The sequence below is a fragment of the Heterodontus francisci genome, unplaced genomic scaffold (genome assembly GCF_036365525.1).
Source record: "Heterodontus francisci isolate sHetFra1 unplaced genomic scaffold, sHetFra1.hap1 HAP1_SCAFFOLD_278, whole genome shotgun sequence".
NCBI lineage: Eukaryota > Metazoa > Chordata > Chondrichthyes > Heterodontiformes > Heterodontidae > Heterodontus > Heterodontus francisci.
This window is the reverse complement of record NW_027141343.1, coordinates 1,165,990-1,238,078: the sequence shown is the minus strand read 5'-3', so window position 1 is coordinate 1,238,078 and position 72,089 is coordinate 1,165,990. Positions and strand designations below refer to the sequence as shown.

Below are 72,089 nucleotides of genomic sequence, written 5' to 3'. Positions count from 1 at the left end.
GTTTCTGGAACTTGGGATCAATGTGAGCCTGACTATTTCTGCAGAATGAGACCAGGGAACTGATGAACTATCTGTACCTCTGCACTCTGAGTGATAATGTACCTACTGTGTGTGAGTGGAGCTGGCTGCACTGTTCCTTGTGCCTCGAGTGCAGCAACCATCACATTCATCACAATATCTTCAAGTATTTGCCTGTATGAAGAAAAAAATATATCTGATAACTCAAGAACAGATGCGGTGCATAATATCAAAGAGGTCAATTTAATTTCTCAATCAATAATCATTTAGAACATCCACAAATAAAAACCGGTGTCATTATCTGCCTCCACTGAAGTACTGAAGCTCCCAGCTCCTGCATCGCAAGTGTTATGGGCAGATCCATCCAGACAAAACATTGCACTGGGATCGTCCCAACTGCTCTATGCTCTACATATATTTCCAGCCATCCTGCTTCACATGCAAAAATTTGTTTTAACTGAAGCCCGATATGTATATCCCTCGATTCCTTTCTCCACATACATTTGTTCATTTGTTCCACCTCCCCTTCAGTGCATCGATACTATTCACCCCAACCTCTCCCTGTGATAACAAATTCCAGATTCAAACCATTCACTGCGTAAATACATTTTTCATGAATTCATCATTGGTTTTATGAATGACGATTTTATATTTTGGCTCTTGTTTCAGATGCCACCACAAGTGGAAGCATGTCCCCATGTACTCTATAAAAGCCCTTCACTATTTCCTCACTTTTTTCATTTGTTAGTGTGATGTAGGCATCACTGGCTATGCCAGAATTTATTGCCCAATCCAAATTGCCCTTGACAAAGTGGTGGTGAGCTGCCTTCTTGAGCCGCTGCAGTTCTTGAGATGTAGGAACACCAACAGTGCTGTTTGGAAGGGAGTTCCAGGATTTTTACCCAGCGACAATGAAGGAATGGCGATATCGTTCCAAGTCAGGATGATCTGTGAATTGGAGGGGAATTTGCAAGTGGTCGTGTTCCCTTGCAACTGCTGCCCTTGTCCTCCTCAGTAGTCGAAGTTCCAGGTTTGGAAGGTACTGTCAAAGGAGCTTTCGTGTGTTGCTGCAGTGCACCTTGTAGATGGTACGCACTGCTGCCACTGTGCATCAGTGGTGAATGGGGTGATTGTTGAAGGTGGTGCTTGGGGGCAATCAAGCAGGCTACTTGAGTGTTGTTGGAGCTGCACTCATCCAGGCAAGTGGAGAGTATTCCATCATACTCCTGCATTGTGTCTTGTGAATGGTGGATAGGTTTGGGGAGACAGGAGGTAAGTTACTCACCACAGAGTTCCTAGCTTCTGACCTACTCTTGTAGCCACGGCATTTATGTGGCTGGTCCAGTTCAGTTTATGGTCAATGGTAACCCCCTCCCCCCAACACCCCCCGCCCCAAATGTTGATGGTGGGGGATTCAGTGATGGTAATGCCACTGAACATCAAGAGGAGATGATTAGATTCTCTCTTGTTTGAGATGGTCATTGCCTGGCACTTATCTGACGCGAATGTTACTTGCCACTTATCAGCCTAAGCCTGGATGTTGTCCAGGTCTTGCTGCATCTGGGCACGGGCTGCTTCAGTAGCTGAGGAGTCATGAATGGTGCTGAACATTGCGCAATCATCAGTGAACATCCCCACTTTCGGCCTTGTGATGGAGGGAAGGTCATTGATGAAGCAGCTGAAGATGGTTGGGCCTAAAACACGAGCCTAAGGAATTCCAGCTGTAATGTCCTGAGACTGAGATGATTGACCTGAACAACCACAGCCATCTTCCTTAGTGCTCGGTATGACTCCAAACAGCAGAGGGTTTTGCCATGATTCCCATTTACACTAGTTTTGCTGGGGCTCCTTGGTGCCATTAATGGTCAAAGGTTGCCTTGATGTCAAGGGCAGTCACTCTCACCTCACAATGCAATGTTTCTTTAACTCTAAAATAAAAGCAAAATTCTGCAGATTCTGGAAATATGAAATTTTAAAAAACAAAAATGCTCAAAATACTCAACAGTTCAGGCAGCGTATGTGGAGAGAGAAACAGAATTAACATTTCAGGTCTGTGTCCTTTCATCTTACAATATGTTTTATGTCCTGGTATGTAATGGTCAGGTTCATTCAGTTTGCAGTAATGGAATTAATAATGTGTCTTCCACTCTGACTATTTGTGAGATTTGTGGAGTGGTGTGTAACATGTAGCTCAGTCTGCAGTCTGGGTACATTATTGAGATTAATTCTGTATTTTACAATCAGGTACTGTTTGTCTGTTCCATCTGACATTGAATTTGTAGTTCAGGCTGCTCTCTTGTGAGAGTGACACAGTGCCTTGCAATCTGATAGTGGGTGTGATTTTGGACTGGGATTGATGTACCTACGTGTCAGTGGGACTGAGTTGTGGTGAAATGGAAACAAGTTCAATCTTTCCTGCTCTGTCTGAGTGTTGCATTGACTGTTGGTCTCTGGAACTGGGGATCAGTGCCGGTCTGACTACTTCTGCTGGCGGTGATTGTGGAACTGATGTCTCTGCTCTCTGTGAGTGATACTGTACTTACTGTGTGTGAGGAGCTGGCTGCACTTCCTCGTGTCGAGGAATCACGACATTTATTCTGCTTCCATCAAGTATTTGCCTGTAGAAAGGAAATGTATTTATTATAATTCAGGAAGAGATGTGGTAGAAGATACAAAAGTGACCAAAACAATTTTTCAATTAATAATCATTATGAACAATCACAAAGGAAACCCAGCAATACAAACAGAGTCAGTGTCTGATTCCACTGCAGTCCTGCAGCCCCCAGCGACTGCATACCAGGGGCTTTGGCCGTTTTACAACAATTAAATGACATCCAGAAACAATCCACTGGGCCATGAATGGGACTGACCGACGGAACAGGGACTTTTACACAGGTCAGATTTCCAGTTCCCGCTCCCATGGTCTAACCGTTCAAGTGAAACCAAACAGCCACTGTTTAAAATGTGTCCTTCACACTTCTCACCTGGTGCCTATAATAGATTCTCTTTGTGTAACTCCCCACATCCTGACTGTCCGCTTCTGTTCCCACACTTCACTGTCCAATAACAAGAAACTGTGGGAACAGGCTGGATCGCTCTCTTTGCGCTGGCACGGACATGATTGGCCGAATGGCCTCATTCTGTGCCGGAATTTTTCCATGTTTCCGCTTGCGGAATTGTTGCAGAAATCTGCGCCTGCGCTCCCCTCCCCCAGCACTGCCTGTGAGCGGAAGAAGATGGTTTAAAACAGCCGCCAATGGAGAGATCCCGGTCCCGGTGGAAGGGAGCAAACAGCAGCCTCCTTCCAGCAGCACATCGCTTTGGGAGCGTGTCCGCAGATAGACTCATAGATCAGCATCGAGTCCGGGGCAAGTTCAGGGGGAGGCGGGGGCTGTTTGTTTGAGGCGGAGTGGAGCAGGAACTGGTCCCGGAACATGGAGTGAGTGGGGGAAGGGAGAGGCCATTCTCGGGTTGTGTGTGGACAAGGGGATGGAGACAGAATGGGAAGAATCTGTTACTGCAGTGCAGTCAAACAATGATAATATTTGTCTGGCTGGGCTTCCTTTGTGGGCGTTTATAATTATCATGAGAGATTAAATTCATTAAAATCCTGTATCTTCTACCTCACCAGTATTTGAATTATAAACATTCTTTTGTTCAAACAGGCAAATAATTGAATGAACCAAAATAAATGTGATGTTTCCTCCACCAAGTTACATGGAAGAGTGTCACCAGCTCCTTCTCACACACAGTCCGGACATTATCACTCACAGAGCACAGAGACACAGACAGGTCATCAGTTCCACAGTCTCAGACAGTAGAAATAGTTCCAGAGACACATTTTCAATCCATCAATCAAATGGAGCAGGAGAGACGCACGTTGTTTTAATGTCACCCCAACTCAGTATCACTGACAGGTAGATACACAAATCACATTCCAAATTCTCACCCACTATCAAATTATCAGTGTGTCAATCCCACAATAGAGCAACCTCAGTTACAAATTAAATGCACATAGAACTGACACATGGTTGCTGTTTCAAAGTTACAGAAATAACCTCAATGAAGTGCTCCGAGATTCAAGTTAAATACCAGCCTAATATTTACACGGGTTTTGACTTTATTATCAGTATTAATTCCCATAATGTGTCCAGACATATACATTAGATACAAATCTCAAGTGCATAATCAGATTGCAGAGATACAAACTCAGATTCCGCTTTAAAACTCATCCGGATTGTGAAACTAAAAGATACAATATAAATTTGGTTAGTATAGTTTGAGCTATAAATTACGTACCAGTCCTAAAACCTCATATAGTGTCAGATGGAAGATACTGTACAATTCCAGACTGAGCTCATTTTACATGCAACTCCAAGATTCTCACTCAGAGTTAGACTGAATGGCACTGATCAAATTGATGAGTACAGCCTGAGTTACACTTGCACATCAGCTGCCCTTTCAGTGCAGCAGCTTTTTCGGGAGCAGCGTGTGAGCGAGTGAGCAGCTGGGAAAGTCCGTTTGAAAGTAAATTTAATTTCCTTTTGTTTCTCGGCGGAGGCCAGGGGGCTGCTGGGCCAGGGGGCTGCTGGGTAAGTAAAACACTATATATTTGGGCGGTTTAAAATAACTTTCCTTTCAGTGCAGCAGCTTTTTCGGGAGCAGCGTGTGAGCGAGTGAGCAGCTGGGAAAGTCCGTTTGAAAGTAAATTTAATTTCCTTTTGTTTTTCGGCGGAGGCCAGGGGGCTGCTGGGTAAGTAAAACACTATATATTTGGGCGGTTTCTGAACCCGAGACACCACACTTGTCGTGTCTCCCACCCGCCCTCCTCCTCTAACCAAAAGAAAAGACTCGGTGGGGTGTTTATAAGGTAAGGCTTTTTCGATTTCTCCGGTTTTATTGTGATTGGTAAAAACTTTTCGTTCCTTTTTCATTTAACTAAGTTTAAACTTAAGATTAAAAATGGCAGGAGATCTCAGACCCGTATCATGCTCCTCTTGCTCAATGTGGGAGCTCAGGGACATGGCTGATGACCCTGACTCTTTCACGTGCAGGAAGTGTGTCCAGCTGCAGCTCTTGTTAGACCGCATGACGGCTCTCGAGCTGCGGATGGACTCACTTTGGAGCATGCGCGATGCTGAGGAGGTCGTGGATAGCACGTTTAGTGAATTGGTCACACCGCAGATTAGGATTGCTGGGGGAGAAAGGGAATGGGTGACCAAAAGGCAGAGAAAGAGCAGGAAGGCAGCGCAGGAGTCCCCTGCGGTCATCTCCCTCCAAAACAAGTATACCGTTTTGGATACTGTTGAGGGAGATGGCTCACCAGGGGAAGGCAGCAGTAGCCAGGTCCATGGCACCGTGGCTGGCTCTGCTGTTCCGAAGGGCTGGAAAAAGAGTGGAAGGGCTATAGTCGTAGGGGATTCGATTGTAAGGGGAGTAGATAGGCGGTTCTGTGGTCGAAAACGAGGCTCCCGAATGGTATGTTGCCTCCCAGGTGCACGGGTCAGGGACGTCTCAGATCGGCTGCAGAACATTCTAAAGGGGGAGGGTGAACAGCCAGCTGTCATTGTGCACATAGGCACTAATGATATAGGTAAAAAACGGGATGAGGTCCTACATGCAGAGTTTACGGAGTTAGGAGCCAAGTTAAAAAGTAGGACCTCAAGGGTAGTAATCTCAGGATTACTACCAGTGCCACGTGATAGTCAGAGTAAAAATGAAAGAATAGTCAGGATGAATGCGTGGCTTGAGAGATGGTGCAGGAAGGAGGGGTTCAGATTTTTGGGACATTGGGACCGGTTCTGGGGGAGGTGGGACTATTACAAATTGGACGGTCTACACCTGGGCTGGACTGGAACCAATGTCCTTGGAGGTGCTTTTGCTAACGCTGTTGGGGAGGGATTAAACTAATGTGGCAGGGGGATGGGAACCAATTGAGGTCAGTTGACAGTAAGGAGGTAGTAACAAAAGCCTGTAAGGAACTAGGTAATGAAGTCAGTGTGACTAAGGGGAAGAGCAGGCAGGGAGCAGATGATGAATATAAAGGGACTGGTGGTCTGAGGTGCATTTGTTTTAATGCAAGAAGTGTAGTAGGTAAGGCAGATGAACTTAGGGCTTGGATTAGTACCTGGGAGTATGATGTTATTGCTATTACTGAGACTTGGTTGAGGGAAGGGCATGATTGGCAACTAAATATCCCAGGATATCGATGCTTCAGGCGGGATAGAGAGGGAGGTAAAAGGGGTGGAGGAGTTGCATTACTGGTCAAAGAGGATATCACAGCTGTGCTGAAGGAGGGCACTATGGAGGACTCGAGCAGTGAGGCAATATGGACAGAACTCAGAAATAGGAAGGGTGCGGTAACAATGTTGGGGCTGTACCACAGGCCTCCCAACAGCGAGCGTGAGATAGAGGTACAAATATGTAAACAGATTATGGAAAGATGTAGGAGCAACAGGGTGGTGGTGATAGGAGATTTTAATTTTCCCAACATTGACTGGGATTCGCTTAGTGTTAGAGGTCCAGATGGAGCAGAATTTTTAAGGAGCATCCAGGAGGGTTTTCTAGAGCAGTATGTAAATAGTCCAACTCGGGAAGGGGCCATACTGGACCTGGTGTTGGGGAATGAGCCCGGCCAGGTTGTTGAAGTTTCAGTAGGGGACTACTTTGGGAATAGTGATCACAATTCCGTAAGCTTTAAAATACTCATGGACAAAGACGAGAGTGGTCCAAAAGGGAGAGTGCTAAATTGGGGGAAGGCCAACTACACCAAAATTCGGCAGGAGCTGGGAAATGTAGATTGGGAGCAGCTGTTTGAAGGTAAATCCACATGTGATATGTGGGAGGCTTTTAAAGAGAGGTTGATTAGCGTGCAGGAGAGACATGTTCCTGTGAAAATGAGGGATAGAAATGGCAAGATTAGGGAACCATGGATGACAGGTGAAATTGTGAGACTAGCTAAGAGGAAAAAGGAAGCATACATAAGGTCTAGGCGGCTGATGAAAGACGAAGCTTTGAAAGAATATCGGAAATGTAGGACCAATCTGAAACGAGGAATTAAGAGGGCTAAAAGGGGTCATGAAATAGCTTTAGCAAACAGGGTTAAGGAAAATCCCAAAGCCTTTTATTCATATATAAGGAGAAAGAGGGTAACTAGAGAAAGGATTGGCCCACTAAAGGACAAAGGAGGAATGTTATGCTTGGACTCAGAGAAAATGGGTGAGATTCTAAACGAGTACTTTGCATCGGTATTCACCGAGGAGAGGGACATGACGGATGTTGAGGTTAGGAACAGATGTTTGATTACTCTAGGTCAAGTCGGCATAAGGAGGGAGGAAGTGTTGGGTATTCTAAAGGGCATTAAGGTGGACAAGTCCCCAGGTCCGGATGGGATCTATCCCAGGTTTCTGAGGGAAGCGAGAGAGGAAATAGCTGGGGCCTTAACAGATATCTTTGCAGCATCCTTAAACACGGGTGAGGTCCCGGAGGACTGGAGAATTGCTAATGTTGTCCCCTTGTTTAAGAAGGGTAGCAGGGATAATCCAGGTAATTATAGACCGGTGAGCCTGACGTCAGTGGTAGGGAAGCTGCTGGAGAAGATACTGAGGGATAGGATCTATTCCCATTTGGAAAAAAATGGGCTCATCAGTGATAGGCAACATGGTTTTGTGCAGGGAAGGTCATGTCTAACCAACTTAATAGAATTCTTTGAGGAAGTGACAAAGTTGATTGATGAGGGAAGGGCTGTCGATGTCATATACATGGACTTCAGTAAGGCGTTTGATAAGGTTCCCCATGGCAGGCTGATGGAGAAAGTGAAGGCGCTTGGGGTCCAAGGTGTACTAGCTAGATGGATAAAGAACTGGCTGGGCAACAGGAGACAGAGAGTAGCAGTAGAAGGGAGTTTCTCAAAATGGAGACGTGTGACCAGTGGTGTTCCACAGGGATCCGTGCTGGGACCACTGTTGTTTGTGATATACATTAATGATTTGGAGGAAAGTATAGGTGGACTGATGAGCAAATTTGCAGACGACACTAAGATTGGTGGAGTAGCAGATAGTGAAGGGGACTGTCAGAGAATACAGCAGAATATAGATAGATTGGAGAGTTGGGCAGAGAAATGGCAGATGGAGTTCAATCAGGGCAAATGCGAGGTGATGCATTTTGGAAGATCCAATTCAAGAGTGAACTATACAGTAAATGGAAAAGTCCTGGGGAAAATTGATGTCCAGAGATATTTGGGTGTTCAGGTCCACTGTTCCCTGAAGGTGGCAACGCAGGTAAATAGAGTGGTCAAGAAGGCATACGGCATGCTTTCCTTCATCGGACGGGGCATTGAGTACAAGAGTTGGCAGGTCATGTTACAGTTGTATAGGACTTTGGTTCGGCCACATTTGGAATACTGCGTACAGTTCTGGTCGCCACATTATCAAGAGGATGTGGATGCTTTGGAGAGGGTGCAGAGGAGGTTCACAGGATGTTGCCTGGTATGGAGGGCGCTAGCTATGAAGAGAGGTTGAGCAGATTAGGATTATTTTCATTAGAAAGACGGAGGTTGAGGGGGGACCTGATTGAGGTGTACAAAATCATGAGAGGTATAGACAGGGTGGATAGCAAGAGGCTTTTTCCCAGAGTGGGGGTTTCAATTACTAGAGGACACGAGTTCAAAGTGAAAGGGGAAAAGTTTAGGGGGGATATGCGTGGAAAGTTCTTTACGCAGAGGGTGGTGGGCACCTGGAACGCATTGCCAGCGGAGGTGGTAGATGCGGGCACGATGGAGTCTTTTAAGATGTATCTAGACAGATACATGAATGGGCAGGAAGAAAAGAGATACAGAACCTTAGAAAATAGGCGACATGTTTAGAGAGAGCATCTGGATCGGCGCAGGCTTGGAGGGCCGAAGGGCCTGTTCCTGTGCTGTAATTATCTTTGTTCTTTGTTTTTTTTTTTTATCAATCCTGTATCAGATTGTAGGATACATTATATTTCACTATTGTGTTCACAGTGACAGATACTATTTAATACTGGGCAAAACCTCAAACAGGATTTATGTATCTACCTGTCTGCTTAAAACCTACCACATCAGTGGCCTGTTGCTGTGCTGAATTTTTATGTAGAATAAATCCAGACTTGCACCAGTCCCAGTGACGGAAGGTTATATAATGAATCCCACAATCACACAGAGTACCAGACACTGACAGTTAGAGAGTGATTTTGAAACCCATGCTCAGTGCCAGATGCTGAAAGGTGTAGGTTGATTACTGCACTCACTGACAGTACCTCAGCCTGAGTCATCTAAAGCAACCTAACACACAAATAGTAGCACTGAGAGATTGAGAAAGAGTCCAAAACTCAGAGCAACAGACACTAATAGACACAATCTGAAAACTGCACGCACATGGATATAGTATTGGCTAACTCACAAGAAACAGAGTGGGGATAATTGGGAAATTTTCAAATTGGCAAACTGTAACTAATGGAGTGCCACAGAGATCAGTGCTGGTGCCTCAATCTTTATGGTCTTTATTAATAACTTGCATGAAGGGACCGAGTGTAAATCCAAATTTATGGATGGCACAACGATAGGGAGGAAAGCAAGTTGTGAGAAGGACACAAAGTGTCTGCAAAGAGATATAGATAGGTTAAATAAGTGGGCAAAAGTTTAGCAGATGGAGTATAATATGGGAAAATGTAAGATTGTCTACTTTGGCAGGAAGAATAGAAAAACAGAATATTACCAAGGAATCTGTGTGTCCAGGTACATGAATTACAAAAAAGTTAGCATGCAGCTATAGCAAGTAATGAGGAAGGCAACTGGAATGTTGGCATTTTTAGAGAGGGGAATGGAGTTTAAAAGTAGGGAAGATTTGCTGTAACTGTACAGGGCATTAGTGACATCCCAACTAAAGTACTCCACACAGTTGTGGTCTCCTTACTTAAGGAGGGCTATACTTGCATTGGAATCAGTTCAGAGAAGGTTCACTCGGCTGATACTTGGGAAGTTGGATTGTCTTATGAGAAAAAGTTGAGCAGGTTGGGCCTATACTCACTGGAGTTTAGAAGATTGAAAGGTGATCTTATTGAAACCTATAAGATTCTCAGTGGGCTGGACAGGTAGATGCTGAGAGGATGTTTCTCCTTGTGGGGGAATGTAGAATTAGGGACCACAGTTTCAAGATAAGTGGCCTCCCATTCAAGAAGGAGATGAGGAGGAATTTCTTCGCTCAGAGGGTTGTTCATCTTTGGAATTCTGTTCTCCAGAGGACTGTGGAGGCTGGGTCATTGAATATATTCAAGGCTGTGATAGACAGATTTTTGATCTACAAGGGAGTCAATGGTCATGGGCGCAGGCAGGAAAGTGGAGTCAAGGCCACAATCAGAACAACCCCGATCTTACTGAATGGCGGAGCAGGCTCGATGTGCCAAATGGCCATCTCCTGCTCCTATTTTGTATCTTTTTATCTTCTTACACACACACACACACACACACACACTCAACCAGTGTGTGGCAGTGGATCCAGAATTAATCCCACTTTCGTACAAAATACCAGAGACTGAAAGGTACAGAATAAATCCCACAGATACATACAGTATGACTGACAGGTACAGAATGAATCCCATGCTCACACACAGCACCAGGGATTGAAAGATACATGTGATTCCCACCCTCACAGAACAATATCAGACTGAGTTACAGAATGATTTCCACATTCACATCGAGCACCACTGACTGCTAATTAATTCATCCCACAATCACACACACTACCAGAGGCCGACAGATACAGAATGTATTGCACACTTTCACAAAGTACCAGTGAGTGACAGGTACAGAACGAATCCCACATTCACAAACTGTACTAGAGAATGGCAGATCCAGTACCAATGACCAATTCAGAATGAACTCCAAATTTACACATGACACTAGAGATGGAGAGAATTAATTCCACATTCACACTCAGCGAGAGACTGATAGTTACAAAATGGATCCAGAACATGCAGACAGTGCCAGAGACTGACAGTTACAGAATGAAGTAAACACTCACATACAGTACCAGAAATGACAGAAATGGAATTGATACCACACATAAATGTGATACCAGAGATGGAGCATAAAGAATGAATCACACACACACACAACAAGAACAGAGATAGAGTTATACAGAATGAATCACACACGCACAACAAGAACAGAGATAGAGTTATACAGAATGAATCTCACGCTCATGTACAGGACAACAGATTAACAGGTAAACAATCACCCTCAAACACACATACATTACCAAGGGTCAGTTCAGAATGACTGCAAAACTCAAATAATGTGTTCGAGGTTGAAAGATGCAAATGAATACAAAACTCACACACAAGATACTCATAGATACAGCCTGAAAACTGCACTCAAACACAGTGCAAGGGACCGACAGATACTGAATGAATCCCACACTCATATTCAATACCAGAGACTGACAGATGCAGAATGGATGTCACACTAAACTTCTTCTTCGGAACTCCCTCAGGAATGAGGATGACTTTCTTCCACTCCAGGGTTGTGGTTCATTAGGCAAGTGAATAGTCCAATTCTTGATCCACACACTCGGCCACAGGTGGGGCAGATGGTGCTTGGTGAGGTGGGTGAATGGGATTCTCCAATTTCCAAATACTCCTTCCACTCTTTGCAGTTGGTTGCTTCCTGGGCATGTCGACGAATTTCAAACTGGCTGGCACCTTCGCGGATGCTTCTTCTCCATTTTGGGAGGTCTCAGGCAAGAGATGCCCATGAATCAGTGCAGATGTCAGGGCTTTTCAGGATGTCTTGAAGGAAATTCTTGTAATGTTTCCTCTGCCCTCCTGGTAGCTTCTTGCCCTGATGGAGTTCAGAGTAGAAAGCTTGTTTTGGGACTCTGGCGTCAGGCATGGGGATGATGTGGCCCGTCCAACATAACTGACTAGCCATGACCAGTGTCTCGATACTGGGGATGTTGGCCTGAGAGAGGACACTGATATTGCAGCGCCTGTCCTGCAACTGAATTTACAGGATCTTGCGGAATCACCACCGGTGATATCTCTCCAGGGCTTTGAGATGTCTGCTGTACAGTATCCATGTTTCTGACACATACAGGAGGGCAGGTAACACTGCAGCCATGTCAACCATGAGCTTGGTGTCTGATTTAAGTTCTTTGTCATCAAACATTCTTTTCCTCAGAGGACTGAAGGCTATGCTGACACAGTAGACGTGATGCTGAGTGTCATTGTCGATATCTGCCCTTGGTGACAGGAGGTTCCCAAGGTATGAGCAGTGATCCACATTGCCCACTGGTTCACCGTGGATCTTGATAGTCGAGGGGCAGTGTCGGGGAGCAGGCTGGTAGAGGACCTCTGTCTTCTGGATGTTTTGCTTAAGGCCAATTATTTCATACACCTCCGTGAATGCATTGATCAGGGTTTGACGCTTGGCCTCTGAGTGTGCGCATACGCAGGCGTCGTCAGCATACTGCAGCTTGATGACAGAGGTTGGAGTGGCCTTACATCTGGACTGGAGGCAACATAGGTTAAATAGTTTCCCACTCGTCCTGTAGAGTAGATCTACACATGCGACCTAAAGAACAGCTGATGGGCTGAAAGAACACTGGAACAACAAAAACGTGCTGACAGCCACGACATGTGTGGATTCTTCAGCACAGTCAAGACCATTTATGGCCCAAATTACCAAGGACCTACCCAACTGAGAGTAAAGAATGGAGTGACACTGATCAAGGTCAGAGAGGCAATCAGCACTCGTTGGAAGTAGCACTTTGAAGATCTCCTCAATCGCAACTCAGTCCTTGATGCAAGTGCCCTTGACCGCATTCCACAGCATGCTACCCACCGTGCTGTCAGCACAATCCCAGGCTGACAGAGATTGAAAAGGACATCTGACAGCGAAAAAACAATAAGGCCGCTGGCATAGATGGAATTCCCATCAAAATTCTCAAATCTGGCAGAGAAGCACTCTTGACACAAATACGCGGTCTCATTTCCCTCATTTGGAAGGAGGAGAGTATAACAGGGGATCTCCGAGACACTGTAATAGTGATCATCTTTAAAGAAGGTGACAAGACTGACTGTGGTAACTACAGAGGGGTATCCCTGCTGTCCACCACAGGGAAGGTCATCACAAGAGTCCTTCTCAACTGCCTCCTCCCCGTGGCTGAAGAGCTCCTACTGGAATCACAATGTGGATTCTGTCCATCAAGTAGCATAATGGACATGATCTTCACAGCAAGACAACTCCAAGAAAATGTCGGGAGCAGCAGCAACCTTTATACCTGGTTTTCTCTGACCTGACAAAGGCCTTCGACTCTACCAACCAGGAGGGATTATGGAACGTCCTCAAATTTGGCTGCCCAGAGAAATTCATCATCATCCTCTGATGACTGCATGATGACATGCAAGCTGTAATCCTTCCCAACGGACCTACCACTGAGCCAATCCCAATGCAAACTGGGGTCGAGCAAGGCTGGGTCATCGCACCAATGCTCTTTTCCATCATCCTTGCCACAACACTCCACCTCATCTCCTCATACTCACAGTACCAGAGACTGACAGATACAGAATGGATGTCACACTCACAGTACCAGAGTCTGACAGATACAGAATGGATGTCACACTCACAGTCCTAGAGTCTGATAGATACAGAATGAATCCACACAGCACCGGAGACTTCTTTTCTTCTTCTTTGGCCTCCTTGTCTCGAGAGACAATGGGTAAGCGCCTGGAGCTTGTCAGTGGTTTGTGAAGCAGCACCTGGAGTGGCTATAAAGGCAAATTCTAGAGTGACAGACTCTTCCACAGGTGCTGCAGGTAAAATTGGTTGTTGGGGCTGTTACACAGTTGTCTCTCCCCTTGAGCCTCTGTCTTTTTTCCTGCCAACTGCTAAGTTTCTTCGACTCACCACACTTTAGCTCCGCATTTATGGCTGTCCGCCAGCTCTGGCGATCACTGGCAACTGACTCCCACGACTTGTGATCAATGTCACAGGACTTCATGTCGTGTTTGCAAACGACTTTAAAGTGGAGACATGGATGGTCGGTGGTTCTGAAACCAGTGACGATGTTGCTGTACAATGTGTCCTTGGGGATCCTGCCATCTTTCATGCGGCTCACATGGCCAAGCCATCTCAAGCGCCGCTGGCTCCGTAGGGTGTATATGCTGGGGATGTTGACCGCCTCAAGGACTTCTGTGTTGGAGATACTGTCCTGCCACCTGTTGCCAAGGATTCTCCAGAGGCAGCAAAGATGGAACGTATTGAGACGTCGCTCTTGGCTGACATACGTTGTCCAGGCCTCGCTGCCGTCGAGCAAAGTACTGAGGACACAGGCTTGATATACTTGGACTTTTGTGTTCCGTGTCAGTGTGCCATTTCCCCACACTTACTTGGCCAGTCTGGACATAGCAGTGTTCTCGCACCTACACTGTTTGGGATCTTCTTCTCCCTGCTGCTCTCACATGCGTTCAAGTCTTCAGAAGAAGGAATTTTCCTCCAAGATCAGATGGCAGTTTGTTCAACCTTGCCTGTCTAAGAGCGAAGAGCAAAGTACCGAAAGTTCGCATCAGGGAACTCCTCTTTGCTGACGATGCTGCATTAACATCCCACACTGAAGAGTGTCTGCAGAGACTCATTGACAGCATTGCGGCTGCCTACAACGAATTTGGCCGAACCATCAGCCTCAAGAAAACGAACATCATGGGACAGGTCATTATAAATACTCCATCCATCAATATGGGCGAACACGCTCTGGAAGTGGTTCAAGAGTTCACCTGTCCAGGCTCAATTATCACCAGTAACCTGTCTCCCGATGCAGAAGTCAACAAGCACATGGGAAAGGCTTCCACTGGTATGTCCAGACTGGCCAAGAGAGTGTGGGAAAATGGCGCACTGACACGGAACTAGAGACTGAGAGCTACCAAATTACATAAAACACTCAAACACAGTAGCAGAGAGCAAAATAAACGGAATTAATTGCTCACTCACATGCAATAGCAGAGACACAACGACACAGAATCAGTCAAAAAGTGTCCTCCCAACAACAGCCAGGACATTTCCAGGGAGCTTTACATAGGGAGCGACTGTTTTACTATCAACTGGGACTGGCGAGAGTCTTTGTGAAATATACTTACGGATTGCAGTCAGGGTGTTTGTGATTGGTTGCAAATATTTATTCTGATTGGATGGCGGAAGACACCAATTAGGCAATTTCAATATAAAACCGTTTAGACATCACTCCCAATCACCATCTTTACTTTCCCCCATCCCTCATTAGCATAGAGCTGTGGGATTGTCTATTTAATCCGCACTCGGAAGGGGTTTGGTTTATTTCTGTGTCTGCAATTGGATCTGAAGATGGTTGAGGAGAAGAAGAAAGCAGCTGCTAAGAAGGGCGCCAAGAAAACCTTAAATAAACCGTCTGCAAAGGGTGGCAAGAAGCGGAGAAAGTCGAGGAAGGAGAGTTACTCCATCTACATCTACAAAGTGATGAAGCAGGTTCACCCCGACAGCGGCATCTCCTCCAAGGCCATGAGCATCATGAACTCGTTTGTGAACGATATTTTCGAGCGCATCGCGGGTGAGGCTTCCCGCCTGGCCAATTACAACAAGCGCAGCACCATCAGCTGCCGGGAGATCCAGAGCGCCGTGCGCGTGCTGCTGCCCGGGGAGCTGGCCAAGCACGCCGTGTCGGAAGGGACAAAGGCGGTGACCAAGTACACCAGCTCCAAGTAAAACTGCACAATGGACTGAATAACATCCCAAACTCAACGGCTCTTTTAAGAGCCACCCACAATCTCTCTGAAAAAGCTACATCATCTCTATGGTATCAATTTGTTTTTTTCATGAAGAGTCTGGAACTTTCCAATTGCCTTTGTGATCTCTGTTTTAACCCCATGGATTCTGGGTGATTCACTTTCACTTTTGGGATCTTTGTGTCTCTACTTAATGCCGTGTAAATTAATTACTGATCACTGACCCCATGTTCGCTTTGATCTCGGACGCGCGTTCATTTTCGCTATTGTACTATTTCGTCAATCAGCTGACAGATCAGTCACTTGTTTCCCTTGTTCAAGCTCGGCCTCAATAATTAATAAGTACATTTTCTAGAAACCCCGCTGTTGTAGGAAACCTCAGTCTCACATTTCAACTCCTGACAATAAAACACTTTCTCTCCGTTTTTGTCTCCCACAAATAGGTTCAATCGAGAATCAGTGATGCGGTATCTTGACAAAGATTGACCCGAAATGTGTCCGCTTCCAGAATGCTGTGAATGAGACTTTCTGCCGCCCTTACAGACTGTTTCAAAAAGGACGGAGAATAGTCCGAGATCAAAGCGTACATGGGCTCAGTGATCAGTAATTAATTTACGCCCCATTATTAAGTAGAGACACAAAGATCCCAACAGTGAAAGTGAATCACCCAGAATCCATGGGGCTAAAACAGAGATCACAAAGGCAATTAGAAAGTTCCAGACTCTTCGTATAAAAAAACAAAACAAATCAAAACTAGAGAGATGATGTAGTAGCTTTTTCAGAGAGATTGTGGGTGGCTCTTAAAAGAGCCGTTGTGTTTGGGATGTTTTTCAGTCCATTGTGCAGTTTTACTTGGAGCTGGTGTACTTGGTCACCGCCTTTGTCCCTTCCGACACGGCGTGCTTGGCCAGCTCCCCGGGCAGCAGCAGGCGCACGGTAGTCTGAATCTCCCGGGAGCTGATGGTGCTGCGTTTGTTGTCATGGGCCAGGCGGGAAGCCTCACCCGCGATGCGCCCGAAAATATCGTTCACAAACGAGTTCATGATGCTCATGGCCTTGGAGGAGATGCCGGTGTCGGGGTGAACCTGCTTCATCACTTTGTAGATGTAGATGGAGCAACTCTCCTTCCTCGACTTTCTCCGCCTCTTACCGCCCTTTGCTGATGGTTTACTCACAGTTTTCTTGGCGCCCTTCTTAGCAGCTGCTTTCTTCTTCTCAGCCATCTTCAGATTGAATTTCAGACTCAGAAATAAACCAAACCCCTTCCGAGTGCGGATTAAATAGACAATCCCACAGCTCTATGCTAATAAGGGATGGGGGAAAGTAAAGATTGTGATTGGGTGATTGGGAGAGATGTCACAATGGGTTTATATTGTAATACTATAATTGGTGTCCTTCACCATCCAATCACATTCAAACTTTGCAGCCAATCACAAACATTCGTACTGCAATCAGGAAGTATGTTTCACAAAGACTCTCTCCAGCTCCAGTTTACATTGAAAGAGCCGCTCCCTGTGCCAAGCTCTCTGGAAATGTTCTGCATGTTGTTGAAAGGACGCTTGATGATGATTCTTTGTCGTTGCTATTGCATGTGAGTGTGCAATTAATTCCATTTCTTTTATTCTCTGATCCTGTGTTTGAATGTGTTCTGTCATTCAGCAGTTCTCAGTCTCTGGTGCTGTTTGGATTTATTCCGGATTTATTTATTTCGAGATATAGCACTGAAACAAGCCCTTCAGCCCACCGAGTCTGTGCCGACCATCAATCACCCATTTATACTAACCCTGCAGTATTCCCAACCTACACTAGGGGCAATTTACAATGACCAATTTACCTATCAACCTGCAAGTCTTTGGCGCTGGGAGGAAACCGGAGCACTTGGCGAAAACCCACGTGGTCACAGGGAGAACTTGCAAACTCCGCACAGGCAGTACCCAGAATCGAACCCGGGTCCCTGGAGCTGTGAGGTTGCAGTGCTAACCACCGCACCACTGTATCTTTTAGACTCTGGTACTGTGTTTGAGTATGACATCCATTCTGTATCTGTCAGTCTCTGTTGCTGTGTTTGAGTGTGAGGAGTTGAGGAGGAGTGTTGCGGCGAGGAAGATGGAAAAGAGCGTTGGTGCGATGACACAGACTTAGTTGACCCCAGTTTGCATTGGGATTGGGTCAGTGGTAGGTCCGTTGGGAAGGATTACAGCTTGCATGTCATCATGCAGTCGTTGGAGGTTGGTGACGAATTTTTCTGGCAGCCAAATTTGAGGAAGACGTTCCATAATCCCTCCTGGTTGGCAGAGTCGAAGGCCTTTGTCAGGTCAGAGAAGACCAGGTAGAAAGGTTGCTGCTGCTCCCTACATTTTCTTGGCATTGTCTTGCTGTGATGATCATGTCCACTGTGTCTCTTGATGGACAGAATCCACATTGTGATTCCAGTGGGAGATCTTCAGCCACGGGGAGGAGACAGTTGAGAAGGACTCTTGTGATGACCTTCCCTGTAGTGAACAGCTGGGATACCCCTCTGTCATTACCACAGTCGGTCTTGTCACCATTTTTGGTGATGATCACAATGACAGCATCTCAGAGATCCCTGGCGTGCTCTCGTCCTTCCAGCTGAGGGAAATGAGACCATGTATTTGTGTTAAGTCTTCTTCTCTGTCGTATTTTAGATTTTCAGAGGGAATTCCATCTATGCCGGTGGCCTTCATTTTTTTTTACCTGTTAGATTGCCTTTTCAATTTCTGTTGGGCTGGGATTGTGTTGACATCATGGTCGGTAACATGCTGTGGAATGTGGCACTTGCATCAAAGACTGAGTTTCGATTGAGAAGATCTTCAAAGTGCTACTTCCAATGAGTGCTGACTGCCTCTCTGACCTTGATCAGTGTCACTCCATTCTTTACTCTCAGTAGGGTAGGTCCTTGGTAATTTGGGCCATAAATGGTCTTGATGGTGCTGAAGAATCCACACATGTCGTGGCTGTCAGCAAGTTGCTGTATTTCCTGCACTCTTTCAGCCCATCAGCTGTTCTTTCGTTCGTGTAAGCAGATCTACTCTACAGGACGAGTGGGAAACTATTGAAACTACATTGCCTGCAGTCCTGAAGCAAGGCCACTCCAACATCTGTCATCGGGCTGCAGTATGCTGACAATGCTTGCATATGCGCACACTCAGAGGCCAAGCTTCAAACCCTCATCGATGCATTCATGGAGGCGTATGAAAGAATTGGCTTGAAGCAAAACATCCGGAAAGCTAAGGTCCTCTGCCAGCCTGCTCCCCGACACTGCCCCCGACTATTAAGATCCACGGCGAATCACTGGACAATGTGGATCACTGCTCATACCTTGGGAACCTCCTGTCACCAAGGGCAGATATCGACAATGACACTCAGGATCGCTTCCAGAAGGCCATGTGGCCCATAAATCCTGCTCTGCCATTCAATAAGATCATGCCTGTTCTGATTGAGGCCTTAATTCCACTTTCCTGCCTGTGCCCATTGACCAATGACTCCCTTGTACATCAAAAAATCTGTCTATCACAGCCTTGAATATATTCAATGACCCAGCCTCCACAGTCCTCTGGAGAACAGAATTCCAAAGATGAACAACCCTCTGACAGAAGAAATTCCTCCTCATCTCTTTCTTGAATGGGAGACCACTTATCTTGAAACTGTGGCCCATAATTCTACATTCCCCCACAAGGAGAAACATCTTCCCAGCATCTACCTGTCCAGCCCACTGAGAATCTTATAGGTTTCAATAAGATCATCTCTCAATCTTCTAAACTCCAGTGAGTAGAGGCCCAATCTGCTCAACGTTTTCTCACAAGTCAACCCTTCATCCCAGGAATCAGCCTAGTGAACATTCTTTGAACTGATTCCAATACAAGTATATCCCTCCTTAAGTAAGGAGACCAAAACTGTATGGAGTACTTTAGTTGGGATGCCACTAATGCCCTGTACAGTTACAGCAAAGCTTCCCTACTTTTATACTCCATTCCCCTCTCTAAAAATTCCAACATTCCATTTGCATTCCTAATTACTTGCTATACCTTCATGCTAACTTTTCTGTAATTCATGTACCTGGCACCCAGATCCCTCAGTACAGCTGCATTCTGCAGTATTTCTCTATGTAAGTAATATTCTGTTTTTCTATTCTTCCTGCCAAAGTAGACAATCTCACATTTTCCCATATTATACTCCATCTGCCAAACTTTTGCCCACTGACTTAACCTATCTATATCTCTTTGCAGACACTTTATGTTCTCCTCACGACTTTCTTTCCTACCTATCTTTGTACCACCCATAAATTTGGCAACAGTGCACTCAGTGCCTTCATGCAATTATTAATATAGACCATAAATAGTTGAGGCACCAGCACTGATACCTGTGACATTCCATTAGTTACAGTTTTCCAATCTGAAAATGCCCCATTTGTCCCCACTCTCTGTTTCCTGTGAGTTAGCCAATCCTATATCCATGTGTGTGTAGTTTTCAGTTTGTATCTATCAGTGTCTGGTACTCTATGTGAGTTTTGGACTCTTTCTTACTCTCTCACTGCTATTTTTTGTGTGTTAGGTTGCTTTAGATGACTCAGGCTGAAGTACTGTGAGTGAGTGCAGTAATCAACCTATATCTTGCAGCATCTGGCACTGAGCATGTGTTTCAGCATCGCTCTTTATCTGTCAGTATCTGGTACTCTGTGTGAGTGTGGGATTCATTATATAATCCTCCGTCCCTGGGACTGATGGCAAGTCTGGATTTATTCTCCATAAAATGTCAGCACAGCAACAGGCCATTGATGTGGTAGGTTTTAAGCAGACAATATATTTAAGGTTTTGCTTAGTATTAAATATCTGTCACTGTGAACACAATAGTGAAAGATAATGTATCCTACAATCTGATACAGGATTGGTGTGCAAGTGCAACTCAGGCTTTACTGATCAATTTGATCAGTGCCATTCAGTCTGAGTGAGTATCTTGGATTTGCATGTAAAATGAGCTCAGTCTGGAATTGTACAGTATCTTCCATCTGCCACTGTACGAGGTTTTAGGACTGGTATGTAATTTAGAGCTCAGACTATACTGATCAAATTTATAATGTATCTTTTAGTTTCACAATCCGGATGAGTTTTAAACTGGAATCTGAGTTTGGATCTCAGGTTATACGATATTTCAGAATCTCTCAATCTGATTATGGACTTGAGTCTAATGTATGTGTCTGGAAACATGATGGGAATTAATACTGATAATAAACTCATAACCTGTGTAAATATTGGGCTGGTATTTAACTTAAATCTCAGAGTACATTATTGAGGTTAATTCTGTAACTTTGAAACAGGAACCACGTGTCAGTTCTCTGTGTGTTTAATTTGTAGCTGAGGTTGCACTATTGTGGGATTGACACACTGATAATTTGATTGTGGGTGAGATGTTGGACTGGGATGTATGTATCTCCCTGTCAGTGGTAATGAGTTGGGGTGACATAGAAACAACGTCTGTCTTTCCTGCTCTATTTGATTGATGGATTGAAAATGTGTCTCTGGAACTATTTCTGCTGTCTGAGACTGTGGAACTGATGACCTGTCTGTGTCTCTGCGCTCTGTGAGTGATAATGTACATATTGTGTGTGAGAAGGAGCTGGTGGCACTCTTCCTTGTAACTTGGGTGGAGGAAATAGCCCATTTATTCTGGTTCATTCAATCATTTCCCTGTTTGAACAAAAGTATGTTTGTAACTAAAATACAGGTGAGATCAAAGATATAGAGTTTTAATGAATTTAATCTCTCAAATAATAATCATTATGGATACCCGCAAAAGAACCACCGCAACACAAATATTGTCACTGTTTCACTCCACTACAATAAGTTTCTTCCCATTCTGTCTCCATCCCCTTGTCCACACACAACCGGAGAATGGCCTCTCCACTCACTCCATGTTCCGAGACCAGTTTCAGATCCACTCCGCCTCCTACAAACAGCCCCCGCCTGCCCCTGAACTTGCCCCGTACTCGATGCTGATCTCTGAGTCTATCTGCGGACATGCTCCCAAAGCGATGTCCTGCTGGAAGGAGGCTGCTGTTTGCTCCCTTCCCCCGGGACCGGGATCTCTCCATTCGCGGCTGTTTTAAACCATCTTCTTCCGCTCACAGGCAGTGCTGGGGGAGGGGAGCTCAGGCCCAGATTTCTGCAGCACTTCAGCCAGAAACGTGGAAAACTTCAGGCACAGAATGAGTCCATTCGGCCCATCATGTCCGCGCTAGCGGAATGAGAGGGATATAGCCTGTTCCCACAGTTTGTTGTTATTGGACAGTGAAGTGTGGAAACAGAAGCGGACAGTCAGGATGTGGGGAGTTACACAAAGAGAATCTATTATCGGCACCAGGTGAGAAGTGTGAAGGACACATTTTAAACAGCGGCTGTTTGGTTTCATTTGAACTGTTAGACCATGGGAGCGGGAATAGGAAATCTGACCTGTGTAAAAGTCCCTGTTCCGTCGGTCAGTCCCATTCATGGCCCAGTGGATTGTTTCTGGATGTTATTTAATTGTTGTAAAATGGCCAAAGCCCCTGGTATGCAGTAGCTGGGGGCTGCAGGACTGCAGTGGAATCAGACACTGATTCTGTTTGTATTGCTGGATTTCCTTTGTGATTGTTCACAATGATTATTCATTGAAAAATTGTTTTGGTCTCTCTTGTAACTTCCACCACATCTCTTCCTGAATTATAATTAATACTTTTTCTTTCAACAGGCAATACTTGAGGAAGCTGAATAAATGTAGTGATTCCTCGACACAAGGGGAAGTGCAGCCAGCTCCTCACACACAGTAAGTACAGTATCACTCACAGAGAGCAGAGACATCAGTTCCACAATCACCGACAGCAGAAGTAGTCAGAACACAAAAACACACAAAATAGGAGCAGGAGTAGATCATGTGGCCCGTGGAGCCTGCTCCGCCATTCAGTACCATCGTGGATGATCTTAGGCTTCAATTCCACTTTCCCGCCTGCTCGCCTTATACCCTGATTCTCTGAGAGATCAAAAATCTGTCTATCGGAGCTTTACATGTATTCAATGATGGAGCATCCACAATCCTCTGGAGTAGAAAATTCCAAAGATTGACAACCCTTTGAGTGAAGTAATTTCTCCTCATCTCAGTCCTAAATGATCAGCCCCTTATCGTGGGACTGTGTCCCCATGTTTTAGATTGTCTGACCAGCAGAAACAATCTCTCAGTGTCTCCCCTATCCAGCCCCTTTGGAATTTTGTATGTTTCAATGAGATCACCTCTCATTCTTCTAAACTCCAGAGTATAGGCCCAATTTACTCAGCCTCCCATCATAGGACAATCCCCTCATCCCAGGGACTAATTTAGTGAACATTTGCTGCACCGCCTCCAATGCACATATATCCTTTCTTAAGTGTGCAGACCAAAACTTCACACTGTATTCCAGATGTGGTCTCACCGAAATCCTGTACAATTGTAGCAAACTTCTTTATTCCTGTATTCTAATCCCCTCGCAATAAAGGCCAACACGCCATTTGCCTTCCTAATTGCTTGTTGTACCTGCATGCTAACTTTCTGTATTCCTTGTGCAAGAACACTCAAGTCTCTTTGAACACCAACAGTTACAAGTTTCACACCTTTTATCAAATATTCTACTTTTCTATTCTTATGACCAAAGTGAAGAACTTCACACTTCCCTACATTATACTCCATCTACCATCTTCTTGCCCACTCGCTGAACTTGTCTATATCTCTTTGCAGCCTCTCTATGTCCTCCCACAGCTTCCCTTTCCACCTACCTTTGTATCATCAGCAAACTTAGATACATTGCTCTCTGTCTCTTCATCTAAGTCATTAATTTAGATTGTAAATAGCTGAGACCCCAGCACTTATCCTTGCGACACTCCATTATTCACTGCCTGCCAATCTGTTTATACCCACTCTATGCTTCCTGTCCATTAACCAATCCTCTATCCATGCTAATATATAACCCACAATTCCATGAGTCCCTTATCTTCTCTATTAACCTTTTATGTAGCACCTTATTGAATGCCTTTTGGAAATCCAGGAATATGACTAGTTTCCCTTTACCCTACTAATTACATCCTCAAAAAACTCTCATAAATTTGTCAAACAAGATTTCCCTTCAGGAAAATCATGTTGACTTGTTTGAATGCTTTTCTCAATGCATTGTTCAGACTTCCTGCATTTTCCCAAGGACTGATATTAGGCTAACTGACCTGTAGTTCACAGTTTTCTCTGTCCCTCCTTTCCTGAAAGGCAGTGTAACATTTGCCAACTTCCAATCTGATGGAAATTTTCTGACCCACTCCCACACCCACTGCAATATTACAGGGAACGGGGGTGGGGAGAAACAGCCTGTCTGCCCCAGGCCAATCAAGGCCCTTAATTGGCCAATTAACAGCCACTTATGGGCCTCCTCTCTCTGCTGCAGGTATTTTATCCTCGGTTGGGTTGGGGGCGGGGAGGCAGTGTGGCAAAGGCACCAAGAACCCTGCCTGATAAAACCAGGCATCTTTCTTGCGGGCTGCGGGGGGGGGGGGGTCCTCCTGACTAGGCACCCTGTTCCCCATGGAGGGCCACCCTCAAAGCTCCAACCGCCCCCATTGGGCACCCCCGGACCCTGTACCTGACCCCCCATTGCCTCAGACTTAAAAGTAACATTATATATTCTATCAGAACAGACTGAATGACAAATAACATAGCACTCCACAAAACTATAGTGTTAGAGTGAAAGATATTGTCTCAGTTATTTATTGCAGCCTGAGCTACACATTATATGCCAATCTAAAATCACATACAGTTTCAGACTGAGATACAGCATTTATTCCATAAATACAAAATGAGCTATATGTTCCACAGGAGTTCATACTATTGAACAATCCTGGGCTCTTTTCTCTAAGTGGTCACCTAATAGAAGCATTGAATAATATGAAGGGTTTCGTTAGGGTAGAGGTAGAGATGTTTCCCACTTGTGGTGGAGTCCAAAGCTGTCGATATGAAATAGTCAGTAATAAATTAAATAAATAACTCAGGGGAATCTTCTTTACCCTGCTTTGACAGCACTTGAGCTGCTGAACATTGTTACATTTAACATCAAGCTAAATGATTAAATGAGGCAGAAACAATTTGAGAGATTTGCTGATAGGATTAGATGAAGTAGGGTTGGAGTAACCTCATTGGAACTACCAGCACTTGGGCAGAAAAGCCTGTCTCTGTGCTGTAAATACTATGTAATTTTGTGTAGAGTGAATCCAGAATGACAAACTAACCCAGAGATTAATGGCTACTGAATGCATCCCACACACAGGCAGTACCAGAGACTGACAGATACTGAACAAAACCCACACTCACAGGAAGTACCAGAGACTGACAGATACTGAACAAAACCCACACTCACAGGCAGTACCAGAGACTGACAGATACTGAACATAACCTCCACTCACAGGCAGTACCAGAGATTGACAGATACTGAACAAAACCCATACTCACAGGCAGTACCAGAGCCTGACAGATACTGAACAAAACCCACACTCACAGGAAGTACCAGAGACTGACAGATACTGAACAAAACCCACACTCACAGGCAGTACCAGAGACTGACAGATACTGAACATAACCTACACTCACAGGCAGTGCCAGAGACTGACAGACATTGAACATAACCTACACTCACAGGCAGTACCAGAGACTGACAGATACTAAACAAAACCCACACTCACAGGAAGTACCAGAGACTGACAGATACTGAACAAAACCCACACTCACAGGCAGTACCAGAGACTGACAGATACTGAACATAACCTCCACTCACAGGCAGTGCCAGAGACTGACAGACATTGAATATAACCTACACTCACAGGCAGTACCAGAAACTGAAAATATTGAACAAAAAGTGCACACGCGGACAGTACCTGAGACTGACAGATACTGAACAAAACACACACTCACAGGCAGTACCAGAGACTGACAGATGTTATGTCCATCCCAAATTCACAACAGAAAAAATAACTGAGAGATCCAACAGAAATCCAACACTTACATATAATACCAGTGACTTAAAGGTACAGAATTAATCGCACTCTCAAATATAGTGCATGTGACTGGGATACAGAATGAGTCTATACTGACACATAATACCAGGGAATGACAGATACAGAATGAATCACACAGTCACATACAGCAACAGGGACATTTTGGCACAGTATGAATCTGACAGTCGTGTACAGAAACAGAGGCTGACAGATATCAAATGAAACCCACACACAAATACAGTGACACTGAGAGCGAAAACATATATGCCACATTCATATATAGTACCAGAGATTGACAGATACAGAATGAATTCCACACACACAAACAGTTCCAGAGCCTTATACATTCAGAGTGAAAATGACACTTTGTACCAGAGACTGACCAATGCAGCATGAATCCCACACTCCCACTCAGTAATAGAGACTGACAGCCACAAATAAAGAATGATTCTCATTCTCATGTACAGGACAACAGACTGATTTGCCACAATGGTGTCTCTAATCTTTGGGCAAACTCAGTGTAATAACAACTCATCTCCATTCCCAGTATTTCTAAATCCCACCTGTCCTCCATAATCTGAACAATTATTGCATGTCGTGTTGACTGTCTGATCTGTAAACTGCACTGTATCACAGATTGCTGACATTTGCTAGCTGAAAGTGAGAACTGCAAAATAGAAGCAGAAATTGGCACAGCCTGTCAGGGTTAATAAACAGGTAATGTGAGGTAATAAACTTTGTAATAAACTCATATTGCCTCACATTATTATACTGAAAATAAAAGTAATCAATTCTTAATAAAAATGTTTACTATATTGATCTGATATTTGTAAATGTGCCCTGTTATATATTACACTACATTGAGCAGTATTTCTGTCTGATTTTTCAGGATACTATTTGCATTACTTCAAATAAAGAAAACATAACTACACAAAGAACTGAGCACAATGCTGAAAGTTTCACAGCAAACAGTCAAAAGGGAAAGAGATAACATATAGAAAGAAAAAAAGCTAAAATGCTGAAAACACTCAGCCAGTCCGGAAACAACTGTGGAGAAGAGAAGCTCGGGTTCATGGTCCAGTTCTCTAACCCTTCTATAGACCTGAAACATTGCTCCTCCCTTCCTCTCTCCACAGATACTGCTGGAACTGCTGAGTGTTTCCAGAATCTTCTGTTATTCAGATTTATAGCGGCTGCAGTATTTCTCTTTTTGAAGAATAAAACAATCCCTGGGAGGGAATGAAAGTTTACATCAGAAATAAGAGCAGGAGTGGCCACTCTGCCCATTGAAATAGTTCCATCATTCAATAATATAACAGCTGTTCTCCTACCTCAACTCCATCTTACCACACTGGCACAGCCCCCTTGATTCCCTTAATATCCAAAAACCTATCGATCTCTCTTGAATATACACAATGATTGAGCATCCAGAGCTCTCTGGGAGACAGAATTCCAAAGATTCATAACCCTTTGACTGAAAAGAAAATCTCCTCTTCTCAGTCAAATATGACCAAGCCCTTTATACTGAGACTGTAACCCTTCATTCTAGATTGCCCAGCAAGAGGAAACATCCTCCCAGCATTTACCATGTCAAGCCACTGACCATTTTATCTGCCAGTGAGATTACCTCTCACTCTACTGAGTTCTGGGGAACAGAGGCCTAGTCTATTCAATCTCTTCTCATAGGACAATCCCCTCATCCTAGGAAGCAGCCTAGTGGCACGTCTCTGTACTCCCTCTAAGGAAAGTATATCCTTCCTTAGATAAGGGGACCAAAACTGCACAGCACTCCAAGTGTGATCTCACGCTGTATAATTGCAATAAATACTCATACTCTAATCTCTTTGCAATAAAGTCAAACATATCATTTGCTTTCCTAATTGGTTGAGTACCTGCACGTTAACTTTCTGTGATTCCTGGACAAGGACACTCGGGTCCCTCTGAATGTGAACATTTCCCATTCTCTCACTAATTTCAAAAATGTTCTGTATTGCTGTTTTAGATTAGAGATACAGCACTGAAACAGGCCCTTCGGCCCACCGAGTCTGTGCCGAACATCAACCACCCATTTATACTAATCCGACATTCCTACCAAACATCCCCACCTGTTCCTATATTTCTCTGCCACCTACCTATACTAGTGACAATTTATAATGGCCAATTTACCAATCAACCTGCAAGTCTTTTGGCTTGTGGGAGGAAACCGGAGCACCCGGAGAAAACCCACGCAGACACAGGGAGAACTTGCAAACTCCACACAGGCAGTTATCGGAATCGAACCCGGGTCCTTGGAGCTGTGAGGCTGCGGTGCTAACCACTGCACCGCCCTGCCAAAGTGTGTAACTGTACACTTCTCCCCATTATATTCCATCTCTCACATTCTTGCCCACATACTTAGTCTGTCGAAATCCCTTTTTTCCCCCTTTGCATCCTCCTCACAGTTTACTTTGCCACCTCACTTTATATCATCGGCAAACATGGATAACATGACATTCGGTCACCTCATCTAAGTCATTGATACAGAATGTAAATAACTGAGTCCCGAGCACCAATCCTTGCAGTATCCAACTACTTGCAGCTTTCCTGCCGAAAATGACTCGGTTATTCCTACTCTCTGTTTTTTGTCTGTTAACTACTACTCAATCTATACTAATATATTATCCCCAAATTGCATGGGACCTACATTGGTGTAATAACCACTTGTTTGATAACTTATTGAATGCTTTTTGAAAATCCAAACAGACTACATCCACTGGTTCCCCTTATCTACCCTGGCAGTTACAACATCAACATATTCTAATAATTTATCATTGACAATTTCCTTTTAATAAATCCATGTTGACTCTGACCAACCATATTCTGATATTCCACATCACCATTTACCATGTCTGTAATAATAGATGATAGCATATTCCCCATTGCTGATGTCAGGCAAACTGGCCTCTAGTTCTTTGCTTTCTCTCTCGTTCCTTTCTTGAATAGTGTGGATATGTTTGTTACCCTCCAATTCACAGCTTCCAGAATCCAGGAATTGTTTCTTATAAGGAACGGGAATAGCTGTGGGAAAATTAATCTGAGTAATTCTATTCTGAGTCCACTGTATGATTCAGGTCAAATAATAATTATCAATAAAAAGGAGTAAAATCAGAGTTCAATTGAACTTTAATTTGAAGGAAATCAGCGTTGTAAATATGTTTATTCAAATTATACACTTCTTGCTTTGGGAAACAAAATTCCTTCGAGACAGCACCCAACTCAGTTCCTATCTTTCAGTTTCTCATCTGAGGAATTTAAGGAATGCCAAACTGTAATGGCTGGGAATCAAACCCGGGCACAGCTGCTTGGAAGGTCATTGACCTGAAACATTAACTCTGTTCTCTCTCCACAGATGCTGCCTGACCTGCTGAGTATTTCCAGCATTTCCTGTTTTTATTCCAGCTGTTTGGAAGGCAGCTATGCTCATTGCTCTAACAGCATCGCTCACATGGAGCAATACATTGAGTCTTTCTGTGGATTTTGGGACTGGGCCGCTGTCTTTTGGTCTCTGATGCTATAATCACAGCCAATAAAATACTCAGCTCAGTTCCAGGTGTTTAAAACTGGTGAACTGAAAGGCGACATGATGTGTCAGGATGTTTCTGAACAGCAATAATCACAATTTTACAACACAGAAAGAGTTCATTTGAACAATTGTGCTGCTCTTTGAACGATCTATCCAATCAGTCCCACCTCCCTGTCATTTACACATTGCCCTGTAATTTCCCCATCAAATAATGATCCAATTCCCTCAGGAAAGTTATTATTGAATCTGTTTTCACCTCCCTTTTCAAGCAGTACATTTCTGATCATCAGAACGCGTGTTAAAATATCACCTCATCTTCCCCTGATTCTTTTAACAATTCTGTGTCCATTGGTTACAGACCCTTCTGCCAGTGGGAACAGTTCCTCTTCAACCCATTAGAATGTAGAACACAACTATTAAATATTACATTAACATCTCTGCACCAAGAAGAACGACCCTAGATTTGCTACAAAAACAAGAAAAGCTGGAATCACTCAGCAGGTCTGGCAGCATCTGTGGAAAGAGAAGCAGAGTTAACGTTTCGGGTCAGTGACCCTTCTTCGGAACTGACAAATATTAGAAAAGTCACAGATTATAAGCAAGTGAGGTGGGGGTGGGGTAAGAGATAACAAAGGAGAAGGTGCAGATTGGACCAGGCCATATAGCTGACCAAAAGGTCACGGAGCAAAGGCAAACAATATGTTAATGGTGTGTTGAAAGACAAAGCATTAGTACAGATTAGGTGTGAATACACTGAATATTGAACAGCAGCAAGTGCAAACCTGAAAAAAAACCTGAAAAAAACAGTGGGTAAGCAAACTGAACAAACTAAGATGAAATGAAATAAATGCAAAAAAAGATAGTAAAAAATGTAAAAAAGAATGTATAAAAAAGGAAGAAAAAATAACTAAAAATGAAAGTAAAATGGGGGGCTGTCATGCTCTGAAATTATTGAACTCAATGTTCAGTCCGGCAGGCTGTAGTGTGCCTAATCGGTAGATGAGATGCTGTTCCTCGAGCTTGCGTTGATGTTCACTGGAACACTGCAGCAATCCCAGGACAGAGATGTGAGCATGAGGGCAGGGGGGAGTGTTGAAATGGCAAGCAACCGGAAGCTCAGAGTCCTGCCTGTGGACTGAGCGGAGATGTTCCGCAAAGCGGTCACCCAGTCTGCGCTTGGTCTCCCCAATGTAGAGGAGACCACACTGTGAGCAGCGAATACAGTATACTACATTGAAAGAAGTACAAGTAAATCGCTGCTTCACCTGAAAGGAGTGTTTGGGGCCTGGGATAGTGAGGAGAGGGGAGGTAAATGGGCAGGTATTACACCTCCTGCGATTGCAGGGGAAGGTGCCCTGGGACGGGGACGAGTTGGTGGGGGTAATGGAGGAGTGGACCAGGGTGTCGCGGAGGGAACGATCCCTTCGGAATGCTGACAGGGGAAGGGAGGGGAAGATGTGACTGGTAGTGGCATCACGCTGGAGGTGGCGAAAATGGTGGAGGGTGATCCTTTGGATATGGAGGCTGGTGGGATGAAAAGTGAGGACAAGGGGAACCCTGTCACGGTTCTGGGAGGGAGGGGAAGGGGTGAGGGTAGAGGTGCGGGGAATGGGTCGGACACGGTTGAGGACCCTGTCAACCACAGTGGGGGGGAAATCCTCGGTTGAGGAAAGAGGAGGTCATATCAGAAGCACCGTCATGGAAGGTAGCATCATCAGAGCAGATGCGTCGGAGACGGAGAAACTGGGAGAATGGAATGGAGTACTTACAGGAGGTAGGGTGTGAAGAAGTGTAGTCGAGGTAGCTTTGCCATCCTTTCACGCATCTCTAGTGCCATTCTAGTCAATCTCCTCTGCACTCTCTCTCAGGCCTTGATATCCCTGCTAAAATGTGGAACCTAGAATTAGACACAATGCTCCAGCTGAGGCCGATAACCAGTGAGATTTATAAAGGTTCAGCATAAACTCCTTGTTTGTGACCCGTATTCCTATTTCTGGTTTCTAACCCAGTGTCGGCTCTGAGCTGTTGAAACTGCCTGAATAAATATTTCCGCTCAACTTAGAGGCCGGAATGTGAGAAGCTGCTGAGAATAAGAGACCCTCGCAGCCAGGCGTCATTTCCCGTTGGATTTTTCAATAGAAACTGGGGCTGGAGAGAGACTTTGTGAAATGTAATTCCTGAATGCAGTGAGAGAGTTTGTGATTGGTTGCAGATATAAAACTATTGTGACATCACTGCCAATCACCCAATCACAATCTTTACTTTCTCCCATCCCTCATTAGCATAGAGCTGTGGGATTGTCTATTTCATCCACACTCGGAAGGGGTTTGGTTTATTTCTGTATCTGAAACTGAAAATGGTAAGGTCCCCCCACCAAGCTGAACTGAGGGGCTGGACCCCTGGGAAACCCCTCGAACTGTATCGGGAAAATTTTCATTTGCTGTAAATGTAAAAATGTAATTGGCATGACAAATGTGAAATGGAAGGGTTGTGAAGCAACTCATGATTGTATTGAAGGAAACTGATCTCCCTTGCAATGTTTGTATTTTTTGGTGCTGTTTGAAACTGTTTGGCAATGTATTTTTAACAGATTTTTATCAATAAAGTATAATTTGGAAATAAAAAAAAGAGAAGAAAGCAGCTCCTAAGAAAGGCGCCAAGAAAACCTTAAATAAACCGTCAACAAAGGGCGGCAAGAAGCGGAGGGAGGAGAGTTACTCCAACTACATCTACAAAGTGATGAAGCAGGTTCATCCCGACACCGGCATTTCCTCCAAGGCCATGAGAATTATGAACTCGTTTGTGAACGATGTTTTCGAGCGCATCGCGGGTGAGGCTTCCCGCCTGGCCCATTACAACAACCATCAGCTCCGGGTGATCCAGACCGCCGTGCGCCTGCTGCTGCCCGGGGAGCTGGCCAAGCACGCCGTGTCGGAAGGGACAAAGGCGGTGACCAAGTACACCAGCTCCAAGTAAAACTGCACAATGGACTGAAAAACATCCCAAACACAACGGCTCTTTTAAGAGCCACCCACAATCTCTCTGAAAAAGCTGCATCCGACATCTCTATGAAATCACTTTAAGACAATGTATAATATAATAACGATCCCACTGCTGTGTTTGTATCTCCTGTTATTAACCGAACACGAACCCATAATCTGATCACCCGCCTTCACTTTTTTTGCTTAAAGCTGCTCTTATTCTGGTTTTTCACAGCCCCTGAATGACCGCATTAACAGCTGATTTCAGCGGTCAGGATTAGACCTTAATCCCTTCACTGATTAATCATTTTATTAACAGCAACTCTCCGCAGTGTAACAGCCTGGGATGGGATTATTACAGAGCAAGTTAAGGGCCGTTTGAGGACTTGATCCGGCTTCCTCTTTTCAGAGAAGGACACTGGGCTCTGATTGAAAACTAAACTGAGTATTTCACTTCAGGCCAATGCAGTCCCCACCCGGGACAGTTTGAAAGCGATTGTAGAATGAGTCACAATTTAAATAACATTTTACAAGTTGAATAATACAAAATCAAGAGATGGGACTTTAAATCTTTGACTAAGGATGACATTTATTTTAATCCGCTCCTTTCCGGCAATGAAATTGGCGGGCTTTTTGAAATTGACAAATTCTCTGCTTCTGATGTCGTGACGGGTAAATCCCGCCCTCTTCTGTTGGTCAGTGACCTGATTGGTGAAGAATATAGGCAAATGGAATTAAGTACCGACCATTGAGGAGAGTTCTCAGTCTTTAAGTAAAGTAAATGCTGCGGAAATTATCCATTTGTGAAAGCATTTGTGTGATTGTGGAAATGTCTGGAGGAAAGACCGGCGGGAAAGCTCGGGCCAAGGCCAAGTCTCGCACCTCCCGGGCTGGGCTGCAGTTCCCGGTGGGCCGTGTTCACAGGCTCCTGAGAAAGGGCAACTATGCTGAGCATGTGGGTGCTGGAGCCCCGGTCGATCTGGCTGCTGTGCTCGAGTATCTGACCGCTGAAATCCTCGAGCTGGCCGGCAACGCGGCCCGGGACAACAAGAAGACCCGCATCATCCCCAGACACCTGCAACTGGCCGTCCGCAACGACGAGGAGCTCAACAAGCTGCTGGGACGGGTGACCATCGCTCAGGGCGGGGTGCTACCCAAGAAAACCAGCGCTCAGAGCTCCCAGAAAAAGCAAAGCAGACAAAATGTCATCTAATAAACAAAGACTCTTTTCAGAGCCACCCACAGTCTCTGTGAAAGGGCTGATTACTGTCTGATTCCAGCATGTCAGTAACAGAACAGAATTGGAACTATTTAAAATGTTTGTGAGCAACTATTTCAGTGGCTTCTCACTGTCCCCCTGATCCCTGTGTGAAAGGGAATTACCAATAGTCTAATTTATTCCTTTCCACACCGAGTTTGAGTTATTGGTCCCTGAAGGATTGCTGAATGGAGTCTTCCACCGCTGGTTACAGATAAGAAGTGGGGGAAAAAATGACAGGTTAAAGCTGTGCGTAAAATAGCGCCAGGAATTTGTGGCAATAATAGCGGAATAAAGAAAGGTTTTTGAAGGTTGGTGGAAAATATTTTACGAACAACTTTAAATAGATTTTCCAGTAATTCGCTTTTTGCCGACACTGAAATTGGCGCCTTTTTCGAATTCAAACGTTCTGCCAATTTCGACAATTTAAGCCAATGATTTGCTGCATTTTCCCTAATTTGAGGCTCTGCGATTGGTTAAGAAATGCGACTGGGAAGAGGGTGACCAATCAGAAGTGAGCGCGGGCTCAAACTGCGGGAATTCCGGGTCCCTGAATGATTGAGCTGAAACTGATCAGTTTCACAAACCCTGTCAGTTTCAGTGCAGGAAACACCGTCTCGGGGGAAATAACATCACAAGTGGGTCTGGTTCCAGTGACCGATTCAACGGCTGCTGCAAAACTCCCGGATTCCCTCATTGCAGCGAAATCATTTTGAAATTCTATGAAAACAATGAGTGATTCTGGAGGAGTGATGTGGCTTTGCACTGAGGGCATGTGTCGACTGGGGAAATAACTAACTGGAGAGTCTCGGGCACTGTTTGCACAGCCCGTTCAGAAAATCAAATCCACTGCACATCCTTGCTGCAACTGAAATGTCAATTTCGGGGATTCCAGTTTTCTACCCGAACACAGCACAGATTTATTCCAGACAGTTCTGAACAGCCTATCCCATCTCCCGTTTCCAGCTCACTGCTCTCTCTGTGAGACGGTGGGTGGCTCTTCGAAGAGCCTTTGTTGTGTGTTTGCTGGAAAGGGTCGAGTTGTGCGGCCCTGCCGTTTCAGAGCGTGCACCACATCCATGGCAGTGACCGTCTTGCGCTTGGCGTGTTCAGTGTAGGTGACTGCATCCCTGATCATATTCTCCAGGAAAACCTTCAACACCCCGCGAGTCTCCTCATATATCAAACCCGAGATCCGCTTGACCCCGCCACGGCGAGCCAGGCGGCGGATTGCTGGTTTGGTGATGCCCTGGATATTATCACGAAGCACGTTGCAGTGCCGCTTTGCTCCGCCTTTGCCCAGTCCTTTCCCTCCTTTACCTCTGCCAGACTTTCTTTTATTAATTTCCAAAATATACTTTATTCATAAAAATCTGCAAAAAAAATACATTACAAAACAGTTCCAAAAAGCACCAAGTCCAACAATACAGAGAGTAGAAAGGAGATCAGTTTCCTTCAGTACAGGAGTGAGTTGCCTCACAACCCTTCCATTTCATTTCTCATGCCATGTACATTTTACAGCAAACAAAAATTTCTGGCTACAGTTCGAGGGGTTTCCCATGGATCCAGCCCCTCAGTTCACTATGGTGGGGGGACCTTACACTGTGGTCTTTCCCCATTGAGCCTTTGCTGCAGCTGCCCCAAGCTTTAGTGCGTCCCTCAGCACGTAGTCCTGGACCTTGGAATGTGCCAGTCTGCAACATTCGGTGGTGGACAACTCTTTGCGCTGGAAGACCAGCAAGTTTTGTGCAGACCAAAGAGTGTCTTTCACCGAATTGATAGTCTTCCAGCAGCAGTTGATGTTTATCTCGGTGTGCGTCCCTGGGAACAGCCCGTAGAGCACAGACTCCTGTGTTACAGAGCTGCTTGGGATGAAACTCGACAAAAACCATTGCATCTCTTTCCACACCTGCTTTGCAAAGACACATTCCAGGAGGAGGTGGGCAACCATCTCTTCCCCACCACAGCCACCTCGAGGGCATTATGTGGAGGGGGTGAGACTTTGGGCATGCAGGAAGGATCTGATGGGGAGGGCTCTTCTCACCACCAGCCAAGCTACATCTTGGTGCTTGTTTGAAAGTTCTGGTGATGGGGCATTCCGCCAAATGACTTTGGAAGTCTGCTCAGGGAACCATCCAACAGGATCCACCATCTTCTTTTCCCATAGGGCCTTGAGAACATTCCGTGCAGACCACCGCCTGATGGATTGGTGGTCAAAGGTGTTTTTCCACAGAAACTTTTCCATGAAGGATCGGTGTTACGTACGGCACAGTCCAACTGGATGGAGCGTTCCACGGCAATATGACAAGGCCCATCCTTCGCAACACCGGGGACAGATAGAACCTCAGCACGGAGTGACACTTGGAGTTTGTGTACTGGAGGTCTACACACAGCTTGATACAGCCACACACAATGGTAGCCATCAGGATGAGGGCGATGTTGGGGACATTTTTCCTGCCTTTCCCCAGAGGTTTGAACATCGTGTCCCTCGGGACCTGGTCCATTTTGAATCCCCAGATGAAGCGGAAAATGGCTCAGGTGATCACCACAGTGCAGGAGTGCAGTATGGGCCAGACCTGCACCACGTACAGTAACCTGACACAATGGAGAGAGATCGCTGCTCCCACATGTTCAGCTTTTGTTGCACCCTGGCTACTCGCTCTTTCCAGGTTTTGGTGCATGCCCCGGCCCTTCCGAACCATACCCCAGCACCTTCAGGTCGTCTGACCGAATGGTGAAGGGGACAAAGGATCGGTCAGCTGAGTTCCCAAAGAACATGGCCTCGCTATTGCCGTATTTAACATTGGCTCCCGAGGCCAATTTGAGCTGGTCACTGATGCTCATCAGTCTGCGCACAGGCAGCGGGTTCAAGCAGAAAGCGGCGACGTCATTCATGTACAGGGAGGTTTTAACCTGAGTGCCTCCACTGCCTGGGATTGTTACCCTTCTGATACTCGCATTCTTCCTAATAGACTCAGAAAAGGGTTCAATACAGCAAACAAACAAGACAGGGGAGAGAGGACAGCCCTGTCTGACTCCAGATTGGATTGAGAAACTTTCTGATTCCCACCCATTGATTGAGACTGCGCTACTGATGTTTGTGCAGAGCAGTTTGATCCAATTGCAGATTCCCTCCCCAAACCCCATTTTGGAAAGTACGTCCATCATGTAGGTGTGCGATATCCAGTCAAAAGCCTTCTCCTGGTCCAGGCTGATGAGGCAGGTGTCCACCCTCCTGTCCCGTACATAGGTGATCGTATCCCTGAGTAGCGCGAGACTATGAGAGATCTTCCTGCCTGGTATAGTACAGGTCTGATCAGGGTGAATCACCAACTCCAGAGCAGACTTGACTCGACAGGCGATGACTTTTGACAGAATCTTGTAGTCGATGTTAAGCAGTGAGATGGGCCGCCAATTTCTGATTTCTGCCCCCTCCCCATTCCGCTTGTAGATGAGGGTGATGATGCCTTTCCTCATGGATTCTAATATGCTGCCAGCCAGGACCATACTCTGGTATACTGCCAGACTTTTATTTTAAATTTCCAAAATATACTTTATTCATAAAAATCTGTAAAAATTACATTCCCAAACAGTTTAAAACAGCATCAAGTCAAAAAATACAAACAGTGCAAAGGTGATCAGTTTCCTTCTATACAATCACGAGTTGCCTCACAACTCGTCCATTTCATTGTCATGCCAATTACATTTCTACATTTACAGCACACAAAATTTTCCCGATACGGTTCGAGGGGTTTCCCATGGATCCAGCCCCTCCGCTCAGCTTGGTGGGGGGACCTTACACTGTGGTCTTTCCCCATTGAGCCTTTGCTGCGGCTGCCCCAAGCTTTAGTGCGTCCCTCAGCACGTAGTCCTGGACCTTGGAATGTGCCAGTCTGCAACATTCGCTGGTGGACAACTCTTTGCGCTGGAAGACCAGCAAGTTTCGGTCAGACCAAAGGGCATCTTTCACCAAATTGATAGTCCTCCAGCAGCAGTTGATGTTTGTCTCGGTGTGCGTCCCTGGGAACAGCCCGTAGAGCACAGACTCCTGTGTTACAGAGCTGCTTGGGATGAACCTCGACAAAAACCACTGCATCCCTTTCCACACCTGCTTTGCAAAGACACATTCCAGGAGGAGGTGGGCGACCGTCTTTTCCCCACAACAGCCATCATGATAATTCTTGCCTCAAATCAGTGCACAACAAAAGAGACTGATTCCGTCAGCTTCCTTTTTTTTTCCAGGCCGCCCGGACCTGGCTGAGAAAGGCAGAGTGAGAGCAGGGAGGGGAGGAGACAAGGGTGAAGATTAAACAGAGAGCGAGAGGGAAGGAGACACCCAGAGTGACAGACAGAGAGAGAACGGCCCCTCATCTTTCAGCTCCACCTCCAGTTTCCTCCGGGTTGCCAATTTCAAACCCTTTATTAACAGTTGAACCGAAACCCAGCTCTCCACGCAAACCCTTCCAGACTCGACCTTCATAGTCAAGGCTTTCCAGAAAGCCAGAGTTTTTAAACATGGTCCCACTACAATTAACACTCAGTAATATTCCCACCTAAGCATAGTCCATTCTATACTAAGAAACCTCGTCAGTAACATCACCATTTCCACACACATCCGCTTCCAGCAGTTTACAGCACCTTACTGCAGCTGTTTGGGGAATCTCCTGTGTTAAGATTGGAGTTGGAAAGCGGCCTTTACCCGGCAGTGTTATTGTCTCACACTGAATCTGCCAGACATCCTGTTCTCTTTATTGTGAGAGAGAAAGCACGGATTTAGGAAATGTTCATTTGAAATGATCTCTGTTAAGAACGAGCCCGGCCGTGGGACAGGTATTCCAGTGCAAAGAGCTGTCTATGACCGAGTGTTGCAGACTGGCACATTCCATCATTCAAGACTATGTGCTGTGGGATGGCATTGAAGCTTGGGGAAGCCACCATGGAGTCTCAATAGAAAGGTGACAGTCTAAGGCCCTCGTACAGCGAGGGGCTGGAACCTGTGTAAAACCCCTCGGGTTGTGTGCACCAGAGAATGTTTGATGTGTAATGTAAATACTGTAAATATAAACTGTGCAGGCAGGGATAGTGAGATACCTCATGTACATTATTGAAGGAAACTGATCTGTATTGTACCTTATGTAATATTAAAATTGAACTGCTTTGCAATGTAATTGCACAAATTATATGAATAAATTACATTTTGTGCAAAAGAAAGCAGCTTTCCTGTCAACACACACCTTGTCTCAGGGCACAACTTTCCTGTGATCTTGTCACACCCAACTTCGCTCTATATCTTCTGGCACACACACTTTACAGTCTGTCATTTCCAAAAACAAGCATTCTAAAATCAAAAGACCTTTTGTTTATTTCTCCTTTCTTTTCATTTCTCCTCTATTCTTCTCAATCACTCCCTTCAACAGTCCTATTCAGATCAAGGTGGAATGTGAATAGTGTCACAACTCACCTCTGACACTATTATTACCCTTCTCTTTTCTTGTCTTATTCAATGGGAAAGTTTTATTCACCAGTCTGTTGCTGTTTTACACTCTTGCCATACCATTTGGTATTGCATCCATCTGAATTCTGTGCTTTCATGGCCTTATATATCTTTTCCTCTTCTGGATGATTTGTTTGCTTCAGTTCCATTCAACCAGGCTGGACCACAGGGAAGCTTAGAACAAAGAACAAAGAACAGTACAGCACAGGAACAGGCCATTCGGCCCTCCAAGCCTGCGCCGATCTTGATGCCTGCCTAAACTAACACCTTCTGCACTTCCGTGGCCCATATCCCTCTATTCCCTTCCAATTCATGTATTTGTCAAGATGTCTCTTAAACGTCGCTATCGTATCTGCTTCCACCACCTCCCCTGGCAGCAAGTTCCAGGCACTCACCATCCTCTGTGTAAAAAACATGCCTCGCACATCCCCTCTAAACTTTGCCCCTCGCACCTTAAACCTATGTCCTCTAATAACAGACTCTTCCACCCTGGGAAAAAGCTTCTGACTATCCACTCTGTCCATGCCGCTCATAACTTTGTAAACCTCTATCATGTCGCCCCTTCACCTCCGTCGTTCCAGTGAAAACAATCCGAGTTTTTCCAACCTCTCCTCATAGCTAATGCCCTCCAGACCAGGCAACATCCTGGTAAACCTCCTCTGTACCCTCTCCAAAGCCTCCACGTCCTTCTGGTAGTGTGGCGACCAGAATTGCACGCAATATTCTAAGTGTGGCCTAACTAAGGTTCTGTACAGCTGCAACATGACTTGCCCATTTTTATACTCTATGCCCCGACCGATGAAGGCAAGCATGCCGTATGCCTTCTTGACTACCTTATCCACCTGCGTTGTCACTTTCAGTGACCTTTGCCTTGGGTGGGTCCACGTTGATCCATTACATTCAGAATCACCTCCTTGAAATAACTCCATAGTACAACTACAGTAACCACACAGAATCTGCTTCAAACACTCCTGCACATTTTATCTGTTCTGACTGTCAACACCTCCAGCTCTTTTGTTTAAGTGGAACCCATCAGGTTTGTATAGGCTCCTTCTATTCTGAAAGCTGTAGCACTGGTTCAGGGAATTCAGCCCTGTTTCTCTACTTTCAAGGCTCAGCCATGCTTGATCTGCATCGTAATTGCTTTTATTGCAATGTTACAAGACCTCCAATCCTCTGGAAAACGATGGTCAGACCTTCCACTATTTCTTCCCTGGCTTCATTCAACAGCCTGAGGTACATTTCATCTGGTCCTGGTGATTTATCCACATTCAAGGATGCTCATCCCATTAAGACTTCCTCTCTCCTTTGGTTATCACGTCCAATACTTCACACTCCTCCTCCTTCATAACAATATCTGCATCACCCCCTCATTTGAGAAGACAGTAAGGTATTCATTAAGGATATTGGCAACATCTTCCACCCCGATGCAAAGGTTACATTTTTGATCTTTTCTGTGCCCTGCTGTTTGCTTAGTTGCCTCTTACTCTACCGTTTTGATGCAACATCTTTGGGTCCATTGTTATTTTGCTTGTCCATGTTCTTTCCTGTTCTCTCTTTGCTCTTTACCGCTGCTCCTAAACGCCTCCAGTGCAGTCAAAACACAAGGTGTCAGAAGTGGGATTTGAACCCACGCCTCCCATAGAAACTGCGACCTAAACGCAGCGCCTTAGACCGCTCGGCCATCCTGACCGCCTATTGGCTATTATTAATGCTAAGGAAATTAACCATTCTTTGTGAAAGTATTTGTGAGATTGAGGAAATGTCTGGAAGAGGAAAGACCAGCGGGAAAGCTCGGGCCAAGGCCAAGTCTCGCTCCTCCCGGGCTGGACTGCAGTTCCCGGTGGGCCGTGTTCACAGGCTCCTGAGAAAGGGTAACTATGCTGAGCGTGTGGGTGCCGGAGCCCCGGTCTATCTGGCTGCTGTGCTCGAGTATCTGACCGCTGAAATCCTCGAGCTGGCCGGCAACGCGGCCCGGGACAACAAGAAGACCCGCATCATTCCCAGACACCTGCAACTGCCCGTCCGCAACGACGAGGAGCTCAACAAGCTGCTGGGAGGAGTGACCATCGCTCAGGGCGGGGTGCTGCCTAATATCCAGGCCTTGCTGCTGCCCAAGAAAACCAGCGCTCAGAGCTCCCAGAAAAAGTAAAGCGGCCAAAATGTCATCAAATAAACCAAAGGCTCTTTTCAGAGCCACCCACAGTCTCTGTGAAAGGACTGATTACTGTCAGGAGGGAATCAGAGATGGAGTTATTGTAACCGTGGATTGACCTGTTTCACATCTGTCCAGGTGTCTTTTCAGTTCCCTCTCTGGATTTCGCTCTGTTTCTCTGCTCACACATCTCCCCCTCCAGTTAAGTGAAGAAGTGAACTACAGGGTGTAGAATCAGCAATTCAATAAATCCCGCTGCCTTCGATTTTATAAATCCCAAGAGCATCCCGGTACATTAACGGGAACTGGTTCGGAGCTGATGAATTAATTTAATAATGGAAGTGTCCGTGTTAATTCTCTGTTTTTCATTTGGACAGTTTGAATTGTGTTTTTTTTTCTCTCTGGTGATCTGAGCGCCGCTTCTCAATGAGAATCTGCTCCCAGAACAGAGTAAATGCAGGAAGGAAGAGACCATTCTCGGGCTGTGTGCTTCTCTCCTAACCTGATCTGTTTCGACCGCACTGTTCCCAGAGGATGGAATCAGTGAGAGTTGTGCACACACAGGAGCTGAGTCCACTGCAGCGCTTTAACATGTACCTTCTCCCCAGCCCTCCTTCTTCTCCGGACACAAAGTTGTTTGTTCCCCCGGCGACGGGATAGAGTCGGGGATCCTCTCCCCGCAGTGTCAGTGGCTGCAGCCCCGGGGAACTGGCGGTTTCAGTCAGAGTGACCGAGCTACCTTATAGGACTCTCCCCCTGAATTTGTGAACTGAGACTGCACCGAACACATCTCCAGTTAGAGTGAGGGCCGGACATCCTTCTGTTTTATTACAGAGAGTGGGGAAAGGGCTGGGTGGAGGGGAGTCACCAGGGATCCTGGATTTGCTCCAAATCATTTCCATGTGGAATCTGCAGGCGGGGCCGGGACAGGGATCATTTGATCAGGGGATCAGCTCTTTCCTGAGAGATGTGGGTGGCTCTGAGAAGAGCCTTTGTGTTCAGATGTTTACAAGTTTCCCGCACTCTTTCACTTCTTTCCAGACCCTGCTTTCTGAGCCTTCGCTGCTTTCGGCTTGACCTTGCTCTTCCATGTCTGCACTTTCTTCAGCGCCTTTCCGCCCGCCGCACTCTTGCCTTTTTTGACCTTCTTCGCAGGAGACTTTTTCTGAAGCGTTGCTTTCTTCACCGCCTTATTTGGCGTTGCCGCCGCCTTGCTGCTCGTTTTCTTGGCTGTTACTTTCTTTGTTGTCACTTTCTTGGCTGCTGGTTTGTTCACCAATGATTTCTTGTCTGCTGGTTTCTAACGAAGGATTTCTTGGTTGCTGGTTTCTTCACTAAAGATTTCTTGTCTGCTGGTTTCTTCACTGAAAATTTCTTGTCGGCTGGTTTCTTCGCTAAAGATTTCTTGTCTGCTGGTTTCTTCACTAAAGATTTCTTGTCTGCTGGTTTCTTCACCTTCTTTCCCACTTTTCCCTGGGTTTTCCTTCTTGCTGATTTTGAAGGAGCCGGAGGCTCCCTGTCCCTTGCTCTGCACCAGGGAGCCTTTGTTCACATTCCTCTTGATACTTTGCTTGATCTGGGTCCTGAGCTTCTCCACATCGACACCGCTGCTACCCAGAGCCTTCTTTATGGCGGACAGGGACATCCCCTTGCGATCGCTGAAAGCCGGCACAATCTTGAGGATCTGTTCGCCCAACGGGAGACCAGCTGGCTTGTTCCGGGGAGCCGCCGCCTTCTTCTTGGGGGTCTTGACTTGGGCGGCGGCGGCGGCTGGAGGAGCCGTTTGGGCGGCTGCACGATCGGTTATGTCCGGGACTCTGCACAAATTCTCTCTGTCAATGTGAACTGGGTCAGAAATGAAGCCGGTGATGGCGGCACAGAGCAACTTAAAGGCAGAGAGAGGACGGGGCGGAGACAAGCTGCTGTCAGCTCCCGGCTCCTGCTGTCTCTCTGTGTTTCTCTCTCCTCACAAACTCTCCAATTCCATTGAAATTCAGAGACTCCAGACTTCCAGACTAGATCTTTCCTGTCTCTCACTCCAGTATGTTTGCTGTTGAAAAGCTTTCACTAGGATTGAGGACTCCATTTTCCATTTCACCTGGTTTTATTGCTGCACTGACCACCCTCTCTCACCCCTCGCTGACATGTTCTCTACTTTTCAACTGAAATCTTGAAATAAAAAAAAATGATCCCGAATTCCCACTTTGGGGCTGAGCAGGGAGCAGGGCGGTTCTTTGACTGGAAAATCATTTGATTTTGCACAAGAATGACTCTGAAATCCGGCCATGAGAGCGGACCCACAAACACAGTGGCTTCAGACTAACCCGCCCTCCCCTTTAATACAATCTCTCTTCCACAATATTCACATCTGCATATTCACAGGACAAACTGTTCCCTGAATGTAGAGTTCCCAGGACAGGTTTTCCCCTCCGCTCAGTCTGTGCTGCGGATTCTCGGGGGTGAGTTGTATTTTCTCAGCTCAGTCAGTGTTAAACAGTCTGGGACCGGCGCTCCGAATATTGTCTATTAACCAGAGTCCGCTACAAGAGCCAATCACAGTTGTGACTTTTTTTATTCGTTCATGGGATTTGGGTGTGAGTCCAGAACCAGGGGTCATAATCTAAGGATACGGGGTAAACCTTTCAGGTTGTCCTTTCTCTCTCTGCCCCTCTCTCTCTGCCGACACCCACCCCCGGTCTCCTCTCTCTCTAACTCTCCTCTCTCTCTCTCCCTCTCTCTGACAGTTGCAGAGAGCGAGAACTCTCAGCTTTATGGTTAGTCTTTTTTTAAAAATCGCAGCCGTCAGTTTCACAGCTGACAGGCGCTTTGAGCAGAGACAGCACTTCCGAAACTCGGACAAGCTCGGGTTTTTCTGGAGGGCTTTTAAATGAAATCAGAACTGCCGGAAAGCTCCGAACTTGTCCGAGGTTCTGAAACGTTGTCTCTGCTCTCAGGACCTGTCAGCTGTGAAACTGACGGCTGCGATTTGATTGAAAGTCAGACTGGTCTGGAAGAAGAAGCCAATGGGAAATTTCTCATCCCTGAAATTATCAGTCACGGACCGAACTGTTTTAACGAGGACACTGGTGTCCATGTACAGACATGTTGCCAACCCCTGTTCTTCACACAGACTTACCAATCACACACTGATCAACGCCAACAAATAATTTGACTTTTTTATTGAAGACTGACAATACAATATACAATTTAGAGGAGAGTATTACAGGCACATCTTACCGGGGATCATCCCATCTCCTACTCTGTGTCACATACTGTATGACATCAATTCCTGAAGTGATGATGCACACACGAGTTACCAATTCCTTGAAACAAAGAGTAGGCATAAATGGGCCATTTTCTCATTGGCAGGATGTGACTGGTGGAGTGCCACAAGGATCAGTGCTTGGGGTTCAATTATTTACTATCTATATTAATGACATGGAGGAGGGGGCAGAGTGTAATATATCCAAATTTGCTGATGATACAAAAATAGGTAGGGCATGTTGTCATGAAGACATAAGGAATCTCCAAGGGGATATAGATAGGTTGAGTGAGTGGGCAAAAACTTGGCAGATGGAGTTTAATGTAGGAAAGTGTGAGGTCATACACTTTGGTAGGAAGAATCAAAATGCAGACTATTATATAAATAGACAGAGACTCCAAAAAAGAGGGATCTGGGTGTTCTTGTGATTGAAACACAAAAAGTTAGCATGCAGGTGCAGCAAGTAATTAAGAGGGCAAATGGAATTTTGGCCTTTATTGCTAGGGGGCTGGAGTTTAAAAATAGGGAAGTCTTGTTAAAGCTGTGCAGGGTGTTGGTGAGGCCACACCTGGAGTGCTGTGTACAGTTTTGGTCCCTGTATTTAAGAAAGGATATATTGGCATTGGATACAGTCAAAAGAGATTCACTCGGCTGATTCCTGGGAGAAAGGGGTTGACTTATCAAGAATGGCTAACAAGTTAGGCCTTTATACATTAAAGTTTAGAAGAATAAGGGTGATCTTATTGAAATGTATAAGATTCTGAGGGGGCTTGACAGGGTAGATGTTTCCACTAGTGGGGGAATCTCAAACTAGGTAACATAGTTACAGAATAAGGGGACAGTCATTTAAAACTGAGATGCAAAGGAATTTCTTCTCTCAGAGGGTAGTGAATGTCTGGAATTCTCTACCCAGAGAGTTGTGGAGGCTAAATCACTGAAAGCATTTAAAGAAGAGGTAGATAGATTTTTGAAATATTGGGGAGTTGAGGGCTATGAGGAGCTGGCACGAAAGAGGAGTTGAGGTCTGGGGCAACTCATCCCTGATCTTATTAAATGGTGGGGCAGGCTTTGGGGACTGAATGGCCTACTCCTGCTCCGATTTCTTATGTTCTTATAAGGGGGCTACAAAGAGATGTAGATCGGTTAAGTGAGTGGGCAACAACCTGGCAAATGGAGTAAAATGTGGGAAAGTGTGAAATTGTCCACTTTGGCGGGAAGAATAAAAAAGAAGCATATTATCTAAATGGTGAGAGATTGCAGAGCCCTGAGATGCAGAGGGATCTGGGTGTCCTCGTGTATGAATCGCACAAGGTTAGTATGCAGGTACAGCACGTAATTAGGAAATCTAATAGAATGCTCGTGTTTATCGCGAGGGGAATTGAATACAAAAGTAGGGAGGTTATGCTTCAGCTATACAGGGCATTGGTAAGACCACATCTGGAGTACTGTCTACAGAACTGGTCTCCTTATTTAAGGAAGGATGTGAATGCATTGGAGGCAGTTCAGAGAAGGTTTACTGGACAAATACCTGGAATGGTGGGCTGTCTTACAAGGAAAAATTGGACAGGCTTGGCTTGTATCCACCAGATTTTAGAAGAGTAAGAGGCAACTTGATTGAAACACATAAGATCCTGAGGGTCTTGACAGGGTGGATGTACAAAGGATGTTTCCTCTTGTGGGAGAATCTAAAATTAGGGGTCACTGTTTAAAAATATGGGGTTGCCCATTTAAGACAGAGATGAGGAGAATTTTTTTCTCTTAGAGGGTTGTGAGTCTTTGCAGTTCTCTTCCTCAAAACGCAGTGGAAGCAGAGTCTTTGAATATTTTTAAGGCAGATGTCGATAGATTCTTGATAAGCAAGGGGGTGGTCAGGGGTAGCTGGAAATGTGGGTCATCAGTTCAGCTATGAAATTATTGAATGGCGGAGCAGGCTGGAAGGGCCGAGTGGCCTACTCCTGCTCCTAATTCATATGTTCATATGCTTGTATGTTTGTATAAAGCCCAAGATGCCATATATTTTACTACTACTCTCTCAATATGCCCTGCTACCTGCAAAGATCGATGCACATGCATCCCCATGTCCCTCTGTCCCTGAACACTCTTTAGAACTGTGCCATTAAGGATATATTGCCTCTCCCTATTCCTTCTGTCAAAATGCATCACCTCACACTTAACAGTATTAAATTCCATCCGTCACCTCTCTGCTCATTCTGCTAGCCTATCTATGTCCTATTGCATGCGGTTCATATCATCCTCACTGTTTGCCTCACCTCCAAGTTTGGTATTGTCAACAAATTTTGAGATTCTGTTCCGTATTCCAAGATCCACATATTTTATACATAGCAAGAAAAGCAGTGATCCCAGCACTGACCCTCGGGGAACACCACTGTCGACCATCCCCTAGTCTGAAAAGAAACCATTGACTACAACTTGCTTGTTTCTGCCCTTAATCCAATTTTTTAACCAATTGGACACTGACCCTCCTATTCCATGAGCCTCAATTTTGTTAACCAGCCTTTTATGTGATACTTTATCAAGTGCTTTCGTAAAATCCATAGAAACAACATCCACTGCATTTCCTTCATCAAACTTCTCTGCTCCTTCATCAAAAAAATTCAATTAGATTAGTGAAGCATGATCTGCCTTTTACAAATCCATGCTGGATATCCTTAATTAACTCAAACCTCTCTAAATGTCCATTGATATTTTCCCTGATTATCATTTCTGAAACCTTACCCAGCATTGATGTTAAATTAACTGGCATGGAGTTGCTTGGACTGTCCTTACACCCTTTCTTGAATAAGGGTGTCATTTGCCACTCTCCAATCCCCTTATCCAGGGAAGATTGGAAGATTATGGCAAGCCCTTCCTGAAGGAGTCTAGACATGCAAGGACTCAACTACCAGCAAGCGTAGAAAGCAAGACCCAGGCTCAGGGCCTTCAGTTTCCCCTGGAGGGGAGTCGGAGAGGCAGCGGATCCTGTGAGGAACCACAGTTCAGGAAAGGTGAGAAGGTCATTATGAGGGGACAGAGGAGATTAAGTTCAAGGTTTCCCAGCTTATAAGCAAGTGCAGAGACAAGGAACGGTGCTGGGGCAAATAATAGGAAGCTGTGATCGGTTGGAAGGCAGGAGTGATTAAATGACAGAAGAGATGATGGTGCAAGGCAAAAGTCAGGGAAACAACAAGTAACATTTGGCCGGCACAGATACCAGGAGTGGGGTTTGAACACACACAGACATATATTCATTGGATTTTAAGTCCAACACCTTAACCACTCAGCCTTCCTGGTTCATTAACCCGTTGCTGAAAATGAAATTTAATGTGATCCGGGTGACATCTGGCCTTTTACAATATACAATTATGACTCCTCTCCCATGCTAAATTGGACCCTTCATTACTTATGAACCTCAATTGGATCACCCCTCAGTCTAGGTTTCTCTAAAGTGTAGGGTTCCAACTCTTTTAGTCTAACTTGATAACGAAGATGTCTTACACTGGGAATTAGTTTAATGTCTCTCCTCTGTACCCTGTCAAAAGCCTCAATAGCACCCATCATGTGAGGAGACCAAGACTGGATACAATATTCCAAGTGAGGCCTGACCAAGGTTTCATAAAAGGACAAATTCGGGACATCTCAGATACTGAAGGAGTCCGTGTCCAGAAGCAGCAAGACCTGGACAACATTCAGACTTGGGCTGCTAAGTGGCAAGTAACATTCACACCACATAAGTACCAGGCAATGACCATCTCCAACAAGAGAGAATGTAACCATCTCCCTTTGACGTTCATCGCTGAATCCCCCCCACCATCAACATCCTGGGGGTAACCATAGACACAAGCTTAACTGGACCATTCATATAAATACTGTGGCACCAAAGGTAAAACAGACAGTGAGAATTCTGCAATGAATAATTCAGCTCAAGGCACGAGGTGAAATGCTCATTAGGAGAGCTGGAACAATGGACTGGTCAGGTGTGCAGAAAAGTGACAAATGGAATTCAACTTGGAGAAGTGTGAGGTGATGCCTTTGGTGAGGTCAAACACGGCAAAGGAATACACAATTAATGGGTGAATACTGAGAGGTCTGGAGGAAGTGAGGGACCTTGAAGTGAATGTCCACAGATCCCTGAAAGTAGCAGGACAGGTTGATAAGTTGGTTGAGAAGGCTTATGGAATCCTTTCCTTTATTAGCAGAGGTATAGAATATCAGAGCAGGGAGGTTATGCTGGAACTGTATCAATCATTAGTTCGGCCACAACTTCAGTTCTGTGTGCAGTTCTGGTCACCTCATTACAGAAAGGATGTAATTGCACGAGAGAGGTTACAGAGGAGATTTACGAGGATGTTGCCAGCTCTGGAAAAATGCAACGATGGGGAAAGATTGGATCGGCTGGGGTTGAATAGAGGAGGCTGAGGGGAGATTTGATTGAAATGTATAAAATTGTGAGGGGTCTGGATAGAGTGGATGGGAAGGGTCTATTTACCTTAGCAGGGAGGTCAATGACTAAGGGGCATAGATTTAAAGTGATTCGTTGAACGATTAGAGGGGAGATGAGGAACCGTTTTTTCACCCAGAGGGTGCGAGGGGTCTGAAACTCACTGCCTATAAGGGTAGTTGAGGCAGAAACCCTCAACTCATTTAAGAGGAGTCTGGATGTGCACCTCAAGTACCTGAACCTGCAGGGCTACGGTCCAAATGCTGGACAATGGGATTCCGCTGGGTTGCCCGATTTTTGGCCTTCCTGAGCTGTAAACTTTCTATGTTCAATGATTCTATGCAGAGACAATGGGCCGAATAGCCTCCTTCTGCACTGTAATAATTTTGTGATTTTTGACTCTCCAAAACTTGTCCACCATCTATAAGGCACAAGCCAGGATGAGTGCAGCTCCAACAATACTCCAGAAACTCGACACTGTTCAGGACAAAGCAGCTGCCTTGATTGTCACCCCATTCACCACCTTAAACATTCACTCCCTTCACCACTAACGCACAGTGGCAGTAGTGTGTACCATCTACCAGATGCACTGCTGCAACTCACCAAGGCTCCTTCAAAAACACCTTCCAAACCGAAGACCTCCACCACCTTGAAGGACAAGGGCTGCGGATGCATGGAAACACCACCATCTGCAAGTTCCCCTTCAAGTCACACACCATCTGATCTGCAACAATATCGCTGTTCATTCACTGATGTTGGGTCAAAATCCTGGATCTCCCTTCCTCACAGCACTGTGGGTGTACCTACACCACATGGAGTGCAGCAATTCAAGAAGGGAGCTCACCGCCATCTTGTCAAGGACAATTAGGGATGGGTAACAAATTCTGGCCTTGCCAGTGTCGCTCACATCCCATGAAAGAATATGCCCCATCTTATATGCAATTATCCTCTGAATGCAGCCCAACCCCCTATTTGCTCCAGCTATCACTTCACAGCATTGCTGCTGTACCTTTCGAGATCTGTGCACTAGAACATCCAGATCTCTGCTCAAAATTATTTCCTTTCTCCACCTGCTTTAATGTTTTTCCCTGAAGGGTGTATGAATGTTGAGCATTCGCCCTGTCCACATGAACAACACTGCACTTACCCAAATTAAACATCATTTACCAGTCATGAACCCAATCTCCCAACACATTAAGATCAGCCTGAAACAGTCGAGCATCGTCTACAGTCTGAACACTCGCAGAGATCTTCAAATCATCTGTAAATTTACAGATGGTGCCCCCTACACCTACATCCAGATCATTAATAAAAATAGTAAAGAGCAACAGACCCAACACCGATCCCTGTGGGACACCACTGGTAACTGGTCTCCAAACAGATCCAGATCCATCTGTAACTACTTTCTGCCTACGTCGTGCCAGTCAGTTCCCAATCCAGATCAATATATTACCACTGATACCAGGGTCTTTAATATTATAGAGAAGAATCTTGTGTGGAACCTTATCAAAATCTTTTGGCTGAGATCCGCTAATTGAGCACAGGCCGGGGATGAGGCCTAAGCCTGTCCTGCTCTGTGTGTGGGTCTCAGGAAGGCACAAGATGAGATCAGCTCACTGAGCACAGGCCCTTCCTGCTCTATATAGTGCTCAGTACCTCACCAAATGAGAATAACAAACACACCACAGGCCAGGGAGCCTCGGCCCATCCTCCCCTGATTGCGGTTCAGTGCCAACCAGGTCAGATCAGCTAATTCAGCACAGGCTGGAGATGGAAGCTGGATCTTTCCTGCTCTGGGGGCTCCGTACCATACCAGGTGTGATGAAGTAAAATACCACAGGCCGGGGATGGAGCCTGGGATTTTCCTGTTCTGTGTGGGGCTCTGTACAACACCGTGTGAGATGAACTATCATCCCTCAGGCTGAGGAAGGAGCCTGGGCCCATTCTGTTCTGTGTGGCTCCTACAACATTGGGTGGGTTCAGTTAACTCAACACAGGCCATGAAGACAACCAGGCCCTTTCCTGCTCCGTGTGGCTCAGTATCACACCAGGTGACATCAGCTAACACAGCACAGGCTGGGGCTGGAGCCTGGGCCTGTCCTGCTCTGTGGGCTCAGTAACACAGCCCGTAAGATGAACTTTTTTCAAAAGACTTCAGTGTATTTAACTCTGTGTCCAACACTGTGTTTATAAAGAGTGTAATTTATTGACTGGTCTCTTGGATCTTGGAGCAAACAGGGTGACAGACAGAGGTCTGTGTGCAGAGGGTTTGGGGGTGAGCTCTGATTCCTAACCCTTTCTGGATTGTGAGGAATAAAGAATGAATGAGAGAGAGAGAATGTGGGAGAAGGGATGATAGAAGAATTTGTCCGTGAACCTTATTAAAAGTGGCTCAAACGCAAAATAATATTAAGATATCAAGAGCAGAACATTAACATAATCTGAGTTCCGCGATCTGGTCGGGTCCCATTCCCCTCAAGTGAGGAATGAACGGGTGGGGAAATTCCGCCTGGAGTTATATTTGTCTCCAATGAAGATGAGTTCACAGTGAGGATGGAATAGCTCAGTTGGGAGAACACTAGATTGAAGAACCAGGATACAATCCCTGGTTTCATCAGTTTTAATTTGGTGTCTCCATCAGTTTAAGTAGAGAGAATCAGAGGGGAGATTTTCCACTCTTGACCCCATGGGCTGAATTTTAAACTAACTTTGCGGCTCTCGGCAGAGGCACCGGAAGCGGGTGTCGTCACCACACGAGTGAAATGTGGCCGACCGACTCCGATCACGGAGCAGCCGACAAATTAATGAAGGCGAGGCGTGGGGCCCATGTAAACAAGGACCAGAGGTAGGGAACGAGGTGCCGATGGCACTGACATCTGACACAACGGCAGGTGCTGGCACCATATTTAAAGGGCTGCCAGCCCTGCATTCACTGCTGCCTGGTTTAAAGGAGTGTCTTCCTGAGAGCCCTCTGCTGTCCCAGGACCAGTTCTGCTGCCTCTGATGCCCCAGGACCCGTTCTGCTGCCTCTGTTGCCTGATGGGTAAGGAGCTGAATGCGAGCCTGCAGTGACCATGGTGCCACGGTTTAGCGATGCCTCCCTGCAGGTTCTCCTCCAAGTGGCAAGAGAAAGGTGCAAGATCCTCTTCCCCAGGGATGGGAGGTGGAGACCTGTCCACCTGACCAAGCAAAGCTGCCTGTAGATAGTAGGTGAGGTCAGCAGCCATAGGTTCACCCCCAGGACATGGATCCAGTGCAGGAAGTGGGTCAATGACCTGATCCAGGTTGCTCAGGCGACAACTCAAAACACTTTGGACCCTTTGGACATTACATGTGGCAGAGTGAGAGGGAATGTTTAGTGGAAAGGGAGTGACCACCCAGTCATGTGTATTGGGGAAGGGCAGCAGGAGAGGCACACGTCAGTCATTATATAACCTCACACAGTCCCTCGACAGGGGCCGCATGCAGGAGGCATATGTGTGTCCACATCATGGACTGCTGGACGATCACCATCAGAGATGTTGGGCTTGTCCCCGCTGGGAGACTAACTTTGTTCATCATTGTGTCTGCAGGAGAAGACATCCCACAATTGGAAAGAGCGTGTCAAGAGTGGCGGTGGAGTAGCTTATCTCCATGTCCTCATCCCGATGGAGGAGGAGGCCATGGAACAGGCAGGGCAGCAAAGCAGCTGCTCCATAGCTGATGGAGAGACAGGGGCATCTACCCAAGAGAGTGAGTGAACATCTCCTGGGGCACAAGGGAGCATCCGCTTCAAAGGAGCCACACTGCTCATCTGTTCACCACTGCATCAATGGAGCTGCACAGTAGGGATGGTTGGAATGTCACGATGGGCAGACCGTAACCCTTCAATGTCCCTGTTTTCTCATGAAGGCCCGGATGAACGACAAAAGCAAAGCGTTGGAGAGACTGGGAGACAGCCGGACACGTCTGAGGAGGAGGAGGGAGCCTCAGATGGTGCACCATCACATCATTCCCCTGCACCCTCCACCAGAACAGAAAAGCTCATGCAAACTGATGAGCACATCACAGGCAGGCCCGGGCAGCTGACGGAGGCTGTGACAGCCGAGGCCACTGACAGTTGGTGGTCTGTGGGAGGCCAGGCCCACACTGAGCCTCAGGCTGATGACATGCCTCTGGTGTCACCAGCAACACGGGAAATACCGCAGCTGCAGCGAGAGGTCAGGTAACATCTGGCAGAGTTGCCAGAGGCTATGTGTACCCAAACAAGGATGGTGGAGGAATCCATCCAGGTCTTGGGTGCTGCACTGTCTCTGATGGGGGTGTGTCTGGCTTCCTCCATTGAGAGATTGGTGACTCTCATGGAGAGCCAGATCCAGCCGATCAATCAGTGGCTGCCAGAGATGTTCGCAGACCTGCACTCCATCACTTTGTCCATGAGCTCCATCCAGCGGTGACAAGGTGAGAGGGGGGACGAGGCACCTGAATTCTCCACCAGGTCCACGTCCCTCTCAGGTCAGCAGGGAGGTACAAGTGTATCTTATAAGGGGGAGGAGCAGCTGGCTGCTACATCTGGGGTCTCCTCTCAGGGTGCTCCTGGTGTGGACAGTAGCTCCAAAGCCCCTCTGCCAGTGACACCAGTGATGCCAGTGCCTCCATCATCCTCGATGACAGAGGGGGGTCCCTGTACCTGTGCAGGAGGCCCTTAGTGTGCCGGGGCCCTCCAGGCCTCAGGCAGCCAGAGGACGGCCACCAATGTTATCCCAAGCCATGGGGCAGCAAGGTCAGCAGCCTGTCTCCACCTCAGCTGACAGAGCAGGGGGAGCACCACGTAGGAGCACCCGGAAAAGATTTAAGAAGAGCACCTAGATTCACTGAGGGGTTCACGGGTGAATGTACATTCCAGATGGATAGGGTTGTGTTTGGTGTCACACAGAATAAAGAAATGATGTTCTCTCACTATGTCTCCTTCCTATTGTTGATGCCCTTTGGGACTTCATTTAAACCCTTCCTCCCAAGGGGCTGGAAGTGAGGGACCAAGCCCTGAGTTCACAAAGCTTCGGCCTTGCCACTGTGCGATATGTACCTGGGCGCTGTAGTGCAGAAGGAAGGAGGTGACAACAGGGCTGATCAAAGCTAAGACTTTATTGACTTGGTTCCAGAAGGTGGTAAGGCTCAAAGGAAACGTGAATGTATAAGGGTGTCTCGTGTCTCCCTTGTGTGTATCTCATGGTGGCTTTCCTGCTGTGCCTCAGGTCCTTCATCTGGCACTGCCTGAGCAGCATCCTCCTCCACATCCTCATCATCAGAGTAGACATCACACTCCATGATCTCCTCACGAGTCAACACCTCACCCCTCTGTAATGCCAGATTGTGCTGTGCACAGCAAACCACCGCGATATACGAGACCCTCGCCGGCACAAACTGAAGGACTCCACTGGAACAATCCATGCACTTCAATCTCATCTTCAGGAGACCAATGGCCTCCTTGATGGTCACTCGGGTTGACCCGCAGCAGGTTTTGTACCTCTCCTCTGCATCCTTGTGTGGATTCCTCACAGGCGTCAGTACTCATGTCCTCACTGGGTTGTCTCCAAGGATCCATCTCAGAAAGCGCATGGGGCCACGGAAAAGTTCTGGCACCTGCGTCTGCCTTGGTATGCAGGCGTTGTGGCTGCTTCCCGGGATTTGTGCACACACCTGTTGGATCCATTTGTGATGGTCACAGACCAGTTACACACTGAGCAAATGGAAGCCCTCCCTGTTGAAGGCTGCTGGCTGGTCTGCAGGAGCCTTGATGGTCACATGGTTGCAGTCAATGACACCCTACACCTGGGGAAATCCAGCGATGGCCCTGAATCCTATAGCCCTCTTAGCGTGACTGATTGGATCGATGTGCACATAGTCACCGGCCCTCCTGAAGAGGACATTGGTGACCTCCTTGATGCACTGATTCACCACAGACTGTGAGATTCCACACATATCTCCAGTGGATCCCCGCAATGATCTGGTCATCCAGAAGTTCAGTGGCACAGTGACCTTCAGTGACACCGGCATCAGGTGCCCACCAAGTCCCATGGGGCACAGCTGCATCATGGCAGAGAGATCAGTGACAACCTCCGTGGAGAGGTGCAGTCTGTGGAGACACTGTCACTCGGACATCTGTAGGTAGTTGAACCTTGGCTGACATGTTCCTCTGCCTCCTTCTCCAGCCTCCTGTTCGAGGCTGGCCTTCCTGTGGGCACCCAAGCTGCTGTGGTGTCCCTGCTGGTGCCTGCCCTTCCCTCCCTCCCTCCCTCTCTACTCCTCCTCAATGGGAGCCTCGAATCCAGGGTGAATGAGGCCCATGACAGGTTGCCCCTCCCTGATTGCAAGGCCTTCACAGTAAACAACACCCAGCCACATTTACCTCACTCTTTACCCACTCACATTTACCCTCATTGAGGTGGCACTGCCTCAATGGCACCCTGGTGTAGCTCCCCCTGCAGAGCTGGCACATTGGCCCAAACTCCACCCTTGCTGCCAAGTTACGCTACCTCACCCGACAGCTTCCCAGTGAAGCCAACACTCAGCTCCCACCTCCCAGTCACCTCCTTTAACCAGGCGAGGCTCTGAAGCCCCGTGGTTCCCGTGTGCTATTAGTTCAATTGGATCCAGTGAATGAAATTGCTGACAATTGGACTCAGAAATACTTGAAATGCCTTCTTGCCGTGGATGTGCGAAGTCTGCCCTCCATGTCAGCCGCCAACAGAAAAATCCATTCCAATGTATTCCATTCCAATTGGCCATTCTCAATAAAGTGTCAGGAATGAAGGTCAGAGGAACAGACCAGGCTGGAAACACAGAAAGAGCGAGGAGAAGCTGGTGTGAAAAACAGAGATTAAACAACAGGCTTGTTCAGTTGGTTTGCGTCTGGTGTTTAGAATACCCGGAATCTGGGTTCACTTCCCTTCCAACTCAGCGAATTGTATCAACATTATGTTCATAAAACCACAGACTGATACCCAAAGAAGGAGACCATTTGGTCCATTGTGTCAGTGCTGTCTCTTTGGTTGTGCTATCCAATTAGTCCTGCTGCTCAGCTTTTTCCTGTAATCCGTACATTTTTCCTTCCAGTATTTATCCCAATTGCTTTTCAAAGTTACTACTGAATCTGCTTTCAAGTCCTGATCAGACAGTGCATTCCAGATCACAACACATCACTGTATAAAAAATCATTCCTCATTTCGCCTCTGGTTCTTTTCTCAATCACCTGATAAATACATCCTTTGGTTACTGACCCTTTTGCCACTGGAAACAATTTCTCCTTATTTAACTTATTGAAAACCTTCTTGATGATGTCACATACTAGACTGCCAGTAAAACTGAAGCCCATGCAATAAAAGGGACAATGACAGCATGCATGTGAAGTTAGCAGACTGATAGGAACATAGAAGCAGGAGTAGGCCATTCAGCCCATTGAGACCACCCCGCCATTCAATATGATGATGACTGATCATCCACTTCAATGCCTTTTTCCCACACTATCTCCATATCCCCTATGTCATTTGTATTTAGAAATCTGTCAATCTCTGCTTTAAACATACTCAATGACTGAGCTTCCACAGCTCTCTGGTGTAGAGAATTCCAAAGATTCACAACCCTCTGAGTAAAGAAATTTCTCCTGGTCTCTGTCCTAAGTGGCTTTCCCCTTCTGTTGAAATTGTGTCCCCTGGTTCTAGATTCCTCAACCGGAGGAAAAACTTCATCTTCCCTGTCTATCCCTTTAAATATTTTGTAAGTTTCAATGAGATCACCTCTCATTCTTTGAAACTCTAGAGAATACAGGCCCAGTTTCCCCAGTCTCTCTTCATAGGACAGTCCTGCCATCCCGGGAACAAGTCTGGTGAACCTTCATTGCACTCCCTCTTTCGCAATGATATCCTTCCTAAGGTATGGGGAACAAAACTTCACACGGTATTCCAAACTGCAGACCAACCAAGGTTATATACAATTGAAGCAAGACTTCACTACTCTTGTACTCAAATCCTCTTGCGATAGAGGCTAACATATCATTCGCCTTCCTAATTGCTTGCTGCACCTGCATGTTAGCTTTCAGTCACTTATTGACAAGGACACCCAGGCCCCATTGTACATCTACACTTTCTAATCTCTTACCATTTAAGAAATAATCTGCACATCTGTTCCTCCTACCAAAGTGGATAACCTCACATTTTTACACATTATATTCCATGTGCCACTTTCTTGTCCACTCACTAAGTCTGTCCAAATCCCCTTGAAGCCGCTTTGCATCTTCCTCACAACACACATTCCCACCTAGTTTTGTGTCATCTGCGAACTTGGAAATACTACATTTGGTCCCCACATCCGAATCATTGATGTATTTTGTGAATAGCTGGGTCACAGTGTAGTGGTGAACAGTTGTATTTCAGTCTGGAGGAAGGTTTACAGTGGGTTCCCCATGGTTCCTCATAACTTCAGACTGGAAAAGCTGTGGTTGTTCTCCTTGGAGCAGAGCAAGTTCAGAACAACTTTGACAGAGTTAGAATCAAGGAATCAAATGGTTACAGTACAGAAGGAGACCATTCAGTCCATCATGTCCATGACAGCTCTTTGCAAGAGCAAATCAGCTAATTCCACTCCTCTGCCCTTTCATTGTAACCCTGCAAATTTTCTCTATTCAGGTGTTTATCCAATTCCCTTTTGAAAACCACGATTGAATCTGCCTCCAGCACTCTCAGGCAGTGTAATCCAGATCCGAACCACTCACTCTGTCCCACACCCCTGGTACCATTGCAGAAAATCTCTTCTGTTCATTTCATCCCTCATAAATAATTGAAATGAAATGTTTATTAGGAAATGCACAATATAAAAAAGAGAGAGAAATAAATGCTGAGAAAAATAGAAGTCAATGTTTGGAAGGTAAAAAGAGCAAAAGATGTAACTTTTATTCTGGTTGAGTGAGAGGAATATATCACACTTTGGGACTTTTTCAGCGGATTTACTGATAAACCTGGGATTTGAGAGGAAGCTGGTTCATGGTTTACAGAACAAATTCAGTCCCTGGGGTGGAGGCAACAGCTGCACCGTCCAATAACAGACAGGACATGGACACTGTCTCAGGCCTGGTGAGCTCAGTCGATGAATGCATGAAACTCTGAATCTCAAGTTTTTGAGTTTGAGCCCCACGATGGGTGTTGTTTATTTCCTTTTTAGGCTGATTTTACAGGCATTCTCCAGCTCTGAATTCCTCGGCAGAGAGTTCAAGGAGTGTTTGAAATGAAATTCAACAGCAGTATGAGAAAGTCTCTCCTTGATTCAGGACTCTTACCTCTCTGCAGCAACTCACTGCTGAAGATTGAAGTTTATCTCATTTCATTTTCAGCTCATGGTCAGTGTGAATCAGTGAGACTTCTGGCTGTCTCCCACTTCACAATCCATCAGTGCTGAGAAATCAATGGGGAATGTTACTCACATGTTACAATGCTTTATAAATACTTGAATGTATTTCACACTGTGTCTAACAGTGTGAATCTCCCCTGGTATATCAGCTCACCAATACTTCAACAGAACATTCACATAATGTGAGCTCTGAGATCTGTTCAGATCCCATTCCCAAGACCTGGAAAGTGGAATTGGGCTGGATCGCTCTTTTTCAGCTGGCACAGACACGATTGCTAAATGGTCTCATTCTGTGCCATAAATTTTCTCCATTTTCGATGTTCTATGAAGTGAGGTGTGATTGGGAGGGACAATTCCACCAGGGTTATATTTTCTACCAAAACAATGACACAAGGGCTACTTCACGTTTTCATTCATTCATTCATGCGATGTGGGCTTCGCTGGCTAGGCCAGCATTTATTGCCCATGAGAAAGTGGTGGTGAGCTGCCTTCTTGAACCATTACAGTCCATGTGGGATAGGTACACCCACAGTGCTGTGAGAAAGGGAGTTCCAGGATTTTGACCCAGCGACAGTGAAGGAACGGCGATATAGTTCCAAGTCAGGATGGTGTGTGGCTTGGAGGGGAACTTGCATGTGGTGGTATCCCCTGCATTTGCTGCCCTTGCCCTTCTAGGTGGTAAAGGTCACTGGTTTGGAAGGTGCTGTCTAAGGAGTCGTGGTGCATTGCTGCAGTGCATCTTGTAGACGGTACACACTCTGCAACTGTGCGTTGATGGTGGAGGGAGTGAATGTTTGCAGATGGGGTGCCAATCATGCGGGCTGCTTTGGCCTGGCGATGTTGAGATTCTTGAGTTGGAATTGCACCCATCCAGGCAAGTGGAGAGTATTCCATCACACTCTTGACTTGTGCCTTGTGGATGGTGGACAGGCTTTGGGGAGTCAAGAGTCATGGATGAGTGAGAGGAATATATCACACTTTGGGGCTTTTGTAAGAGGATTTATTGATAAACCTGGGATTTGAGAGGAAGCTGCTTCATGGTTTACAGAACAAATTCAGCCCCTGGGGTGGAGCCAACAGCTGCACTGTAATTACTCGCCTCAGGATTCCAAGCCTCTGACCTGCTCTTGTAGCTACGTTACTTGTATGGCTCCCCTTTGGTAACCCCCATAATGTTGATAGTGCTGGATTCAGTGATTGTAATGCTATTGAATGTCAAGGGGAGATGGTTAGATTCTCTCTTGTTGGAGATATTCATTGCCTGGCACTTGTGTGGTGCGAATGTTACTTGCCACTTATCATCCCAAGTCTGTGTGACTGAAATAGCTCAGTTGGGAGTGTGTTGGACTGAAGATCCCTGGTTCAATCTGGGGTTTTGGCAGTTCTCCTTTATTCTGCATCGCCATTTGGTTTTGACTCTTGAGCTGCACAATTTACACTGAAATTATTTACCCAACTCTGAAGGTTGGATTGGAATAGAGAGATATCAAGGATGGGAAATATTTACATTGTCTGCTGTAGCTTATTCTCTATCTCCCTGTGTCCTTTTCCCCAGTTTTTGACTCTCTCGGGGCAGGGTGAACATTTGATTTGCTGCACTTGTCCCAAACTGAAGCCTTTTCCACATCTCTGGGTGGTCAGACTCGCTCTGTCTGTTTTTGTTGCTCGTGACCATTAACGAGAACAGGCCACGAGTTCAACGTTTATCAGCAAATGGAAGATAATTGGAAAGAATTCTGTGTTACCCCAGACCAGTGACAAAGATACAATGGATGTTATTCAAAATAAGTTTCCTCTGACATTTTATGTAAACTTGTTTGTAACTAAAAGTTGGATTTTAAGTGTAACAAAAATGTGTCCAATTATTGACTGACCATGTAACAGCGCACATGGGGATCAAATCCACAGCCTTGTTGTTATCAACACTGCGTCCTAACCAACTGAACTAAGTGGCCTATAGACAGAGCCAGGTATGGGTTTGAGCCGCACGCTGGGCGGTTTGTGTTTTATTTCTCACACTGGGTGACAGAGCAATTGTACAAACAATGGACACATCACATCCCTGAAACATTGTTCTGATATAAAACAGTGTGAAATAAGAACTGAGCATGCAAATGGAGCGGAACCAGAAATCAGGACTTTAATCTATTAAAGTTGATCTTGAAATTCAACCATTCACTGAACATTCCAAGCGAACGAATTCTCTCCTGATATAAAATCCAGGAACTTGAACTGCTGTAAAACATAACTGAGCCTGATGTGATTTGAACACACAACCTTGCGATCTGGAGTCAGACGCGCTACCATTGTGCCACAAGCTCACCGATAAAGCAAAGTTTTCCATTCCTGGCAGATTTATTTCTTGTTTAGATTCAGTGATTGAAATTAATTCAATCCTCATCTGACCTCCACTCTGTCAAGGCCTACTCCCCGACCTGAATCCGACGGGACCCGACGACCTGTGTCGGGTTCGGGTCATGTCGGGTCGCTCTTCCGGGTCTGGCTTTTGGACTCGGGTAGGGTCAGGCCAGGTTCAGGTCAGGCTGGGTCCAGGTTGGACTGAGTCCGGGTGTGACACACACAGTAAGTATTACATTTAACTCTGCTGGGAAGTTGAGTTTAATAAGTGTCAAAAGTTGAAAAGCCAACCAAAGCCGGGAGTCCGGATCATTAAGGAGGGAAACACTGAGTCTGCTCAGTGAGCAAGTGAGCATCTCTATGATGTCATTGCGCTCATGCTGCAGCTTCCTGTAGATTCGAAATCGGGAGGTAGGTAAAGTGAACATTCCGGTGGTCAGGGAAGGCTCGGGTCGGTTTGGGCATGGGAATAAATGGAGATACTGGGGCCGGGTCGGGCTTGGGTCCAATGTGGTTCTGTCGGGTTCGGGTCGGGTATATTTTCCTGACCTGAGCAGGCCTTTACCGCTCTGTCAGTTCAGTGCCTTATTTAAACTATTACTTGGAGTTCTGTTTTACAGGGTCTCGGCTGTTGAAGTGTTTCCCAGACCCACTACTCTGATTAATCAGACATTTTGCTGCTAACTGCTGCTGCTACAATTGAAATGTAAAAAAAGAATTTCCAGTGACCTGCAACCAATGGACAAATACATTTCAGAAAGTTAAAGCTCATTCACCAATCTACAAATGTGTCTTTCTGCTTATATTTATAAACAACTCCTTCTCTCCACTATGGGAACTATACAATCACTACAGTTATTTGAAAGTTAGTATAAGATGTTCCAGTTCATCAATTTTAAAACTGCAGCAGGTATTTTCCAGAAAACTTCTCTGTTGGAACCTCAGTCCCATTTAGATTGAAAGTGGACAATTAATGTATTCACTTGTTCATTGTGGACAGGTGACTGACTTAGAATAAATCTCATTAACTTTCAATGAGGTGGCAGTATTTCTGTGCTCCCATTTTACACAGTCTGTCCTGTTCATGCACCATGTTTTTATTCTCCTCTCCCATTCTCCACAGGATACAGATTGCAAGCATCATCAATCTAGCTGTTGAAAAGCATTGGAAGAATCTGGTCACACAGGTATTGAAACATTCATTATCTTCCATTTTACAAGTTGGTTGCTTTAAACACAGTACGATGTGCAATCATCTTGAAAAGAGATTCTCTTCAATATCCAATACAAATTGAATTACAAACCTGACAGACAAACACAGGAGAACAAGTGACGAGTGAACACAAACCTCATGGTGCTCATTTTCAGATTTATTGCAGTCATCCGACAAAACAAGTGAAAGAATATTCCAGTGAAATGATTTGGAAAGTAGGTGTGACTTTTGTTGGTGCCTTTCTTTGCTCTGTTGGTGAAACTTTCTTGCACCTGACTCCTGTTCATGTCTCTGTTTCCTCTATTGAATGAGGAAGGAGGTATTTGATCAGAAATCAACTGGATTGTGTACCTTTGAGAGGGGATTTCTGCACCGTCAGGGCTGGAAACAGGAGTGAGTGAAAGACAATGTGTGGAGTTTGATTTTGTACAGAGGGAGAGCAAATCGAACAGGACTGTGAGATATTGGCCTGGATTTTGCAGCCCAATAGTGGTGAACTCTGAGACTTTCACTGCTATTGAGGGTCTGAACAGCACTGCAACTGCCAATACATGCACACACTAACACCAGCATCTGGAAGTTGTGGTGGTGAGAAATGTGCTTAGAAGGAGCCTCTGATCATAATCGCACCAGCCCACTCTTTGAAGTGACAGGGACCTGTAGTTCAGCAATTTGGGCTCATTGCCCACAACGTACCCTGATTTTTACCTGGGTTGGATTAGAGCCGGTACCAACAGGCTCAGGGCTGCTTGGGAAGGACTTTTCTGTTGACACAACAGCTCCACTATTCCAGGAAGACACCGGCAGCAGCAGGGGTCAACTTTCAGAGGGAGTTCAGACATTTTAAATGTTGTATTTTGTTTCTTTATTGTATGTAACTTTTTAGCATCGCCTTATCAGAGTTCTTAAATTTACATCTGACTTTTTATTAACAAGATTGAAGTGCTTTTCAAAGATCTCTAAATATATATGACTTTTTATCGAGATTTATCTGGCTTCTTTGTAAAGTCTCGAGTAAGATTGAAATGACTTTTAAAAACTACATCTTATCCTTTAAAATCCTGCTTACATGTCGATGACATTGGAAGATGGCTTCAGAATAACTTAGACTATCTTTCTAACAGGTACTGCAACAGCTTCAGTCCTACTTTCTGCAAAAGCTGGTGAATTACAAAGAAACAATGTATTGAGCATTTTATAAACTGTTGTTGCAGATGGGATTCAAACTCATACATGTAAAACAGAAGGAATTAACAATCCATCATCTTAACCTCTCAAACACTTCATCACCCAGCTTTGTGCCAGCAACCCATCACATGTCTTTTTTGCCTCTATGGAAATTTGGGCAGGATGGTCACCTTCAGCTCAGATCCTGACTGTGCATCCAGATGTGCAATGATGGAAATGTAGCTTCTTTTAGTAAATGACATTTCCATCACATCAGGTCATGGCCTGTTGGGAATGGAGTGGTGTGAAACATTTCCAGACCATGTCCAACACGTTTCTACTCAGTGTGAAAACCCACCACGGAAAGACTGGAACATACAATCATTTGATCACATCATGATTAACATCACTCAGACACCTGAACCATTTGGTCACTGACGAAGTCATGATGACTTCGAATTTCTCATGAAATGACAACTGAACTAACTGACTGGAAGAATTGCTTTAACTCCACGTGATCAGAGAGGCACAGCCTCAGACCGACTTGGTAGATGAATATTGATTGAATAATTTCTGTGTGAGGAATGTTCCAGCATCATAAACCGGGGGAACGTGCTGACTGAGCTGTGTCGTCATCTCTTCTGGGCAGTCGGACAGTTCACCCTTCATTCTGCTCTGATTCACTTTCCCAAAGCGGATCTACAGATTCTCAAATCTGGAGACGGGGTTTTCTTATTTTGTTCCTTTTGATTTTTCTTGCTCCTGAATGATAATATATTCTAAACCTCGGATCAACCCTCCCCTTTGCGTCGTGTTATAGTCTTGGTTAAAAGAGACACAAAACGGCACAAACACTCTGAAACATACAACACGGTCACACTTTCCTTCAGTGAGATTAATGTTGAGCTGTTTTCCAGGTTAAATGCAACTGCAAACACATTGCTCTCAAAGAAATTGTAGGGGATTGAGTTGCCGTTGTAATATTAGCACTTGACATCTGTACGAGCAGGAACAGCCATTTCAAACTCACATCCTTCACAAAGGCAACCACTGAGCTGTTTTCTTTTGTGAATGAAATTCATAAGAAAAGTTAAAGTTCACAAGAAAATGGATGTAAATGATTGATAGCTAAACTTTTGAAGCAAGGATATGAATCCAAGATTTTCTGATTATAAGACAAACACTCGAACCAATTAAGCTACTGAGCCAGATCACAAGTGCTGTGACAACTAAGGGCAGAGGAGGGCACTCTTTATTCTCATCCCACTTCTCCACAGGTCACAACATCTATGTGAACTTTTCCCACATACTGATACAGTCAATCATGTACTCTATTTTTCCCAGAATGGAAGACACTGACCAGGTTTCTTTAATGAACAACAAAATTATCCATTTATTGTCGAACAAGTTTTAACTAGTCATGAAGTAAAGCATAAACACACGGGTGGAAATTTTAAAAGTTCCTTTTTCACCTTTACCAACTTTTAAAGTCCTTTTTTTATCTTCGAGCCACATGCACACACACACCGGATGGCTGATAAAAATAAAAGGGATTTTAAAAAAAATTCAGCACTCTGTTACAGACAAAAAAAACCTCTTGGGCTGTTTATTTGCTCATTTTTGAAGAAATCATCAGATGAGATATGTTGCTCCAAAACTGGAATACAGTCTAACTTCCGAGTATACGTAGACAGGTCACTAGGGTATTTTAGAACAGTTCTTTTCAGAAGGCATTGAGAATTAATTTTAGCAGGCCTTCTTCAAAGACATGCGACAAGATGAATTAACTCAGTGGACTTCTCAGGGTCTTTTAAAGATTTTCTGGAAAACAAACTGGGTTGTGGTCTTCTCTCCTTCCTTGACGATTCTTCAGGCTAACTTTATCAGCTGCTCACTCCAGCAGGTAAAACACACTGACTGCTACAACCATAGGTTGTGAGTTTTCTGCCGTCTTAGGTTTGCGCTGCTGTTGCCAAGCTTGTCCAATCAAGGGGCATGACTGACTTCTCTGTCCACATTTCTCCCTGTTACCAGGGTTTCTGTTCTATCCTTAACTTGAATCATGTGACAACCAGTAAACATAGTTGCCAAATTGGTTCTTTTGGTGCTCTCTTGAAAAAGAACTGGTCCTACACTTACTCAGTTTGATTATGACTTCTTCAAAAAATATTTTAACAAAAGAAACAGAATCCCTTCCATAACATCATGTACTTTCCCTGAGCTACAGGTTATTGCAAGTCTCTCTGCCAGTGTTTATTTTAGGTGATTTTGTACTCAGGTTCTTTTGGAATCCATGTGTTTGCAGCTCTTTGTGAGTGAGAGATGTGGTAATATGTTCAAAAGATTTCCCTGTAAATTATTCATATCTCCATCTTTCCCCGAACTTTGTACAAACACATTACTATGGGAATCACACACATCAGGCCGTCAAACCTGTCCGCTAAACATTGAAAGGTGACAGTGTTTATTGTGACGGGGTTCCATTTATGAAGACACATCTTGATGTTTCACACATGTAAAAATTTGTATATTAAGTTCATGACATAATGACATAAATAAACATTTCCTTGCACTTGCCACGCTTGTTTAACATTTTCTCTGCTGATGCCCCCTGAATATATTAGAGAACATGGTGACGAGGTTGAGATTAAAGTCTGTAAATATAGGCAGCAAACAGCAGCAGGGACTGCAGTGAACAAGATTTACGTGACATATTTGTGCTTATATTGGTGGGTGAAATAAGATACTAAACACAAAATCCTACATTTGAGCTCGCGTAAAAGATTACTCTGTCTATGGAGATAGCATCAAAGAATGCTCAGGAATTTTGTCCTTTGCCAGTGATCGTAACACACTTCAGGGGAACTTAAAAAAAAATGGTAAAATGGGCTTTCACATAACAGATGAAATTTTACACAGAGAAGTGTGAAGTGATACAATTTGGAAGGAAGAATGCCATATAAATGAAAGGTTACAATTCTAAACTGGGTGCAGGAGCAGAGAGACAATGTACACCAATGTTAGAAGGATTGAAAACGTTGCTTAGAGCAAACAGGACACTTGGCTTTATTAATAGAGTCATAGAGTAAAAACATATAAGTTATGCTAAACCTTTATAAAATACTGGGAATGAATGGCCTCTTCCTGTACCTCCACAGAAAGCTTCCATTCCAGGTTTACACACACTCGTCAGGATCACTCTCCACAGATCCTGCCACTCCAGGCTCGGACACCCACTTCAGGATCACTCTCCACATATCCCGCCACTCCAGGCTCGGACACCCACTTCAGGATCACTCTCCACAGATCCCGCCATTCCAGGTTCGGACACCCACTTCAGGATCACTCTCCAAAGATCCCAGCGCTACGGGCTTGGAGACCCTCTTCAGAGATCCTAAATCTCCAGACACGGACATCCTTTGAGGACCACTCTCCACAGATTCTGCCCTCCAGGCTCAGACACCCTCTTCAGAATCACTCTCCATACATCCCGCCGCTCCACGCACGGATATCTCCCTCAGGATCAGATCAAAGAATGTTGCTTGTCACTTATCAGCTCAAGCCTGAATGTTGTTCAGGTCTTGCTGCTTGCAGGCACAGACTGCTTCAGTATCTGAGGAGTTGTGAATCATCAGCGAACATTCCCACTTCTCACTTATGTTGAAGAGAAAGCCATCAATGAAACAGCTGAGGTTGTTTGGGCCTAGGACACTGCCCTGAGAAACTAGGTATCCAGTCATGAATGGTGGTCGACAATTAAATAACGAACCAGATGAGGAGGCTCCAAAAACATCCCTATCCTCAATGTTGGTGGAGCCGAGCACGTCAGTGCAAAAGATAAAGCTGAAGCTTTTGAAACCATCTTCAGTCAGAAATTGCTCAGTGGATGATTCAACTTGGCCTCTTGAGTTCCCCAGCATCACAGCTTCCAGTTTTCAGCCAATTTGCTTCACTCCACATAATGGCAAGAAACAGCTGCAGGCACTCGATACAGCAAAGACTATGGGCCCGAACATCATTCCGGCTCTAGTACTGAAGACTTGTGCTCCAGAACTCGCTGCCCCCTCAGCCAAGCTGTTCCAGTAGAGCGACAACACAGGCATCTACTTGCTGCCCCATCAGTCTACTATCAATCATCAGCAAAGCAATGGAAGGTGTCACCAACAGTGCTATCAAGCACCACACACTTAGCAATAATCTGATCATCGATGCTCAATTTAGGTTCTGCCAGGGTCTCTCAGCTCCAGGAAATAATTTGGCAGATAGAGGAGAATGTGGGAAAATATGAGGTTATCCACTTTGGTAGGAAGAATAGAAAAGGAAAATATTATTTCAATTGTGAGAGATTACAGAATGCTGCGGTATAGAAGGATCTGGGTGTCCTCGTGCATGAATCACAAAAAGTTGCCATGCAGGTACAGCAAATAATTAGGAAGGCAAATGGAATGTTACCCTTTATTGCAAGGGGGATGGAGCATAAAAGTAGAGAAGTCTTGCTACAAATGTACATGGTGCTGGTGAAACCACACCTAGAGTACTGTGTACAGTTTTGGTCTCCTTATTTAAGGAGGGATATACTTGCATTGGAGGCAGTTGAGAGAAGGTTCATTGGATTGATTCCTGTGATGAAGGTGTTGTCTTATGAGGAAAGTTGAGCAGGTTGGACCGATACTCATTGGAGTTGAGAAAAATGAAAGGTGAACGTATTGAGACATATAAGATTCTGAGGGGGCTTGACAGGGTAGATGCTGAGAGGATGTTTCCTCTCGTGGTGGAATCTAGAACGAGGGGACATAGTTTCAGATTCAGGGGTTTTTCATTTAAGAAGGAATTTCTTCTCTCAGAGGGTCATTAATCTTTGGAATTCTTTACCGCAGAGAGCATTGGAGGCTGGGTCATTGAATGTCTTCAAGATTTTTATCTACAAGAGAGCCAAGGGTTATGTGGGCAGGCAAGAAAGTGGGGTTGAGGTCATGATCAGGTCAGCCATGATCCTATTGAATGGCTGAGCAAGCTCGAGGGGCCAAATGGCCTACTCCTGCTACTAGTTCTTCTGATCTTATGTTCGTATGATCTCATTGCAGCTTGGTCCAAACAGAGTCGTAAGAGTGGAATTCCAGAGGAGAGGTGAGTGTGATTGCCCTTGAGTGAGTGTGGCATCAAGGATCCCCAGCAAAATTGAAGTCAATGGGAATCAGGGGGAAAACCCTCCACTTGCTGGAGTCATACCTCGCACAAAGCAAGATGGTTGTGGTTAGTGGAGGCCAATCATCTCAGCCCAGGACATTGCTTCAGGAGTTTCTCAGGGTAGTGTCCTAGACACAAACATCCCAGCTGTTTCATTGACGACTTTCTCTTCAACATAAGTCAGAAGTGGGAATGCTAGATGATGATTCACAACTCTTCAGATACTGAAGCAGTCTGTGCCTGCAAGCAGCAAGACCTGAACAACATTCAGGCTTGAGCTGATAAGTGACAAGCAACCTTCTGGCCACACAAGTGCCAAGCAGTGAACATCTCCAATGAGAGAGAAAAAAAATCTACCTTTTGATATTCAGAAGCATTATCATCGTTAAATCCCCCACCATCAACATCTTGACCAGAAACGTAACTGGACCAGTCACATCTATGCTGTGGCTATAAGCGCAGTTCAGAGATTACGAATTCTGCAGCACGTATCTCACCTCCTGACACCCCAAATCCTGTCCACCATGTACAAGGCACAAGTCAGGAGTGGGATGGAATACATCCCACTCCACAACACTCAAGAAGCTCAACACCATCCAGGACAAAGCAGCGCACTTGATCGGCACCTAACCCGCCACCTTAAACATTCAATCCCTCCACAACCAGTACACAGTGTCTGCAGTGTGTACCATCTCCATATGCACTGCAGCAACTCGCCAAGTATCCTTCAACAGCACCTTCCAAACTCGTGACCACTACCACCTCGAAGGACAAGGGCAGCAGATGCATGGGAACTCACTACCTGCAGGTTCCCCTCCAAGTCACTCACCATCCTGACTTGGAACGACATCGCCATTTCTTCACTGTTGTTGGGTCACAATCCTGGAACTCCCTCCCTAATAGCACTGTGGGTGTTCCTGCACCATATGGACTGCATCAGTTCAAGAAGGCAGCTCTCCACCACCTTCTCAACGGCAATAGGAATGGATAATAAATGCTAGCCTTATCAGCGATACTCACACCCAAGAATGAATAAAAACCAAATCATTCTCCACAGATTCCCCACAATCTGGGCTTGGACATTTACTTCAGGAGCACAGAGCTTTATATCACTGCAACATGAGTTCCAATCTTCAGATTCTGTTCACTTTTCACATTATTTTCTACCAGTCCACGAGCTTTTATTAATTCAGTATTCGGGTCTCTGCTCCTCAACCGTTTCTAACATCTCACCTCTTACAAAAAAACACTCTGATCTATCGTAGGTACTAAATGACCCCTCATTTTAAACTCCATCTGCCAAAGCATTGCTCACTCACTGAATCTATCAAGAAGATTTGAAAATAAATTTCTTGCCAAAGGATAATTTTCTGCATCTGCTCCCTCGCCATTTGCTTTTCCCATTTGTCTTTCACTTGGTGCAAATCGAGAGAAAGTAAAGATGGAAGGAAGGAGGGGAGGAAAAATCCTGCTCCGTTTCGTGATCCCTATTTGATCTTCATTCCAGTGCAGTTTGGGTGAAGAATTCCAATTGTCTGTCTCAATTTTAATAAAGTATAACCAATTCTGGAATCACTGTCTGGACATGGACAAGAACAGGTTTCGAGGCTGACTTTGCACATCAACTCCCCCAACAGAAACAATACACTAAAAAGTTCATAAACTAGCAACAAGGATGGGATTTGAACCCACGTGTGCACAGGACAATTGATTAGCAGCCCATCACCTTAACCTCTCCGCCACCTTGTCAGTTGCGAAGACATGGCTGTCACCTTCAGCACAGTTTCTGGCTGTGCAGCTAGCTGTGCAATGATGGAAAAAAGACCTTCTGGAAGTAAATGAAGTTGGGAATGGTGTGGTGTGAAACATTTCCAGACCATGTCCAACACGTTTCTAGTCAATGTGAAAACCCACCACGGAAAGACTAGAACATACAATCATTTCATCACATCATGATTAACATCACTCAGACACCTGAACTATTAGGTCACTGACGAAGTAATGATGACCGAATTTCTCATGAAATTACAACTGAACTAACTGACTGGAAGAATTGCTTTAACTCCACGTGATCAGCGAGGCACAGCCTCAGGCCGACTTGTCGGGTGGTGTAAACAGATATCACTGCTTCTGATCTTCACCAGAACAGAGAGTGAGATGTAACATTGATCACCAAACAGACTGTGAGAGAATACAACAGAATAAAACACATGGAGAGACACTGTGGAATAACAAATAGATTTGATTGGAATGTTGAAATTTTGATTGGAATGGATAAAACACCAGAAACAACAGATTAAAGTGGGATTTTCATCATTATATTGATCTGGGACAGAAAAGAGAAACTGATGGAAAGAAGAGAAGAAGGAAGAAAAGAAAGGATGGAACTGTTCAATTTTTTCAGTTTTTTCACTCGCCCATCAAAGCTGATAAAAAAAGTTGCAAATAACAGAGAATTTCACCAAAAAGGGAGATTAAATGTTGCTGAAACCTTGGATCGAAGGATGCCCCAACAGATCACCTGTTTAACTGTCTCCTCACTCGGGGATTTCAATCAGTGAGCAATATTATTCTCTACTTTTTTTGTTAATTGGTCCCAGAACTGTCACTTGGAATTAATATCTGTGTTCCGACTCCTGAATAATAAAATTGTGAGTTTGTCGATATTTTCTGGACACAGTTCCTGCTGAAAGAACTAAGAACTCTTTTCTAATTTACTCAATACTCTGTACACACTCATCAAGCCTGCTAAGCTAGCATCCTTGGTGCTGCTCTCTCTTCTCCCAAACTTCATCTCATGTGACTGTTACATCATCACTCTGACAGTGGGATGGGTTGATCCCACTATCTTCAGCATTAACCCTTTACATCCTTATACCACACTGTCTGTCCAAAAAAAATAGGTGGAGGGAACTTCCTTCATTTATCAAAACACCAACAGCAGCACAGTGGCGCAATGGTTAGCACTGCAGCCTCACAGCTCCAGCGACCAGGATTCAGTTCTGGGTACTGCCTGTGTGGAGTTTGCAAGTTCTCCCTGTGTCTGTGTGGGTTTCCGCCGGGTGCTCTGGTTTCCTCCCATCTCCAAAAGACTTGCAGGTTGGTAGGTAAATTGACCATTGTACATTGTCCCGAGTGCAGGTACGTAGTAGGAGAATGGTGGGGATGTGGTAGAGAATATGGCATTAATGCAGGATTAGTATAAGTGGGTGGTTGCTGGTTGGCACAGATTCGGTGGGCCGAAGGGCCTGTTTCAGTGCTGTATCTCTGAATAAGAAAAGTAAAATAAAAGCTACCAGTCGTAAATCAACTCAAACCCATTAGAGAGATAGAGGGAGACTGTCAGAGAACTTCCTGCATCCAGTCCTGACCCTGTCACACTCAGCAGCTTCTCACCCAGACCCCACTCTCATCAAAACTGAACATTGTTACCGAGACCCTTCAAATACTGTTTATAAAAGGTAGAAAAATTCAAACTTCATCACAGCTAGATTGAATAGAACAAAGTTTAATATCTTCTCGTCATCACTCGGTAACCACATGAGACAGTCCTTAAATCAGTAGCATAAATTATCAGCTGTAAGAATGTTTGTCATTGGGTTGAATCATTTCTGTGTGATGAATGTTCCAGCATCATAAACCAGGGGAACGTGTTGACTGAGCTGTGTCTTCATCTCTTCTGGACAGTTCACCCTTCATTTTGCTCTGATTCACTTTCCCAAAGCGGACGACAGATTCTCAAATCCAGAGACTGGGTTTTCTTATTTTGTTCCTTTTGATTTTTCT

The 72,089-nt window shown here is 45.3% G+C and overlaps 2 protein-coding genes and 1 non-coding gene across 3 annotated transcripts; 1 reads left to right on the top strand and 2 right to left on the bottom strand.

The window, feature by feature from the left end:
* Positions 1-15,394: 15,394 nt before the first annotated feature.
* LOC137362863 (histone H2B 1/2-like) lies at positions 15,395-15,772 on the top strand. Its single transcript, XM_068027063.1, has one exon. The coding sequence runs from the start codon at positions 15,395-15,397 to the stop codon at positions 15,770-15,772; it is 378 nt and encodes a 125-aa protein (XP_067883164.1).
* An 868-nt stretch (positions 15,773-16,640) lies between these two features.
* On the bottom strand, positions 16,641-17,015 carry LOC137362861 (histone H2B 1/2-like). The gene has a single exon (XM_068027061.1). It carries the CDS (start codon positions 17,013-17,015, stop codon positions 16,641-16,643), a length of 375 nt encoding a protein of 124 aa, XP_067883162.1.
* Positions 17,016-40,751: 23,736 nt separating this feature from the next.
* trnal-uag (transfer RNA leucine (anticodon UAG)) lies at positions 40,752-40,834 on the bottom strand. Its single transcript has one exon. It is a non-coding gene; the product is annotated as a tRNA-Leu (tRNA).
* Between the last annotated feature and the right edge of the window lie 31,255 nt (positions 40,835-72,089).

What these genes read in the sequence shown, in the direction of transcription:
- LOC137362863 (XM_068027063.1), top strand. Translation starts at nt 15,395, where the DNA reads ATGGTTGAGGAGAAGAAGAAAGCAGCTGCTAAGAAGGGCGCCAAGAAA.
- LOC137362861 (XM_068027061.1), bottom strand. Translation starts at nt 17,015, where the DNA reads ATGGCTGAGAAGAAGAAAGCAGCTGCTAAGAAGGGCGCCAAGAAAACT.